This window comes from Silene latifolia, chromosome 10 (genome assembly GCF_048544455.1).
Source record: "Silene latifolia isolate original U9 population chromosome 10, ASM4854445v1, whole genome shotgun sequence".
Classification (NCBI taxonomy): domain Eukaryota; kingdom Viridiplantae; phylum Streptophyta; class Magnoliopsida; order Caryophyllales; family Caryophyllaceae; genus Silene; species Silene latifolia.
In genome coordinates, this window is record NC_133535.1 from 109,817,767 (window position 1) to 109,889,855 (window position 72,089).

Genomic DNA, 72,089 nt, shown 5'->3' on the forward strand with positions numbered 1-72,089 from the left:
TAAGAGGGACTGCCTACGTATCCACCTGAAGAGGTGAAATAAAACCATGCTCGTAGTTCAGGGGTTCGTTTTGTAGTGCAAATGGACGTTGCCTTTGACGGATCAAAGGACATTCGAAACGGGCAAGGTGCCGCAGCTTAGACTCGATAAAACATGCAATTTCAAATCAGAACATATTGAGGAACTTGACTTGAAAAGGGTTGAGGTTGTTGCTAGTTGCAAAACTAGGCTAGGTTGTTGGTTGCTATGGTTCAAGGGTAGTATTTCTTGAGTTGGTCTAGGTTGGTCGGGTTTGTAAAGTCCTCCCCATCTAGGTCACTCAGTCTCACTGCGCCCCCCGAAAGTATTTTCTTGACCAGGTATGGCCCGGCCCAGTTGGGTTTGAATTTTCCCCTCGGATCGACGGGTAATGGTGCTCGAACTGACTTGAGGACCAATTCACCCTCCTGGATGTTTCTGGGTTTAACCTTTTTGTTGAATGCCCGTTGTATACGTCGTTGGTATAGTTGGACGTTGTGTAAGGCGTTGAGTCGCCGTTCGTCTAGAAGAGTGAGTTGTTCGTAACTTCGACGGGTCCATTCCGCCTCAGGGACTTGACTCTCTAGTAGGATGCATAGAGAAGGGACCTTTAACTCTACCGGTTGAACCGCCTCCATGCCGTATGCTAGGTAGAAGGGTGTGGCGCCTGTCGGTGTTCGAATGGAGGTTCGGTAACCCCAGAGTGCGAATGGGAGTTTGCTCGGCCAATCGCGGTAGTTGTCTTGCATTTTCTTGATAATGGTGACAAGAGTTTTGTTCGCTGCCTCCACCGCTCCGTTGGTTTGGGGACGGTAGGAGGATGATCGATGTCGTTTGATCTTGTATTTGTCCAGCAAGGCCTGAGTTTCCGCCCGGAAGTGAGTGCCTTGATTGCTGATGATTTCATGGGGTACCCCATATCGGCAGATGATGTTGTTTTGAATGAACTTGGCCACTTGTTTGGCGGTCAAGACTGCATATGACTGCGCTTCCACCCATTTGGTGAAGTAGTCGATGGCGACGAGGACGAAGTAATGCCCCTTGGTGCCTATCGGGTTGACTTTTCCGATGATGTCGATGCCCCAGGTTGAGAAAGGCCAGGGTGATGTCATGGTGTATAAAAGGGACGGTGGTATATGTTGTATATTGGCGAAGATTTGGCAATTGTGGCAATGTTTGACGTAGTTACGGCAATCGGCTTCCATGGTTGTCCAGTAGTAACCTAGCCGCATGATTTTCCGTGTAAGCATCATTGCACTCATGTGAGGGCCACATTCTCCGTCGTGAACCTCTCCCATGACCTTCTTGGCTTTGTGATGGTCAATGCAAAGGAGGAGAATTCCTTGGGGTGTTCTTTTGTAGAGTTGATTTTGGTTTATCACGAATTGTGATGCAAGTAAACGGATGGCTCTTTGTCCTCTTTGGTCAGAGTTGGAAGGAAATTCGTTTTTGGTTTTGTAATTGAGGATGGCTTGATACCAAGGTTCATCATGGCTTTCCTCGTCGTCGATAATGGCACAAATGTGAGCTGGCTCGCTCCTCCTCTCGACACAAAGGGGCATCGATGTCATGTCGTCAGGTATGTTGACGAGCGCGGCAAGTTTTGCCAGGGCATCAACAAATTGATTTTCCTCTCGCGGCAAGTGGAAGTAGTCAACTTGGTCGAAGAACTCGGCCTCTTGATTGATCTTTGCTCGGTAGGGAGCTAAGCTGTCAGATCGGATTTTCCATGATCCGGATACCTGATTGATGATGAGCGAGGAATCGCCATGGACCCTCAATCTCTTGATGCCAAGTGTGATGGCTGCTTGTAGGCCGATGAGGCATGCTTCATATTCAGCGGCATTGTTGGTGACGGCGAAGTCTAGCTTGACCGAGATCGGAACATGTTCTCCCTCTGGTGATATTAGAAGGATTCCTACCCCGAAGCCTCTCAGGTTAGATACACCATCAAAGTATAGGTCCCATGCGTCAGAGTCGGCACAAAGGATGTCTTCGTCAGGAAGTGACCATGTGTCGGTCGTTGGATCCTCGTTGACGGGATTTTCTGCTAGGAAATCGGCAACTGCCTCTTCCTTGATAACCTTGAGGGGTACAAACTTGAGATCAAACTCGGACAGCATCAGTGTCCACCTAGACAGCCTTCCGTTTAGTACGGGTTTTTCGAAGATGTATTTAACCGGGTCCATCTTGGAGTAGATGTGGACCGAGTAGCTGAGCATGTAATGCCGCAGCTTTTTTGTTGACCATACTAGGGCAAGGCATGTCTTCTCCAGTTGGGTATACCCCGTCTCGTACTCAATGAACTTTTTGCTGATGTAGTAGATGGCTCGCTCCTCGTTGCCAACTGTTTGTGCTAAAATTGCTCCCATGGCTGTGTTGGTAACAGTCAGGTATAAGGATAGAGGAATCCCCGGTTGAGGTGACATGAGGACAGGAGGTTTGGATAGGACTTCCTTTATCCTGTCGAATGCCTTCTGGCAGTCGTCGTCCCAATCGGTGTGATCGGAGGCGCGAAGCTTCTTGAATATTGATTCACAGATCATAGTGAGCTTGGCAATGAACCGGCTGATGTATTGAACCTGACCGAGAAATCCCCGAATCTCCTTCTCGTTCGTAGGCCGAGGCATTTGTTGAAGGGCTTTGATTTTGGTTGGATCAATCTCAATGCCTCTTTTGCTGACGACATGTCCCAAGAGTTTTCCAGAGGTGGCTGCGAATGCACACTTCTGAGGATTTAGTCTCATGTTATATTTCCGCAGGCGAGCGAAGAATTTCCGGAGGGAATTGATGTGGCCGTCCCGTTCTTTTGATTTGACGATCATGTCATCGACATATACCTCTACCTCCTTGTGCATCATATCATGTAGGAGAGTGGTAGCGGTTCTCTGATAGGTTGCTCCGGCGTTGATGAGGCCGAAAGGCATGACCGTGTAGCAATATGTACCCCACTGTGTGGTGAACGCAGTTTTGTGCATGTCTTCCTCAGCCATTTTAATCTGGTTGTACCCGGCATACCCGTCCATGAATGATAGGAGAGCATGTTCGGCAGTGTTGTCTACCAGAATGTCAACATGCGGCAAAGGGAAGTCGTCCTTTGGACTTGCCTTGTTCAGATCCCTGAAGTCGACGCAAACCCGAATTCTTCCGTCTTTCTTCGGTACCGGCACAATGTTGGCCACCCAATCCGAGTATTCAGATACTTTGATGAACGCGGCTTTGAACTGTTTGTCCACCTCTTCTTTGATTTTTAGGGCCCACTCAGGACGCATCCGGCGTAGCTTCTGCTTCACAGGTTTAGCCCCGGGTTTGATGGGTATCCGGTGCTCTGCAATTTCTCTGTCAATCCCAGGCATATCTCTGTAAGACCAGGCGAATACGTCCTTGTATTCGTGGAGGAGGTCAATGAACTGTTGTCTTTCCGAGGGGTCCAGGGTTGTCCCTATCCTAAGTTCTTGAGGTGTATTGTCGGTTCCTACGTTAATAGGCTCGGTTTCCTCAATGATGGGGGTTCTGGTTTCCCGTTTGTCAAGTTCTTTGGCCAAGTGAGGTGGGTAGTCACTCAAGTCAAATTCCTCATAATCATTCAGAATTGCATTGCAGTTAAATTGAGACGAGTCATAAGCAAACTTAGCGTTCATTAAGTTGACAGGAGCGAAAAGCTCGGAGAGGACAGACATCTCGTGGTCAGTCAGAGGCGACACAACAGAAGGAGTGGCCCCTGGAACAGGCTCCAGGTTGTCACCTTTTATGGGAGTGGGGGTGACCTTAGCCTCTGAATCAGCCACGATTTTGTGATAAAACAGTGGGAATGGGACCTTGACTGGGACCTCCGGAGTGTTAGGAGCTATGACAGACTCTGACTCCGACTCAGACTCAGACTCGGATCCTTCTTCACTTCCCTCCTTGAACATAGGGCCTTCTCCAGTTGTGATCTTGAGAATGCAGCCTTGGCGATCGGTCCACTTGATGGTCTTCCTCCAGCCCTGGGTGGCTTTCTCCGGGTCAGTATCGGAGATCAAGGCGGTTGGATCAAACTGATTGTCTTTCAGGGCGATGTTGATGATGTCCTCATAGTCGAGGCGTTTGACGTTATCTTCCCCAAAGAGTAGTGTGACAGCTTTTCCATCAAGGCATGGTGACGGTTTGGATTCGGTTGATGCAGCTTCGATGTTGTCGGGGATAAAGTAGCAGTTCTGGAAGACTTCCACTCCCGGGTATCTAGCCCTGGCCACAGAGTCATAGATTGGCTCCGGGAAGCCGTGGTAGAGTTCAGACTCTCCCTCAGGGACAAAGTATCCGTTGAGGGTTAGGTGGTATGGACGGAGGATGACTCCGTGCTTTTTGCGTTTTCGGACTAGGAGGTTCATCTCCCGGATATCTTCGTCGGTAGGTTCGTACCCCAGCCCAAAGGGAATGTTGGGGACCTTAGCCTGTTTCAAGGGAGGCAATGGGTCCTTTAGTGGATTGAGCGGCAAACCCGGGAAATAACCCTGACGCATCATGATACGGTTGATCGTGAGGTTGGTGAACGGGTCACCATCAGAGGTTGACGATTCATCAGCTATGGCGTTTACAGCTTGGAAACCCCACATTTCATTGTTGTCCTCCTCAATAGCTTGGGAGGCTATCCGTCTTCTCATAACTGCTTTGTTTGGGGAAGCGGGAATCGTGATTGTTTTCCCGTTGAAGGGGACCCTGATCTTTTGGTGGAGCGTTGATGTGACCGCCTTGACGGCGTGAATTCAGAGACGTCCCAGGAGCATGTTGAAGGATGCGTCGATGTCGACCACTTGAAAACTGGTTTGTCTCTCTAGTGGCCCGGTTGCGACGGTCAAAGCGACTAGCCCAGCGACCTTGCGACGAGTGCCGTCGTAGGCGCGTACTCCTTGATTCGTTGGGATTAAATCAGATTCCTTGATACCCAGCCCGTGGGCAGTTTTGAAAGGAATGACATTCACGGCGGAACCGTCATCCACGAGGACCATCGGTATATTCTTCTGGAGGCATTGTACGGTGATGTACAAGGCCAGGTTATGATTGGCTCCGAACAGGGGGATATCCTCGTCGGAGAAGACGAACGGGTTTCTCAGATCAGGGGCGTCTCTCGTCATGTGCGCCACTATTTCTTCTGGGGAAGAGGCGGAGGGCACGGTTATTTTTCCCAAGGCCTGCAGCAAGGCCTGTCGGTGCTCAAAAGACGTTGCGATCAATTGCCAAATAGAGATTTCGGCCTTTGCTTTCTGGAGCTGTTTCAGGATTGAGTTCTCGGGAGCCTTTGGTTGAGTGTCTACCTCTGGGACGATTTGGTCATTCGTTGTTGGAACGACCGTTGGGTTGCTCGGATTTTGATAGGGGCGTCCGGACCGGGTGAGATGTCCGATTTCCTTCGTCCGCTTTTCCTTCCCCGGGATGACATAGACATCCTCAATATCATCCCGCCATATGCCGTTAATTTCAGGGTCTCGAGGATACCTTGGAGAGGTATTCCTCGGCGGGTAGTTCTTGTGGGGGATATTTTTGTGAGGGCGATTTTTGTGAGGGTAGTTATTTAGAGGGTAGTTATTTTGAGGGTAATTCTCGTGAAGGTGGTTATTTTGAAGGTGATTTTCGTGGGGTCTATGCCAGAATGGTCGCGGGAGCAATCCATCCTGGGGTGGGTAGTTTTTAATGCTTGGGGAAACCTCCCTCGGACGTGGTGCCGGGGGATTGAAGATGAGTCGACGGTAGGCGTCGTCGAGTCAGGTGATTCTCTCAGAAAGGCTGGCAATGGCCTCCTCAACTTGCTGAAACATAGTGAGCATAGTGGCAGCGCTGAACACGAATACTCCGTCTGAAGGATCCTTTTCCAGAACATTCACTTCGTCGTCAATCGGCAAGATGAGATGAGAGCAGTCTAGGGTCGGCTCATCGTCAGAGATGGCGTGAATTCCCAGAGGATTCGTCTTGTTGTTCGGCTTAGTTGGCGGGGGTATAGGCAAATCTCCCTTCTCAATCATGTCTTGAATGAGGCGCTTGAGTTTGAAGCAATTTTCGGTATCATGCCCTTTCCCTCGATGATACTGGCAGTAGGCGTTGGGGTTCCAAAATCGGGATTTCTTGGCGTCGGCCGGGTCTGGGGTGGGCCCGATCGGTTGTAGCTTCCCTTGGTCCATGAGCCTTTTCAGGGCACTTGCATAAGTTGACCCTATGTTGCTGAACACTCTCTGGGGGCGTTCGGTTTTCTTGGCAGATGGTTCGACGAGGTTAACCTCATCAATCTTGTTTGTCTGACCGTAAGGGCGAGATCCGGTTGAGGTGGATCCTTGATAACCCCTGCCGGTGGTCTTTGCTAGGACACCCTTTCGGAGGTCGTCCTCAATACGTGTCCCCAGAATCTGCAGATCTTGAAAAGTTTTGATATTCTGATACCTCAGTAGGTTGGCATAAACCGGGCGGAGGTTGTTGACAAATTTTTCCACCAGAGTTGATTCACTCGGCTTACTGACCAACTGAGTACTCACCCTCCTCCAACGGGTTAGGAACTCAGTGAATCCTTCCTTGTCGTTTTGGGTTAGCACCTCGAGAGTACGGGTGTTGGCCTGGATTTCGACGTTGTCGGCATATTGTTTGGCAAACTAAACTGCGATCTCATCCCAAGTGGTAAGGTTATTCGGATCCAAGGAGTAGTACCATTGGCGAGGAATTGGCTCCAAAGAGGATGGGAAGATCCTGGTAAAAAGCTCCTGTTTGACCCCCTTGATGGCCATGTAGTCTTTGAAAGCACAGATGTGGTTGAGTGGGTCCTCCACTCCCTTGAACTTAGGCACATCAGTCAGGGTGAAGTTGTCAGGTAACTGGTCCCCAACAGGTTCGAACCTTCGGTTATTTTCAAGGTGGATGTTGTTACTCCGGGCTAGGAGTTGTTCTTCCAGAAGTTTCAGCCTCTTCTCAGTCTGAGTCAGAGGTGGGGTATTATGTTCCCCAATTTCCTTGATCTCCAGGGCGTCGATACGGGTCTCGACGCGATCCAGGGTGACCTTAAGAGCGGTAAGCAGGCTGGCTAGCTGATCAGTTGTGACATCTCTGTTGTTATCATTGTTGTTGTGGTTGACAGACGAAGTTGAAGACGGGGCCATGGCTCTGAGGCAGAAAAACGGCTCACATTATAACTCAATCCGACACGGTTCCAAGACTGAACGCAGACAACGCAGAGGACGAGACAAAGATCGACTCAACAAGACGGGGTGACCGTCTGTGGTCCCTCGGTGCTGACTCGATTTATGACGTGACGGTGTTTGACCGAACCTTTGATACGAGTCCAACATGACGGCGTGACGCCATTGGACGGGTCTCGTGGTGAGACGACTCATAAGTAAAGACCCATAAGTACGTTTGCTTTGACTCGATAGACACGAGGCGGAATTGGAATGGTGGACTGAAGTTTTCGAAAATAGAAATTTCAAAAAAGATTCATTTGTCACTTTATTGGGCGGCTTCCGAAGATAGAAATCTCCACAAGTCGATCGGTTAAAAAGGGTTGTCTTAAGTTTATTTGCAAAAGACAGTTTGATTTTGAGTCGCCTCGGAAAGCAGTGTGTTGCTTCCCAAGACGGTTTTGAAATTCAAAATTGTATGTTTTGAAAATCGAGTTTGAAATGTTTGAAGAGGTCTCCGGGATGGTGCATGGTCCTCGGGATCCCGAAAGTGTCTCGAGAAAAGGGTGTGTGCTTTTCTCGGGTTTTGAAAGAGCCATTGTCGGCGCGAAACGGGTTAAAATCCGTGTCTAGACGCGGCGATTATAACGGCGTAAAAAGGTGACTTGAAATGGTTATACAAAACCGGGCTTGAAAATCGTCATTACGACGGCCTAGAAAGGCGTGTTGAAATGGTTATACAAAACCGGGTTTGAAAATCGTCATTACGACGGCCTAGAAAGGCGTGCAACGGTCGGCGAAAGACCGAGGTTTGAAATGGCCATCATAACGGCGCAAAAAGGGTGTTTTTGAAAGTTTGAAAATGACACGGAAGGACTTATGATCAAGTAGCACATAAGCACTCACAGTTCATTATATTATGCATCATGCTGACACGGGTTTTGGCTTAAAAGGGTGGGTTACACACCAAGCAATCAAACCCCGATTTGCGAGAGGGATACCAATCCAAACAAAATGTGTAAGGAGGGTGCCCTAGCCTCGTGCTCGAAAGTGATGAAAGATCTTTGACGAAACAGAAATGTGTAACGTCAATGGTATGCTTGACTCAATCAGGATTCGAAACGCGGGGATGAGAAAACTCACGCCGACGAGACGAGCCAATTGGTCGAAAAGGGTTAGGTTGTGGGCCCGGACAAGGAACCCGACCGTGACCGTAATATCAATCCATGCATTCCAACCAAGACCTCGTTCGAGTCTCACCATCTAGGGATCACAAAGACGTAAGTGTCCTAGTTCTCCCCAGCGGAGTCGCCAATTTGTGGTCATGGGCCACGTCTCGGTCTGTGGATTTGGGCCGCATACGGGTCCGTAGTCACGGGCCACCTGCAAGCCCAGTCGATCTGTGGACATGCAGCGGTCTTTTGAAAGCCACGCTCGGCGGCGTAAGGATGCCTTCGACCGGATCGTTTTAGATCGGTCGGTTTCGTCTCGGTAAGGGTCTCGAAACGATTAGAGATGTTCGGAGTCGCCACCAAGAATTTGTGGGATGCCTGGAACCTGTTCGAATTCCACTTTATACCTCGGTCAAATCGAAGCACAAAGCAGCGTTTTGACATAGGTACTAAAGATAAGGAAATCGTCCCTCTTTAGCATCATATCTCTAGAATGACTCTCGTACGCCCTGGATAAGGTCGTCCACTATCCAAAGTTTCTGAGTAAGAGGTGAAGGTACGTATTGGGAAGCCCTTTAATCAGACACCCAATCCCGCCCGCATTTAGCGGCCTCTACTGATCGATCTTGGTTGGTTGAATGCAAGGATTGATAAAACGGTTTAAATGCATGAATGCACATCCAATGATTTAAACCTAACATGTGAGAGCTTTCTAAGTCGGTTGATTTAATCCAAGAATCAAGTATAAGATGTCGAGTTGGATTAATGATTGATTTGCATGCAAGACGGAAATTAAACATCCATTTACCGTATTAGGTTTAGGGTGCATAACATGATCCATTTGTCTTAGTAAGGCATTTTGCAAATATGGTTTTGAACAAATGAATACTCATCTGATCCGTCCTATATCCGGGTTAACCGGAGTCGGGATCGTCCTAGACTAATGCTGGAAGGGAACAGGCCCTGTACCAGACGGCTATAAGAGGCGCGAGCCAGCCGGCGGTGTAAGGGGCCTCCCTCTGGTTTTGAAAATGAGAAAAAGGGAGCCTGTTTGAGGCGCGGTTTAGCCAACGGTTGTATGCCGTGTTCTGACTATTTAGAAAACGTTGTAAAACGTGTTTAAAATGGGTATTTGAACCCGGTTTGATTTGAAAGGGTCGTTTAGACCGCACTTGTTGATTTGAAGAACTAGACTCGAATAATCATCATTGTTTTGATAATATTCGGTGTCGGGTTCGATTTGACAAGCTTGACATGAATAGTTTTGAAAATGATTATGGACTAATTGTTTTAAGTCCATTTTGAATGTAATTAGTCGATACTCATCATCGTACCCGGGTTAAAATCCGGCATGGTATGAAGAACCAAGGATGATTTCGTGTTGGTGACTAATATTTTTGTTTGAAAATATGAAGAAATGAAATAAAAGGCTTTAAAATACCTTTTAAATGTCATTAACCAAATATTATCATCGAAATACGGATTTAACCGTCATGGTATGAAGAACCAAGGGTGAAAAATGTTTTATGGTTAAAACATGTGAAATGAAACAAAAAGGTTTCGAAAACACTTGAAATGGTAAAAACCGATTACAAATATGAAAAATGGATTAAGGGAAATGACGAGAACAAACACGGTTGATCTCTGGTCTGAGTACCCCATTTAGGCGCGAGCCTGTTGGCGACCCAAGGGGCTTCTGCCTCAGACCAAAAATCGGTTTTGGGTCGTTTATTCCATGTTTTGGTTCATGTTATGCATGTTTTAGCATGTTAAAGTCATGAAACAAATGAAAACATAATAAAAGAGGATTTTTACACCCTCATACTTACATGTTTGGTTATGGCGAGTGACCGACGTAAGTGTAACAACTCGTTTGATCGGAAAAAACTCGGTTTAAAACCGTTTTGGTAAGTAAAAAGAGTGTTTTAAATGTTTAGTGATGGTGTAGTGGTCAAAGTGGTCGGACAAGTGATTTAATGCACGATGACGGTACCAAACAATGTGTAAGGCTCATATTTACGATCATATTTACGATCGGTAGGTCGTAAATACGCGTCGGATTGTGACTTAAGAAGTCGAGTCGAGAATTTTAAGGGAGAAAAGAGGGGGGCGGACACTCGCGTGAGTCTCAAATGGGTGGCATTTGAGGGGTATTTATAGGAGAATGAGTGGTTGTGTGAGTTTTGAGCTACGTGGACACCTGGGCTGCTCAAAGAGGCGCGAGCCACGTCGCGGCACTTCGAGTTGTGTTGTCAGTATCACAACATTACAATCATGATTTGTTCTATCCTAGGTTTTGTAGTCACATGTTTGGTACTTGACCAACATGAATCCGGGAAAACTTAAGGTAGAAGGTTTGAAATGTTTTGGTTTTTGTGTTTGACTCGGTTTGACTCGTTATTGGAGTCGGGATTTGAATTTTCGAGTCGGTTTTTGGTCCGGTGTCGGTTTTGACTCTAGTTAGTGTCATCGCGACCCCGTCGCCGTGCATTAAACACTCCAGGTATTTTTGAAATGTTTTGAAATGATTTGTTTTCGAAATTGTTTTAAGTTTTCCGACGTAAAGTTGTACACAAACTGTCGATCAAACGCTGCGATCCCAAAACATGTTGTAGTCCGATAATCATCGGGTGTTTGTTGGAGTCTCAGCAGATACTGGGTATCTATAGAAGGGGACTCTTCCCTTCAAGTATTTGGGTGTACCCATCTCTTCTAAAAAATTGACCAAGGCTGAGGGTAATAAGTTAACTGATAGGATTGTTGCTAGAATCAGAGCTTGGGGCTCAAGGCATCTCTCTTATGCAGGGAGACTGGTACTGGTCAACTCAGTACTGTCTACTCTACATTCTTACTGGGCAACCATTTTTCTTATTCCCAACAGTATCATGAATAAGATTAACTCTATTTGCAGGAATTATCTTTAGGGGGGCAAAGACTCTTATCTGAAAGCTCCTAGTGTTAATTGGGATACTTGTTGTTCTCCTAAAGAGGAAGGAGGCTTGGACATTAAATTTGCTAAGCTTTGGAATACAGCGTTGTTAGGCAAGTACACTTGGTGGCTAGCTGCTAAAAAAGATCATTTATGGGTTAGGCGGATCAATCATGTTTATATGAAAGATGGAGACTGGCAGAACTATAGAGCTCCCAATGATAGCAGCTGGTCATGGAAGAAGATTGTTCAGGTTAAGGACACCTTCAAGCAAGCAAATACTGGTGACCTATGGCTTAATGGTAACATGAATTACACCATAGCAGAGGGATACAACTGGCTTCGAACTCATAAGAATAAGGTGCCTTGGAGACATTTATGCTGGAATAGCTTAAATGTTCCAAGATGTTCCTTTATTTACTGGGCTAGTGTTCAAGGGAAACTTCTTACTAGAGACAGACTCCTTAGAATGGGTTTTGGGCATGGGGATGATTGTTACTTGTGTGGTGGCTGTGCTGAGTCACATGACCATCTTTTTATCATTGCCCGTATAGTAATCAGTGTATGAGGATTTTGCAGCAACTGCTACACTGCTCCTTTCCTGAACAGAGGATGATACATTGGTACTCTACTGGTAGAGGCAGGAGTAAACTTCAGCTTAAATGGATAGCAGCTTGCTTTGTTGGTTTAACTTATGCTATATGGAGAGAAAGATATCAAGCTTGGCAGCAACAGCAGGTTAGAATTCCTAAGGTGGTAGTGATGCAGACTATACAGGAAGTGAAGGAACGGTGGAAGAAACTGAATTCATCTCCACTTATGCAGAAAGATAGAATTTGGATAGAACTTATTAGCTAGTGATTGTATATGCTGATCAGATTTGGTTGTACATGGTATACGGACACACTATGATGTAATACTGAGTTTTTTTTATTAATATAATACTTACCCTTCACCAAAAAAAAAATAATAATAAAATAATAATAATAATAATAATAAATTGTAACGATAATAACACGATATGCGTATATGTATACCTACTCCACCTCACCTTATATACTCCACCCTTATCCACCCATCAACCTTATCCTAACATAATCTCATAATATCCACCAAAATCCACACAATGAGAGGAAGAGAAAAAAAAAGGAAGAGAAAGTGGTGATTTTGCCCTCCGCCTCGGGATCGTAAGGTAAAACCGTCTCACACTAGTTTATCTATTATTTTAATTAACCCCCCTCGACCTTGACCCGTCTATGACTGCCCTTGACCATTTGTTGACCACCGTTGACCACCCATACTGGGTTTCCCCGTGTACTTTTCATGGGTTTATTGTGTTGTTGTGCAACCGTCTTAAGATGGATTTTTGACCCACCTTTCGTGGCTGTCTTGGGCTGACTTTGGGTGGGTTGTGTCGTGGATTGATGGTAGGGTGACGTGGTGGTAGTGGGTGGTAGAATGAGTGGCGTTTTGGGTGTTTAAATTGGGTGTTAAAGAGGGCATTTGGGATTGGTTAAGTGGTTGTTAATTGTGGTTGTTGTCGTGTATAGGCGATTGTGGGCTCGTAAGGAGCTGTTGCTGGGGTGTAGGTGTTGTGCAAATCTTATTGATAGCGGGGTTTGTCGCACTCCCCCGATCAAACAAATAACTCAACTAATGTAGTAGGGTAGTCGAGGTCGAATCCACAGGGAGCATGGGTGATTACTAATTGTCTATATTCTTATGCTTAGCTAAGTCGGAAATATTTGGATGAGGTTTAAAGCTAAACAACTAAACTAAATAAAATAAAATGCAAATTAATAAAAGATGATAAATGAGTAAGAGAGGAATAAAGTTGTAAATCAAATGAATAAAAGGCCTAGAACTCGGTTCTCCCACAACAATTCGTAATTCCACATACTAACTCCCTAGGCTAATCACTCGGGTAGACAAGCAAGGAGGAGATGGCTCTAATTCGCCTAAGACCCCCCTCTCGGGTTCGAAGTAGGACACTAGTACTACCCACCAACCCCCCTCTCGGGTTCGAAGGTCGGAATCCTTAACTCAACACCCAACAACCCCAAAATCATGCACAATTCCGAGGAGGTCAAGAAATCGGTCAAGGTCATTAAGTACTCATCATAATCCGGGTCATCCCACTCCCTCTCTCAAGGGTCGATTTCAAACGCTAATTTAGAGGTGCCCTACCCGGTTCTCCCTTTCGGTCTCAACCAAGGTTAGCAATAGGGTCGAATTCCGGGTATCCAAATCACAACCTAACCAACTCTCGTTGGTGGACAAGGGTCATAAATTGACACTACCCAAAAATCGATCCATAAACCCAAATCAATCCTCTAAACTACCCTCACCAATTTCCCCAAATAATTAGCCTTTATGAGATTCAATTAGTGAAATTACTCATATTGGGTCAAACCGAGTCCTAGTGGAAGACTACTCACTAATCATGTTCCTAATTGCAAGAGAAACAACAAAGATGGAAACTTTATGCATAATCATGATGGAAGTACAAATACTATTACTAATCATGCAACAATCCAACTTAAATTATAAGGAAAGACAATTTAATTCAAGAAACAATGAAGATTAAACTAAAGACACAAACTTTAACTCAATAAACACAAAGACTCAATCTTTAACATGAGAAATCAAAGATTCAATCTTGTAAACAACAATGGTGAGAAGAGAAAAGATGAACAAGAGAGAGAATAACAACAATCTAACATAAACAATTAAGATTAAACTTGAAAGAAAAACAAAATGTAAACAAATGGAATTAGGAAGAGAAATTATACCCACTCAATAGCAAAGAAAGGAACTTGGATTGAAATATGGAAGGATTCTTCAATTCTCCAAATACAACCCAAAATTACTAATTGTAAACTAATGAAAAGGGAAGAACTTGAATGAACAAAAGGAGAATTAAACTAATAATTAAAGAAAGAAAGATAACAACTTTTTTATTGAATGAAAATAAGAGAGGAAATATGAGGGTTTTTACAATATTGAGAGAGAAATAAGATGAACTAGTCTAATTCTAAGGTAGTAATGTGTAATAATGAGGTTATGAGTAATAAGGGGTGTCTTTTTATACTAGTCAAGTAATCTAATAATAATAATAATAATAATAATAATAATAATAATAATAATAACAATCCTCTAAGTATCCTTTTTCATAATGGGTCCTGTTCTTGCGTTTTTATAATACTACAAAGGAGTACTTCCTTGAAACGACACACCCCCACAAATAAAACGCAGCATCCAGTGTTAATAAGCAGGGGCAAAGACGTCATTTCCTCTTTTCTTGTCTTCATACACATCATATGTAGCAGCAGGGGCAAAGAGCCGGGCAGTCGGCTGCCGGGGGACTCACCGGTAGCGAGACCATGGAGCAAAAGAGGAGAAATAAATGTTTGTTGTTGTGTGCCGGTTGACCGGCAGAAGGTATACCGGTAGAGAGTGCAATTGGTTAATGTGAGATGAAGTTGTGGGTGCGTTGTGCCGGTAGGCCGGCTGCCGGTCCCTATACCGGTAGCGAGGCCTTCTCAAAAAGAGAGCAAATTGGTGTGTTCTGCCGGTTGAGGAGTCGGCTGCCGGGGCACCGGTAGAGAACAACCCATCGTTTTCCGGGTCATCCCACTCCCTCTCTCAAGGGTCGATTTCAAACGCTAATTTAGAGGTGCCCTACCCGGTTCTCCCTTTCGGTCTCAACCTAGGTTAGCAATATGGTCGAATTCCGGGTATCCAAATCACAACCTAACCAACTTTCGTTGGTGGACAAGGGTCATAAATCGACACTACCCAAAAATCGGTCCATAAGTCAAGTCATTCCTCTAAACTACCCTCACCAATTTCCCCAAATAATTAGCCTTTATGAGATTCAATTAGTGAAATTACTTATGTCGGGTCAAACCGAGTCCTAGTAGAAGATTACTCACTAATCATGTTTCTTAAGACAAAAGAGACAATAAAGATGGATTCTTTAATCATGAACATGGTGGGAGAATAAATTCTACTACTAATCATGCAATTAATCAACAAAATTATGAGGAAAGACAAATTAATCTAAGATGGAAAGAGATTAATGCAAAAAGACACAAACTTTAACAATAGCAACTCAAAGATTCAATCTTTGAGAGCAACAACAATGGAAAACAAAGAAAAGATGAACAAGAGAGAGAATAACATCAATTAGACAACAAAAGAGGAGAATTCAAACATAAACAATTAAACAAAACTTAAAAGAAGGCAAATGTAAACTATTGAAATTAAAGAGAGAAATAAGAGTAAAGAATTATACCAATAACATGGGAACTTGAATTGATGGAATGAAGAACTTGGATAAACAAGAGATTAATTAAACTAATTAAGGAATGATTACAAATTTTATTGAAGAAATATTGAAAGGGAAATATTTAGGGTTCTACAATATTGAGAGAGAATGAGAGGAACTAGTCTAATTTCTAAGGTAAAGTAATTGAAGGAGTCCTCCTTTTCTAATTCTAATGTGTGGTCCTTTATACTAGTTTATTAATTAATAATACTACTAATTACTAATAATAATTATAACAATAATAATAATAATCCTAATAATTCTCTAATTCCCTCAAAAAACCATCGACACAAAGTTTTACACAAACCAAACAATTGAAAAACAAAGAAAAGGAAAAAGGGGAAGGGGAAACACGATTAAAACGCAGCAGAGGTGTTCTGCCGGTCCACCGGCGGCCGGGGCTTGTGCCGGCAGCGAGGCCATTGAAGAAAGAGCAAAATCAAGTGGGATGTGTGTTTTGCCGGTCGACGACGGGGGCACCGGTAGAGAACAACAAGATCGATGCAAAATTGTTGATTTGGTGCGTTTTGCCGGGGCCGGCTCTTCCGGCCCCTATACCGGAGCGAGGCCTTCACAAAAAGGAGAACAAATTGGTGTGTTTTGCGGTTGAGGAGTCGGCTGCGGGCACCACCGGCATGGAGCACAAAGCTTCATAAAAGCTCGGTTTCGATCCCGAGTTCGAATTCGACTTTGAATATTTCAGTGATGGTGCATGGCGGCAGAATGGTATGAATGGCGTGTTGATGATGATGATGAAATGGTGAATGGTGGTAATGATTATGGAGGAGGGGTGTAGGTGAGTTAATGGTGATTGGTGATGGTATGAATGGATGTTGTCGAGTTGATGTAGGTAGAGGACGGTGATGGAGGTTGATGAGGAGGTGATGCGGGGAGCCATTGCGGGCCGAGGTGAATCGAAACATGGGGGAAAGAAGATGGTGGATTAATGGAGAGTGGAGGTCGGATTGACATAGGTTGATGATGAAGTTGCTGGTGCGTGAATGATGAATTGATGATGATGATGAATGATTAATGGTGGTGAATGTGTTGAGGTGATAATGGTGAATGTGAATTGATGATGATGATGAATGTTGTTAATGGTGATGAGTGAAAACGATGAACATGAAGCTGATTGTTGTTGATGAATGAGATGCAGGGGGTGTTTGATTATGGAGGAGGGTATGATGTCGAAGGTGAATGATAATGGAGGTGATGATGGTGATGAATGATGTGAGTGAAGACAATGAAGGAGCAGGACGTGTTACTTGATTGTTAAAGGTCAAGGTTGACCTTTGACCTTCATTTATTTGGTTTGCTTTGACCCGTCTTGACTCTATCAACATCCGTCTTGCTTCACTTTGATCATGCTTCCGTCTCATTATTCCAACTTGCTTTCCCGTCTCACCTACCCATTAAATTAATATAATAATAAAATAATGTTAATAATACTAATATTATATAAAACCGACTAATTATTAAATATAACTAATACGACTAATTATTATAAATTAGTAAATAAATGAGCTAATTAGACAATTAAGCACGCAAAATCGAGTCGTAATAAGATATAAATGCGGGGTAAAAAGCGACTAAAATACTATTCATCAAACCTCCCCACACTTATACCTTACTCGTCCTCGAGTAAGCTCATTAAATAAACTAAGACCCTTAATATAAAAGACTAGCTAATCTAATAATATCCGATGAAAGACAATTAACGGGCCTTCTCCGTCCCTTCAACTCACATTGAAATACAATGAGGTATGCATTCCTATGCAAGGCAAGTGGGGGCTTGCGGAAAATTGCGACACATCCTATCATGAAGCACGAAACAAACAATGGATGCATCTACAAAAAGTCAAACCGCTTTCCTCATCTAAGCGGCCAATTTTTTTCGTTCAAAAATCGAATAAAGAGAGTCATTAGTGGAGGATGTCGTCTCCGGGTCTTACCAAGGTGTCAACTCCCTAATTCTAGCTCAAGTAGCCAACATTGACAACACGGGATGCCAAAGAAACAAATTCTTGGCGGGAAAGGGGAAGTACTTAGCTATACTCCCAAGAATGACACGACACACGCAAGATTCGACTCCATATCAAACCTTTGACCAAAAGGGGACCCAAGACCGACTCTCACGGGTTTCACTAGTCACTCAAATGAAAGAACGGGGTGATTTTTGTGACAAAAAGTAACCAAAATCACTCTCCTAACTCGACTTGCGAAGCATGCCCGCAATCTAATATGGTACTATATCCAATATCCGCAAGAGAAATGTTAAATGATGCACATACAAGAGAGACAACCGGGTTGTAATGGGGCTTGGGTTCGGTGAAAAAGGGTTGGTGCAAGCACCATTTTTAGGAAATGTGAGGCTAAAGATCGAGTAGTCGCCACATCTAACCAATTCACTAAACTCAACCAATGCAAATGAATTCCTTCACAAAATTTGACAAGATTGTCATTTTCCAAAATTATTCAATACTCTTCAAAACAAACTCAATTTGCAAATTACCAACCCTTTATTTGAGACAAAAATACACATTCTTTTCTTTTTGATTTTTTTCATTTCATTTTTCTCTTTTTCTATTTGTTTTTCTTCTTCATTTTTTTTCTTTTCTATTTGATTTTCTTTCTCGCATTTTTCACGACTTGTTCACCTCTTATTAGACAAAAGTAGCCAAAGTTGCACTTCACTCATGTGGCATTTCGATTATACACCTCAAGATAAGTCAAAATTTCAACCCAAATATACTCCACAAAAGAACCACAATGACGAACTACTCAACCAAGGTGAGTTGTTTATGGGATGTAGTTAATTTGTTGGCAATAGAAATGATAAGGCTTAGGTTCAAATGGGTTAACAAAAGGAAACAATTGACTCAAGGGTATAACAAAAGCTTATTTGGCTATTGTGAGGTTACTTTATTTGAATAAAATTGTCTCAACATGCACATCGACACTTCTACGGAATCAAGGAACGAGCTCCATACTTATGCGTTTTGACATGACATACCACGTAAGGAGAACTACTCTCATGACCTAAACGGGACCGGTTTGATGGACCGGCCATATGGAGGCTCTATCCTCACATTTTAGTAGTTATATCGGACCTAGGTCAAGTCTCGGGCCTAATGCGGTCTCACAAGGTGGTCGTTACTTGGTTGTAAAGCTAGACTTCCGGGTTTTTGCAAGCAAAAACCCTAACATGTGTCATCAAAAGGCACGAGCTATCAAGAGGGAAATGACATGGGCAAAACAATTATCATCATTGACGACATATGCCCTCCACTTTAGACCCTCTATGCAAATATTTACAAACAAGATGCGACGTGTATGGAATGCAACTAAACATATGAACAAGCTACGTGAATGCAAGAGTGAACAAATATATACATTTCTAATCTAAATGCATACAAGTTCTAGTCCTAACAACACACCAACAACACAATCATATCCAAAACGGTTCTCAAAGGGAACACCCACATCACATATCCCATCCTCCTCCATGCTTATATATACAAAAAGAAAAGGAAGGATAAGGAGAAAGAATTGGAAGAATTTTACCAAGCGTCTTCTCCGATGATTCATGTGTTGCCTATCAAAATGGTTAGGACAAATGCAATATATATAATATAAACAATGCAATATTTTTGAAATTTTTGAAATTTTTCAATTTTTAGGGAGTTTTGTAATTTTCTCAAATTAACAAGCAAATATACACAAATATAAACAATATGCACAAAGTGGATATTTCCCTCCCCACACTTGAAATTTACATTGTCCTCAATGGAACAAAGTATAGGGAGAGAATGGAAAATTAAAGAACATATTTTTGTGTTTTTCAAATTTTTCAAATTAAGAACATGTTTTTGTATTTTTGAAATATTCATTTTTTGGAATTTTTGAATTTTTTGAAAGAAAGGTGCAATAAAATAAATAACATATTTTTGAGATTTTTTAAATTTTTCAAAATTTTATGGTTTTTATATAATGAAATTAAAATGCAAGTAAAGTATAAGTAAGGGAAGAGAATAAATACAATTTAGTGGTTATTGAGGGACTCCACAAAACCTCTCATGCAAAATTTTGTTGTTTGAAACTCCAAGTAGCATGATCCATGTCACTCAAGGCACGGAGGAGACGGTCAAATGTTCTAGCGAAAGCCTCAAATTGACACAAGTAGTGCCATGCCATAGTAATCCTCACCCGACCTCTTCTCCAACACTTCTTGTCATTCTTCCTTTTACTCTTCTTTGCACCATTTTTTGGGCCCTTTTGATGCCTTTGACCCTTCTTCTTGAATAAGTAGCTAGGATGTGAAGGGATCGATATCTCAAAAACCTCATAAAATGAGGAAGTCTGCTCATGGCCATCAAGACAAGGAGAGTGGTGGAGAATAGGAGGTGGAAGAGTCAACTTCTCATCTTTAAGGTTCAAATTGCTACCATGCATATCACATTCAATTTGACTCTCCATGTGAATCAAAGCATTTCCGAAGAGAAGACTCTCAATTTCTTCCGAGTTATTGTCAAAACTACCAAGATCGTAGTTCTTGTCATGGATTCTCAACTCTCCAAAAATGGCAATTTCGAATTCATCAACCTCCATTTCCCAATTTTTTTCTTCTTCCTCACACTTGTCATTGACAAGCACTTGTTCTTCAAAGATTTCGAAAGGAGGTGGTAGAAGGGAGTCTTCCTCATTATCATAAACATCCCAAATAGGGGCACCAAGCTTTTCATAACTTCCCTCCCCACACTTATCATTTTGCCACGAGTCTTCATAAGTGTCCCATATGGGAGGGCCAAGTTCATCTTCCTCACAACTCTTAGTATACCCCATTTCACCTCCATTAAGAGCCACCTCTAAGGCATCAACTTGAGCCTCCCAAGAATCATTTGAAGAGTCATCTAACCAAGACCCAACATCAAGTAATGATTTTGGGGAGTTCAAATACAATTCAATCTCCTTCATAATTTGAGGTTCAAACTCACTTTCCCTCAAACCATCTTCATTCAAATCTTCTTTCATATCAACCTCCAACACATCCACTCTATAACAAGAGTCACTCATAGAGGCAAACTTCATGAACTTGTTGATTTCAAACGCAATCTTCTCATGCAAAGAGCTTATACACTTAAAGGAGAGAGTTAAAAAGACAAACGGCACACCAAGGTGTGCAAAAACAACAATGCCTTAGTCTAAACTAGAACAAAACAACTAATATCATGCCAATGCTCCCCGGCAACGGCGCCATTTTGATAAGCGGGGTTTGTCGCACTCCCCCGATCAAACAAATAACTCAACTAATGTAGTAGGGTAGTCGAGGTCGAATCCACAGGGAGCATGGGTGATTACTAATTGTCTATATTCTTATGCTTAGCTAAGTCGGAAATATTTGGATGAGGTTTAAAGCTAAACAACTAAACTAAATAAAATAAAATGCAAATTAATAAAAGATGATAAATGAGTAAGAGAGGAATAAAGTTGTAAATCAAATGAATAAAAGGCCTAGAACTCGGTTCTCCCACAACAATTCGTAATTCCACATACTAACTCCCTAGGCTAATCACTCGGGTAGACAAGCAAGGAGGAGATGGCTCTAATTCGCCTAAGACCCCCCTCTCGGGTTCGAAGTAGGACACTAGCACTACCCACCAACCCCCCTCTCGGGTTCGAAGGTCGGAATCCTTAACTCAACACCCAACAACCCCAAAATCATGCACAATTCCGAGGAGGTCAAGAAATCGGTCAAGGTCATTAAGTACTCATCATAATCCGGGTCATCCCACTCCCTCTCTCAAGGGTCGATTTCAAACGCTAATTTAGAGGTGCCCTACCCGGTTCTCCCTTTCGGTCTCAACCAAGGTTAGCAATATGGTCGAATTCCGGGTATCCAAATCACAACCTAACCAACTTTCGTTGGTGGACAAGGGTCATAAATCGACACTACCCAAAAATCGGTCCATAAGTCAAGTCATTCCTCTAAACTACCCTCACCAATTTCCCCAAATAATTAGCCTTTATGAGATTCAATTAGTGAAATTACTTATGTCGGGTCAAACCGAGTCCTAGTAGAAGATTACTCACTAATCATGTTTCTTAAGACAAAAGAGACAATAAAGATGGATTCTTTAATCATGAACATGGTGGGAGAATAAATTCTACTACTAATCATGCAATTAATCAACAAAATTATGAGGAAAGACAAATTAATCTAAGATGGAAAGAGATTAATGCAAAAAGACACAAACTTTAACAATAGCAACTCAAAGATTCAATCTTTGAGAGCAACAACAATGGAAAACAAAGAAAAGATGAACAAGAGAGAGAATAACATCAATTAGACAACAAAAGAGGAGAATTCAAACATAAACAATTAAACAAAACTTAAAAGAAGGCAAATGTAAACTATTGAAATTAAAGAGAGAAATAAGAGTAAAGAATTATACCAATAACATGGGAACTTGAATTGATGGAATGAAGAACTTGGATAAACAAGAGATTAATTAAACTAATTAAGGAATGATTACAAATTTTATTGAAAAAATATTGAAAGGGAAATATTTAGGGTTCTACAATATTGAGAGAGAATGAGAGGAACTAGTCTAATTTCTAAGGTAAAGTAATTGAAGGAGTCCTCCTTTTCTAATTCTAATGTGTGGTCCTTTATACTAGTTTATTAATTAATAATACTACTAATTACTAATAATAATTATAACAATAATAATAATAATCCTAATAATTCTCTAATTCCCTCAAAAAACCATCGACACAAAGTTTTACACAAACCAAACAATTGAAAAACAAAGAAAAGGAAAAAGGGGAAGGGGAAACACGATTAAAACGCAGCAGAGGTGTTCTGCCGGTCCACCGGCGGCCGGGGCTTGTGCCGGCAGCGAGGCCATTGAAGAAAGAGCAGAAATCAAGTGGGATGTGTGTTTTGCCGGTCAGTCGACCGCCGGGGCACCGGTAGAGAACAACAAGACTGATGCAAAATTGTTGATTTGGTGCGTTTTGCCGGCTGGCCGGCTGCCGGTCCCTATACCGGTAGCGAGGCCTTCACAAAAAGGAGAACAAATTGGTGTGTTTTGCCGGTTGAGGAGTCGGCTGCCGGGGCACCGGCATGGAGCACAAAGCTTCATAAAAGCTCGGTTTCGATCCCGAGTTCGAATTCGACTTTGAATATTTCAGTGATGGTGCATGGCGGCAGAATGGTATGAATGGCGTGTTGATGATGATGATGAAATGGTGAATGGTGGTAATGATTATGGAGGAGGGGTGTAGGTGAGTTAATGGTGATTGGTGATGGTATGAATGGATGTTGTCGAGTTGATGTAGGTAGAGGACGGTGATGGAGGTTGATGAGGAGGTGATGCAGGGGAGCTGTTGCGGCTGAGGTGAATCGAAACATGGGGGAAAGAAGATGGTGGATTAATGGAGAGTGGAGGTCGGATTGACATAGGTTGATGATGAAGTTGCTGGTGCGTGAATGATGAATTGATGATGATGATGAATGATTAATGGTGGTGAATGTGTTGAGGTGATAATGGTGAATGTGAATTGATGATGATGATGAATGTTGTTAATGGTGATGAGTGAAAACGATGAACATGAAGCTGATTGTTGTTGATGAATGAGATGCAGGGGGTGTTTGATTATGGAGGAGGGTATGATGTCGAAGGTGAATGATAATGGAGGTGATGATGGTGATGAATGATGTGAGTGAAGACAATGAAGGAGCAGGACGTGTTACTTGATTGTTAAAGGTCAAGGTTGACCTTTGACCTTCATTTATTTGGTTTGCTTTGACCCGTCTTGACTCTATCAACATCCGTCTTGCTTCACTTTGATCATGCTTCCGTCTCATTATTCCAACTTGCTTTCCCGTCTCACCTACCCATTAAATTAATATAATAATAAAATAATGTTAATAATACTAATATTATATAAAACCGACTAATTATTAAATATAACTAATACGACTAATTATTATAAATTAGTAAATAAATGAGCTAATTAGACAATTAAGCACGCAAAATCGAGTCGTAATAAGATATAAATGCGGGGTAAAAAGCGACTAAAATACTATTCATCACTTATACTTATAATCCCCGCAAGTGTACGATTTCCCGTTGTAGTATTGCGAGGGTCGAACCCAAGGGACGGAATTATGGCTCTAGGATAGTTTGTCTAAGCTACTAGTTTAGTTCGGTTAAAAGGAAAATGGGTCGATTAAAACTAACTAAAGTACTAGACTAAAAACAACAAAAGAAAGCGATTAAAAGCTTAAGATGATAAAGACAATGGTTAAGGGACTAGGATGTTGGGTTCACTCAAGTAGGGAAGGGGGGACAAGAACACAAGAAGGCAAAACCGATAGCAAATGCAAGGGAAAGACTCGATCTCTCGATGTAAGACTAATCCCTAAAGAAAGGTTGATTAAGCTCTCACCTAATTAACCCACCCTTGATATTAACACGTGCTTCCTAATTACCAGTCAAGCTCTCACCCAACAAGTAGAAAGATAGATTAAATGCTAAAATTCTCACCTAAGCATTTTCATAAACACCTTGTGTGCATGATAAAATCAACAAGCATGAACTCAATAGTTTCATTCTTCCTATGTCTTAATCCTCCCCTATAATCCTACAAGAGTTCCCCCTCCATCCTAGTAAGGCACTACTCACACATACTCATGGTGACAAAGGTAAAATATGGAGACTTTAGCATATAACAAGCAAGAGGAAACATGTTTGCAAATATTACTAACTAAACAATTCAAATATGCAAACAATTCAAAGATGAACAATAATAGAGAAGAGATTATACCAATATTAAAGACAAAGTTGCAATCTTTGATTAAATAGAAGAATAATCTTCACCAATCTTTAATTAACAACCCAATACTAAATGTAAACAATTGATAACAACTAATTCTAAGCTAATCTATGAAGTAATTAATATTTGATTAAGGAAAGATTAAGGATTTGATTAAGGGTTTGCATAAGATTAGGGAAATAATTTCAGATCTAGGGTTATGTATACAAATGATTAAGGGATGAGGTATTTATAGGTTACACAACAATTAGGGTGGAAGTTACAAAGAGGGGGATAATGCAAAAGAGGGGCTGCCAGCCGGCCGGCCGGCTGCCGGTGCCTTGCCCGGCTGGGAGTTCCCGGGAAGAATCAAGCTGGAAAAATTATCATCAGGTGCTTCTGGCCGGTGGACCGGCTGCAGGTTGTCCACCGGTTGGTAGCTCATTTGACTTTCCTTCTTGTTTTATCACTACTACAAAACTCGTTATGGACATCAGACGATGGACATCGGATTATCTGGAAAACCGATGTACATAACATGCACATCGGTTGATTGCAAAAAACTGATGTGCATATAATTATATGTACATCGGTTGCGTTAAAAAACACATGTCCATTATTTCTGATTTTAAAGGACATGTGATATTTAATAAAAGCCATGTCTATATAAAAGTCATGGACATGGAACATTGCATTTAACCAATGTGCATCTAAAGTGAAAATTATAGGCGGCAAAAATATTTGTCTCACCGCCATCACTTATAATTTTGACTACATACATTTTTCCCCAAATCCTCTCCCTCACTCTCACTCCCAAACCCTAACCCCCAAAACCCCGTACTGACTCTCCCTCCCTCCGGCTACCAACCCCGTCCTTAACCCGTACTCCCTCCTCGTCCTTAACATCACCTTCCGTACTCTTTCTTTCTCTCCCTCCTCTTTCCCCCCCAATTTTTCTATGTACACTAGTACAAAAATGACATTAGGCAAGTACAAACGGCTACGGCTATTGAAAATAACCGTAGCCTAATACAAAAGGCTACGGTTGTTAACCTCAAAACCGTAGCCAAATATATATAGGAAAAAAACAAAAAGCTTCGGTTGACTTTTAAACCGTAGCCAAAAGTAATTTGCACACAGTAAAAGCAACGGCTCTTCATCGTCCGTAGCCATTTATCAAAATGATATTGGTGCAAAAGCTTGTGAATATTTGGCGTTGCTTATATTCTAAAACACATACATACCCCACCCCACCCACCACAACTCATATTTTATTTCTTAAAAATATACACCCACAACTCCTCATTTCTCTCTCGAACAACACTATAACGCCCATTTTCGCCGCCACCTGCAACACGACGCCGCCACTTGTAACACGACGCCGCCATTTGCATTACTGACAACGCAAAGTCTTCGCCGACATGACAGTAAGTCACCACCATAACCACCGCTATACTAAAGTTCTGGACAATCAATCAGCAGGTATTTTTTTGAGCAATCAAATCCTTCATATATTTATTTATTTTTTGCTTAATTTTCTTTAGGGTAAGTTTTTTCTGGGCAATCAATTGTGTTTTTTCTGAGCAATCAATTTATTTAGGGTTAGGTTTAATTGGCTTGGCATATGCAATTGACTTGTTGCTAATTATGGAGTAGATTATAGTTGTGTTAAGTATTGACATATGCATCCACTTTTAACATTGAAATGAAACAAAAGTATTTGCATAGTTCATTCATTCTCTAACTTCTACACTTTCTGCTGGGATTTTGTTGTTGATTAGGGGTATTTGGATCCGATTGACACGATATTATCTTTGTGTAGAACCGTATTGCACAAAACCAAGTGACTGAGGAGTGAAATTAATGCTCTTTCGATCTAGTATGGAGTAGGATAAATTGGTTAATGTATAGCAAAATTATTGCAGGGTTATGCTCCAAATTTGTGTAGTTAGTGGGATAGTTAGGGTGCAATTAACATGTTTTATTACTTGAAGGTTGACATTTAGTTATTTTAATGGTTATATAAAAGTCTTAGTTATATGGAAATTCATCAAGCCTTTCTCCCTATTTGTATAAGGATGAAGCAGCCAAGGCTGTTGAAAAACTCGATGGTTTGTGATACATTCTTTTGAATTTTGTTAGTCCATTAACATTCTAGGATTTAGCTGTTTAGGGTTTGTATTTTTAAAAGCTGCCATTATCTTGTGTTGCTCAGGGAAAGTTGTTGATGGGAGAGAAATCATGGTCCAGTTTGCCAAGTATGGTCCTAATGCTGAAAAAATGTATGTTACTCTTCGGATACCTCTATTTTGATTTCTGTGTTTTTGACGTGTTATCGTGTGGTATAAGATTGCTGCTTATGTAGCTGAGCTGTTTATGGGATAGAAGGCATCCTGCAACTGATTTTTAGGATTTATACTGGTGTAACTTTCGTCTGTCTTTCAAGGAGTTCAATCACTCGTTGGGCTTCTGTGGCATTTGGAGCTGGAGTGGGACTTGGACAAAAGACTTGAGTTTGTAATGTTGTATGTGTGTCTGACTTTTCTCTTTCTCTCTGATTGTTTACCATTTTATGGATGTTTTCATACCATCTACCTCTTCCTACTCCCCCCTTGGCTTTAGGCTGTTCGTTGTAATTCAAAAGTGGAATTGTCCCCCCAACTTATCTATAGAAAATGCCTAACTTCCCTTTTGAACCAGGCGGAGCTGGCAGTTTCAGATTTTTCAGGAACTGGGGCTGGGATTCTAGCACAGTTATTAGTACATTTGAACTTGTTTTTGTCGCTGAGTGGGGTGACAAGTCATTTTTTTCAACAATAGGCGAGTTTTGTGAGCAGGTGTGAATTTATGATCAGGCTAGCCAGGTCATAGGTCCGTTTTGGATTTTCTATGCTTGTACATATTCGCTGTTCTCATATAAATCCCTGCCTCCTAGTTACGAGGTTAAAGTTTCTAAGTTTCTAGGTGTCGGTTTACACATTATAGTTTGCACCAATTTAGTTAATTGTAATAAGCTCATTATAGTCTTTAATGGCGGATTGCCTAGTGTGTATTATGCTCATGCTATATTGTTATGGGAATGGGAGCTTCAGCAATCCGAGTTCCTTGATATGTTTATAGGTCTTTGTTGGAGGCCATTGCTAGTTGAACCGAAGATGAGGAAAAGAGATGCTGTTACCCATTGATCCATTCCCCTACCTTATCGCTTACAATGGCATATTTAATTCCTCTTGTTTTTACTGCTGCTGGAGCTAATTTTTGGGAAAATGCATCTGTTTATGAACCTTCAGGAAAAACCCTTGTCGGTATGGCAGAAGTTGAAGCGGCCATACAGAAAATGTTCCAAGCTCCTCACATTCAGGTGAGTGTATTGCTAGTAGTTGTGATACTTAAAATACAGTAATGTATGTGTCTCGTTAGTTATATACGATCTTCTTTGTTGATATTTTGTTTTCTCGTTAACTTTGTTGTGTTGAACCAGATTCTCTTAGTAATATGCCCAATGGGAGATGAGCAAATCTGAGGCTGCCAAGTAGTCTTGTCTCTTCGGCCTTTTTTTTAAACAATTAGTCAGTTTACATATCGGTTTATATTTTTGTATAGGTTAGTCGTCTAAGTAAATTTGACACATTATGTAGATGAAATTTTTTTGTAATTGGCTTTGGATAACCAATTGATTGTATACAGATATTTTTTGTTGATTATGGAATCATTTTGCATTGTCATCATGTGTACGATTAATATGGGCAATAGCGTAATATTTTTTTTTATAAAAAATAATAATTATAGACATCGGATTTTTGCAAAAAACTGATGTCAATTGATCAAATAGACATCGATTTTCCTAAAAATCTGATGTCCATTGATCAAATAGACATCGGTTTTCCTAAAAATCCGATGTCCATTGATCAAATAGACATCGGTTTTCCTAAAAATCCGATGTGAAAATTTTAATGGACATCGGATTAAAATCCGATGTCCATTAATCCACAATGGACATGACCAAACTCTACATCGGTTGTGTATCCGATGTCCATATAGCGAAAAGTCCGATGTCCATCACAAGTTTTTTAGTAGTGTATTGACTTTGTTATTCAACTTGCCCTCCCAGCCGGCCGATCGGCTGCCAGTGGCCTGACCGGCTGGGAGTTCTCTTTAACTTCCTTCCTAATATGATAATACCATGTGTTAGGGGAATCCCAGCCGACTGACCGGCTGACCGGCTGCCGGCTGGGAGCTCCTCTCAGCATTTCTTCCTCCTTTCTTCATGCTAAGTCTACCAAATCGTCTCGCTTGCTCCGATTCCTCCATTTCTGCTCCAAAACCCGCAAGACGGACATAATATCATAGACTAGGGAATCAGGGTGCAAAATGCAATGCAAGACATAGAAAACCGACTCGAATTGAGTCGGAATGCATGAAAATAGGAAGGAAGTTGGTGTAAATAGATACTATATCAAACCTCCTCACACTTGATCATTACTCGTCCCCGAGTAAGTGGGTGAGTGAAAACGAGACCCTTATTCAACTATAGACTAACTATACAAATAATATCCGATGTAAGACAATTAACGGGCCTCCTTGGTGGAGTAGTGTCCTCCACAATAAGTGCGTTTACATATTGAATCTCGTAAAAAGAATGTCAGGGATTTATATTATTTATTTGTCAGCTGGTCATCGTTAATCGGTAATGTTTGGCTGACTAGAGTTTGACATTACTGTCGTGTGACGGCGGTGATCAACTGATCCCTTTAGGTCACACCTATAACATGATGCCCAAATGGAAAAACTAATTATTTGTATGAGATACAAATTAATTAAGTCCTTGTATTAATTGACTTTTAATAAGTCAAGTGAATGTATTATTTGATGACGAGTTACGAACTCGGGCCAAGGAGATTTATTATTTAATTATTCGATAATTAATTAATAAATGTTAATTGAAATTTAATAATTAATAGTTAATTAATTAAATTTATACTATATGTGTATAAGTTTTGAGGTAAAGGTAATTAGCTATTTAAATTTACAAGTGGTTGTAAAATTTGCTAATAAGGGTTCATAAGATACGTTTTATATTGATAAAATATAGTCATTAGTTATTAATTTGTATTATTTAAGTGTTAAAATGATCAAATTAATATTTAATTGTGTAAGATAAATAAATATAAGAGTTATAAGTATTTGTGAGACAAATGTCGAAAATCGAAATGAACCAAATGATACATGTGGACCGGTTTGATTAAGTCCAACATGACCTCCACTTGTCCATATTTTGTGACATAATTCACATGAGATATTCCTCTCATTTCTATACATTTGAGAGGCCTATATACCTCATCTTACACATTTGCATGGGTGAATTTTTAAGTCAAAAATTTGTCCATTTTTACTCTCTTGGCTTGTTTTGTTGAGTAAAAAAAGAAGACTTATTTTCTTCATTTTTCCTCACCAAAACTTGATCAAGTTGTTGATCAAATAATCAAAATAAAATTCACAAATAATAATATACATCATCTAATATTATTATTATAATAATATTACATATTACAAGGTTACTACTGCTTTATCTAGTTAATAATTTTAGTAGTATTTTGGGATAGTCTTGGGTGCATCCAAACGAGATCAGCTTACTTGGTGATTTGGGTATTGGAGGATCATCCTCATAACATAAGCTCAAGAACAACGTCAAGGAAGGAATCCTTGAGTTGTGCCCAAATATTTCCATTAACATTGTAAGGAACTTTTCACTCTTATTCTTTGCATGCATGTAGATTAGACCATTACCTAAAATTAGCTAGTAATTTTATTATCATAAGGTATAATATGGTCTGATAACTAACAAGTGGTATCAGAGCATTGCTACATAAATGCATGTAGTCATAAGACGATTTTATGAATTTATGAGATAAATTAATAAAATTTGGTATTTTGTTGTTAAAATTAGTTTTATCACAAAATATGGTCTTGCATGTAAATAATCTGGTCTTAAAATGAAATGGGTCGAAAATTATATTTTTGTAATATTTAATCACTTTTTATGACTTAAAATGGCATAAAATTGAGTTAAAATGCATTAAAATTAATTAAGAGTTAATTTAATTATGTTGCATGTTAATTTTATGCATATTTATTTAGAAATAACCACATGCATGTTCTATTTATTTAAAATAGAAATTTTAAATTAATGTGATTAATTAAGGTAGTTTATTGATTTTTATTTGATAAAAATTGATAAATAATGGTTATTTTGCAAATAAATATTTATTTAATTTTTGGGTTCGAAATTTTTGGATTTTTAGCTTCTGGAAATTGTTCCAAAATGAACAAAATTTTATTTTAAAGTTGTCTCAAATTTTATGATTTGATTTAGAATTAAATCGTAAAAATTGTCGTTTTATCGAGAAAATTGTAAAATTATTTTAAATAAATTTTAAAACCAAAAATTTTCACATACATATCATTTTGGTGAAAAACCATAATGTACAAAACCTTAAAATTTAATTTTTCATAAACATTTTAATTAAATGGAATTTTTTCCATAATAATTGTGAATTATTATGTCTTTTGCTATTATTTATATTTTAAACCCATATTATTTCAAGATAATTAGTGGGAATAATTATTTTGATTTTAGATCAGATTAGTATGATAAGTAAATCTTAAAATTATTTTAAGAAATGATTACGAATTTTTAATGGTAAAAGTTTCGGCTTACATGCTCAATTGATCGTTGTTGGTAAGTTAGACGATTTGGCATGACATTTTACATAATGCATTTTTATTCATATAGATGAATGGTTTTAATATTTCAATTATGTAATTTTACCTAATATGGCCATAGGTAGAAGTTGGTATTTCCCGTAATGTAAGGGAATATCGACTTGTTTTGTAATTTATTGCGATTTCGTATCGCCCAATTTGTAATTAATTAATAGCTTTTTTTTATTACAAATTGTAGAATAGGAAATTACTATGTATTTTAATTATTAGTAGTTAAATGAAGCATCTAAAGACGGAGTTTTCATGAAGACGGTGTTTTCGGAAAGGCGTTCCGAAATCCTAAAGAAGGAGGCCAATTTTATGAAGATTCAAGGGACCAAGGAGTTGGTTTCCGAAGTGTAATAGTTTAGTTAATTAGATTAACTAGGTGGCCAAATTAGGATTTGTTGTTTTATTTTTATGCATCCATGCTAAATCGTCACTACAAGTTTTATTTTTGTTATTGTTATCGATTTAATTGTCTAGCATTCACCAATTTAGTTCACTTAAAAGTGATAGACAATTAAATTGATAAGATCTCTCACCTTTTATGAAAATTGAGATTAGCTTTACCAAATAATAGCACCTATGAATCCCTTCTTCATTAGAGGTAGGTTCGGATCACCGAGGTACTCTCTTTTTACGTTGGGTAAGTAGGGTAATAAAAGTTATTACGTGTGAAAATTGGTTGGACTCAGCGGGATTAATATGGGTTGAATCGGTCCACCGTGCCCATATTTAATTCCGGGACTAAAAGATAGATTTTAAGAAAATTCGTCGACCAAGAGTTCTAATAGTAGAATCAGTTAAAATTGGTGACTCACCAAATTTATATAAATATGGGTTGAATCGGTCCACCGTGCCCGTGTTTATATAAAGATGGATCTTGGAATCATTTATATAATTCAGTGGGAGATCATTATATAAATGGGAACTTGATAAAATAGTTTTACAAGTAAAATGTTTAAACGATAAATGTTAATTTTCCTTTCATTTCCTTTGTAGTAATCACGATGGCTTCTTCTAGTCAAACCTTCACAATAGCTAAAGATTCATGGCTTCGTTCTATAATGGACAAATATATTTTAAAAGCCGACGTTAGTAATTTTAAAGATTGGGAAGAACAACTTCGATTAGCTGCCGCAGGTGATGGCAAATTACGCTACCTAGTCGATCCCTCTCTCCCTTCGCCTAGTATTAGGGCCACTGTCGATGTAAGGGAGGCTTTTAATGAATATCAAAGAGAATCTGCCGCTGTAAAAAATGTTTTGATTTTTGCTATGGATCCTCCCTTACAAAGGCAATGCGTCAAATTCCGCAATGCTCATGAGGTGTTCTCGAGGCTTTCTACCATGTTTTCTCAAACCCCGAAGATTATCCAATATGACACCGCAGTCCATTTCTTTGAGGCTAACCTCAAATATGGACAACCCGTGAGTTCACACGTACTTAAAATGATTGAGTACCTGGAAACTCTAGATGGATTGGGATGTAAGATCCCTGATGAGCTTGTGGTAGACCGAGTGCTCCACTCTCTTTCACATGTCAAAGGATTTACCCAATTTAGGGTAAATTATAATATGACAAACATGAAGAGAAGTCTAAATAAGCTCTATTCTCTGCTTGTGCAAGCGGAAAAGGACATGGGATTGAGTGGGAGTACGAGGAGGGATGTACTTGCGATCAATGTGAAGGGGAAGAAGCAGTTTAAGAGGAACACAAGTAAGAAGCCCGTACAGGTAGAGGGCAAAGGTAAGGCTATTGCGAATAGCTCTACCAAGCCTAAACCTAAGAAGGGTAATTCTCTTAAAGACACTTGTAATTATTGTAATAACAAGGGACATTGGAGGCGTAATTGCTCAAAATACTTGGATGACATCAAAGCTGGCATTGTGAAGCCAACATATAATTTCTCAACCGAATCTTTTATGATAGACATAAATTACGCTTCAAATACAACTTGGGTATTAGATACTGGTTGTGGTTCTCACTTGTGTAATCACTTGCAGGGCCTAAAAAGCGTAAAGAAGCTAAATAAGGGTGATGTTGATCTCCGAATGGGTAACGGATCTAAAGTAGCCGCCGTTTCAGTAGGAACCTATGTACTTAATTTAGCTTTGGGTTTGCAGTTGTTTTCTAAATAATTGTTATTTTGTGCCAACGTTGTCTAGAAATATAATATCAGTATCTGTGTTAGACATAAAAGGTTTTGATTTTGTAATCAAAAATAAGTGTTGTACTTTTTCCCTTAATGGGATTGTATATAGCCAAGCTATTTCAATCAATGGTATTTATATTCTAGATAATTGCAACGATGTTTATCATTTAGATAATAAAAGACTCAAAACAGGTGATCCCCATCTATCTTATTTATGGCATTGTCGATTAGGACATATCAACGAGAAACGCATTGAAAGACTAGTGTCAACTAGTATAATTAAACCTTTTGATTTCGAATCATTTTGCATATGCGAATCTTGTCTTCTTGGCAAGATGGCTCGTGCACCTTTTCTAGGAAAAGGATCTCGAGCTAGTGAGTTGTTGGGTTTAATACACACCGATGTATGTGGTCCAATGACTATCACTGCTAGAGGCAATTATGACTATTGCATTACTTTCTTCGATGACATGAGTAGATATGGATATGTCTACTTAATGAGGTATAAAAGTGAAGCTTTTGACAAGTTCAAAGAGTTTCAGAATGAAGTAGGAAATCAATTATATAAGAAGATTAAAACTACGATCAGATCGTGGTGGGGAATATTTAAGCAATGACTTTAGAAATCACCTTAAAGACCGTGGTATTGTATCTCAGTTAACTCCTCATGGCACACCACAACTGAATGATGTGGCTGAAAGGAGGAATCGAACTTTATTAGATATGGTCCGATCAATGATGAGTCAAACTGAGTTGCCTAAGTCATTTTGGGGGTTTGCCATTTTATCTGCTATACGCTCACTTAATCAAAGTCTCACTAAAGCAACTGACAAAACTCCATATGAGATATAGAAAGGGAATATCCCGAATTTGCGATACATGAAAGTATTGGGTTGTGATGCTTATGTTAAGAGCAAGTTTGACGATAAGCTTGCACCTCGTTCTGACAAATGTATATTTGTAGGCTACCCTATGGAAACTTGTGGATATTACTTCTACAATAGTAATGAGAACAAAGTGTTTGTGGCTCGTGAAGCTGTCTTTCGAGAAAAGGAGTTTATTTCTAGAAGACAGAGTGGGAGAAAATTTGAACATGATGAAGTTCAAGAGCCACTAACTGATGTAACGGTACAGGAAGATGTTCCTTCTATGTCTGAATCGGTTATTGTCCCTTCTGAACCTAGGAGGTCAGAGAGGGTTAGTCACCAGCCTGATAGATATCTTGGTGTTATCGAGGAAGATGGTGACTATGAGATTTTACTTTTGGAAAGTGATGAACCTAAGACCTACAAAGCAGCTATTACTAGTTCTGACTCTAAGCTATGGCCCGAGGCCATGCAATCCGAAATAGATTCCATGTACGATAATCAGGTATGGGACCTAGTTGACTTACCTAAAGATGTTCGACCTCTTCAGTGTAAGTGGATATTTAAGATCAAAATCGGCATGGATGAACATAAGGATGTCTACAAAGCTAGATTGGTGGCAAAAGGTTTCACCCAAGTTCATGGTTTACACTATGATGAAACTTTTGCACCAGTTGCTATGCTTAGATCTGTTCGGATAATGTTAGCGATTGCTGCATTTCATGATTATGAGATATGGCAAATGGATGTCAAGACCATCTTCCTGATAGGGTTTCTGGAAGAGGAAGTGTTTATGACACAACCTGAAGGTTTTGTAGATCCTGAAAATCCTAACAAAGTATGCAAACTTAAGAGATCCATTTATGGTCTTAAGAAAGCGTCAAGGAGTTGGAATCATCATTTTGATCATGTTATTAAAGAGAATGGTTTTTCTCGAAGTGTTGAGGAACCATGTTTATACATGAAGTTTAGTGGGATTAAAGTTGTTTTCCTACTTTTATATGTGGACGACATATTACTCATTGGGAATGATGTAGATATGCTTGCTTCTGTCAAAAAGTGGTTAGGAAATCACTTTCAAATGAAAGATTTGGGAGAAGCTCAGCGCATCTTGGGTATTCGGATCTATAGGGATAGATCTAAAAGGATATTAGCTTTGAGTCAAGAAGCCTATATTGATAAGATTCTTGACCGATTCAATATGAAAAACTCCAAGAGAGGTTTTCTACCTATAGGCAGTGGGATTACTTTGAGTAAGTTACAGTGTCCTACTGAGCCTAAGGATATTGAACGCATGAAATCGATTCCCTATGCTTCCGCTGTTGGATCGATCATGTATGCTATGATGTGCTCTCGTCCTGACGTCTCGTATTCTTTGAGTATGACGAGTCGTTTTCAGAAAAATCCTGGTGAGAGTCACTGGATAGCCGTCAAAAATATTCTTAAGTACTTGGGAAGGACTAAGGATTCATTCTTGGTGTTTGGAGGAGAATCTGAATTACGTATAAGAGGTTATACGGATGCCAGTTTCCAAACCGATAGGGATGATTTGAAATCCAGGCTGGTTTTGTCTTTTTGATAAACGGAGGGGCGGTTTGCTGGAGAAGTCAAGGAGTCTGTGACTGCTTATTCTACAACGGAAGCTGAGTACATTGCAGCCTCTGAAGCTGCAAAGGAAGCTGTTCGGATCAAGCAATTTTTAGAGGGACTGAAAGTAGTTCCGACCGCCAAGGATCCTATCACTTTATATTGTGATAACAGTGGGGCAATTTTTCAAGCAAAAGAGCCCAAGTCTAGTAACAAGTCTAGACACGTACTTAGAAAATTTCATGTAATTAGAGATTTAATTGAAAGGAAGGAAATTACAGTCTGTAGGTTGGGACAACTGACAACATCGCTGATCCTTTAACCAAGTAATTGTCTCAAGCTAAACATGATAGTCATGTAGTTTCTATGGGATTGAGACGAATGCCAGAACTGTTGTAAATTATACGATATGTAATAATTAAGATATTTTATTTATTATTTCATATATGATAATTACATTTATTGTTGTATTCAGTTTTTATATCTGAATTTAAATACTTTGTTTTGTCCAAATAGGTTGTAGTGACAACGTTGGACCCTATTAAAGTGAACTGGATTAACATTGTATTTTTGTCCCTAGTTACTTAATGAGGTGACATCTCGGAGTGACTAGATTGTAAGGCGATAGATGACAAGTTTGACTGTCATATGGCCATAGAGATGGCTGGTCGATTACATAGGCAGATTGTGAGACGATTTGTCAGACAGTGACCGTTTATAGAGTCCTTTTGTTGCAAGGTCATGGCTAGGATTCTATTTATTCCTTCAAGTCAATTCTTTAGACTGGCGACTATTTATCTGAGTTGGTGCGGTTTTCCGGTGGCTTAGGTTTTTGTTCTAGGTCGCGCCGTAAAAGGAGGCCGATGAGCATTTACCGGGTTATTGTGATATGTATCGAACGAAGAAAATAGGTCAACGGGATAGTCCATTTATGTCATATTTTATCTCAAGGCCACTCGAGGAGAGGTGACTGGAAATGCGTGGCCACGCTCGGATAAGATCTATAGTAGATTATCCTGTCAGACAGTTATTCTCCGGATCGAGGAAACCACTTTATGATATGATCACGTGCAAGAACGACCTGAAAGACATTTTTCATTGAGTGGGAGATATTATTGGACAAGAGAATTGGTAGCGCACACTTGTGTCGGACAAGTGGGAGATTGTTGGAGTAGTGTCCTCCACAATAAGTGCGTTTACATATTAAATCTCGTAAAAGGAATATCAGGGATTTATATTATTTATTTGTCAGCTGGTCATCGTTAATCGGTAATGATTGGCTGACTAGAGTTTGACATTACTGTCGTGTGACGACGGTGATCAGCTGATCCCTTTAGGTCACACTTATAGGATGATGCCCAAATGAAAAAACTAATTATTTGTATGAGATACAAATTAATTAAGTCCTTGTATTAATTGACTTTTAATAAGTCAAGTGAATGTATTATTTGATGACGAGTTACGAACTCGGGCCAAGGAGATTTATTATTTAATTATTCGATAATTAATTAATAAATGTTAATTGAAATTTAATAATTAATAGTTAATTAATTAAATTTATACGATATGTGTATAAGTTTTGAGGTAAAGGTAATTAGCTATTTAAATTTACAAGTGGTTGTAAAATTTGCTAATAAGGGTTCATAAGATACGTTTTATATTGATAAAATGTAGTCATTAGTTGTTAATTTGTATTATTTAAGTGTTAAAATGATCAAATTAATATTTAATTGTGTAAGATAATTAAATATAAGACTTATAAGCATTGATGGGACAAATGTCGAAAATCGAAATGGACCAAATGATACATGTGGACCGGTTTGATTAAGTCCAACTTGACCTCCACTTGTCCATATTTTGCGACATAATTCACATGAGATGTTCCTCTCATTTCTATACATTTGAGAGGCCTATATATACCTCATCTTACACATTTGCATGGGTGAATTTTTAAGTCAAAAATTTGTCCATTTTTACTCTCTTGGCTTGTTTTGTTGAGTAGAAAAAGAAGACTTATTTTCTTCATTTTTTCTCACCAAAACTTGATCAAGTTGTTGATCAAATAATCAAAATAAAATTCACAAATAATAATATACATCATCTAATATTATTATTATAATAATATTACATATTATAAGGTTACTACTACTTTTATCTAGTTAATAATTTTAGTAGTATTTTGGGATAGTCTTGGGTGCATCCAAAGGAGATCACCTTACTTGGTGATTTGGGTATTGGAGGATCATCCTCATAACATAAGCTCAAGAACAACATCAAGGAAGGAGTCCTTGAGTTGTGCCCAAATATTTCCATTAACATTGTAAGGAACTTTTCACTCTTATTCTTTGCATGCATGTAGATTAGACCATTATATAAAATTAGCTAGTAATTTTATTATCATAAGATGAGTATAATATGGTCTGATAACTAACACTCCTCCGTCCCTTCAACTCACAATGAAGTGCAATGAGGTATGCACTCCTTTGCAAGGCAAGTGGGGGTTTGCGGAAAAATGCGATGCATCCAACATGTAAGCACATAAGCGAGTAATAGAATGCATCTAACAAAAATGGTCCACTTTACTCATCTAAGTGGCAGAGTTCTCATCATAAAAACATGGTCTTGGTCGGGAAATACCGTCTCATAATTCCAACGGAGGTGCCAACCCCCTAAGGGTGGCCCAAGCAACCCATATGTGACTATCGAAGCTCAAGAAACAAATTCAAGAGCGGGGAAAGGGGAAATAGAGCTAGTCCTCAAAGGTTTACAAGACCGAAACAAGATTCAATCGAAGACCCATGACTAAAAGGACCCAAGTCAACGACATCCTGACGGTTTTCACTCGTCATTGATTTTAAGAACGGGTGTGTTTGTGTACAAAAAGTATCCAAAATACTCTCCTACTACGACTCGTGAGAACGTGTCCGCAATCTAATGTGTAAGACCATCCTATGACCAAGTGAGATGCAAAAAAGGGTAATGTACATAGTATGAAACAAGGGTTGTAACGGGGCTAGGGAGTATGACGAAACGGGATTGTTGCAAGCAACATTTGGATATGTGGGGTTCAAATCAATAATAGTCAACACATCACTTTTCCTACTTCTTATTGCAACACACGAGACACGTCTATGCCGTAACATAGAATTGATTACCAAAACTATGCAATAATTACATAAACCTAACTGAAATTGAAAAAACTTGAAAATAATCCTCTTATTTCAACAAATGAGCAACGTATACACCCTAACAAGAGTTCGGTTTCCCAAAATCAATCAAAAATTGTGTAAACCCGACTCAATTCGGAAAAACATCAAATCGCCCTTTATTCTAGCAACGGCCATTTCTACCCCTTAAATCATGAGTAGGGGTGTTGCTTGCTCTTTCTCTATTCTAAAGCAAGTATTTACAATCACAACATCTCTTTTTTGCATTTTTCAAAACTTTTCTAATTTTCTCTTTCGTTTTTCATTTCCTTTTCAAAACCTCTTATTTATTTGCAATTTGCCAAACCAAAACCGAAATTCAAACACAAGTGAATGCTCATGCTATCCACTAACAAAGGACCCAACACCTCCCCGGCAAGTGTACGGTTGCCCGTTGTAGTATTGCGAGGGTCGAACCCAAGGGATGGAATTATGGCTCTAGGATAGTTTTTCTAAGCTACTAGTTTAGTTCGATTAAAAGGAAAATGGGTTGATTAAAGCTAACTAAAGTACTAGACTAAAAACAACAAAAGAAAGCGATTAAAAGCTTAAGATGATAAAGACAATGGTTAAGGGACTAGGATGTTGGGTTCACTCAAGTAGAGAAGGGGGGACAAGAACACAAGAAGGCAAAACCGATAGCAAATGCAAGGGAAAGACTCGATCTCTCGATGTAAGACTAATCCCTAAAGTAAGGTTGATTAAGCTCTCACCTAATTAACCCACCCTTGATTTTAACATGTGCTTCCTAATTAAGAGTCAAGCTCTCACCAAACAAGTAGAAAGATAGATTAAATGCTCAAATTCTCACCTAAGCATTCTCACAAACACCTTGTGTGCATGATAAAATCAACAAGCATGAACTCAATAGTTTCATTCTTTCGATGTCTTAATCCTCCCCTATAATCCTACAAGAGTTCCCCCTCCATCCTAGTAAGGCACTACTCACACATACTCATGGTGACAAAGGTAAAAGATGGAGACTTTATCATATAACAAGCAAGAGGAAACATGTTTGCAAATATTACTAACTAAACAGTAATTCAAATATGTAAACAATTGAAATATGAACAATAATATAGAAGAGATTATACCAATATTGAAGTCAAAGTTGTAATCTTTGACTAAATAGAAGAATAATATTCACCAATCTCCAATTAACAACCCAATACTAAATGTAAACAATTGATAACAACTAATTCAAAGCTAATATATGAAGTAATTAATATTTGATTGAGGAAAGATTAAGGATTTGATTACGGGTTTGCATAAGATTAGGGAAATAATTTCAGATCTAGGGTTATGTGTACAAATGATTAAGGGAGGGGGTATTTATAGGTTACACAACATATATGGTGGAAGTTACAAAGAGGGGGATAATGCGGAAGAGGGGCTCCCTGCCGGCCGGCTGGCTGCCGGTGCCTTGCCTGGCTGGGAGGTCCCTGGAAGAATCAAGTTGGAAAAATTATCATCAGGTGCTTCTGGCCGGTGGACCGGCTGCCGGTGGTCCACCAGCTGGGAGCTCATTTGACTTTCCTTCTTGTTTTGTTGACTTTGTTATTCATCTTGCACTCTCAGCCGGCTGGCCGGCTGCCGGTGCCTTGCCCGGCTGGGAGTTCGCTGTAACTTCGTCAATTTCTTCCTTCTTCTTGTTCTCCCAGCCGGGTGGCCGGCTGCTGGTGGCCTGACCGGCTGAGAGTTCTCTGTAACTTCCTTCCTAATATGATAACACCAAGTGTTAGGGGAGTCCTAGCCGGCTGACCGGCCTATCGGCTGGGAGCTCCTCTCTGCATTTCTTCCTCCTTGCTTCATGCTAAGTCTACCAAATCGTCTCGCTTACTCTGATTCCTCCATTTCCGCTCCAAAACCTGCAAGACGGACATAATATCATAGACAAGGGAATCGGGGTGCAAAATGCAATGCAAGACATAGAAAACCGACTGGAATTGAGTCGGAATGCATGAAAATAGGAAGGAAGTTGGTGTAAATAGATACTATATCAGTGGGGCAGGCTGTAACCACCACGGCCAGATGGCAGTGGTGGTGGCTCACGGTGGTGGCGGTTATGGTGGTATTTGGTTGTGTTTTAAGGCCCTGTTTTTTAAGCTTATTTTCACCTACTTGATTCACTCACTCTATTCGATTCGATTCATTTCGATTCGATTTAGTCCAGCTCCATTCGATTCGATTCGATTCGATTCGGCTCCATTCGATTCATCCATTTCAATTCAAATACATTCGATTCGATTCGATTCGATTCACTCCATTAAGTTCAGCTCATTTCAACTTTACTCGTCTTAAATTTAATTGTTATTATTAATTTTGTTATCAATAATACTAATTTTTTAATATTATTATTCTTTATTCTTTATTCTTTATTATAATTATAATTAATAATATTAATAATATAATGTTAATAATTTATTTATTCTAATTATTATTATTATTATTATTATTATTATTATTATTATTATTATTATTATTATTATTATTATTATTATTATTATTATTATTATTATTATTATTATTATTATTATTATTATTATTATTATTATTATTATTATTATTATTATTATTATTATTATTATTATTATTATTATTATTATTATTATTATTATTATTATTATTATTATTATTATTTTATAAAAAGGATGCGCGCAGCTTTCATTAGAAGAAAAATAAAAGTTTACATGAAATTGGTGGGAAGCCGAGAGACAATCTGGGCTCCCACACCCTTAGCAACAGCAAAGCTAAGTCTAGTAAAAATGTAAGCGGCCACCCGAGCCCCCGCATCCTGAGATACCGAGAATTTGTGGATCCGTTTGAGCAAGGCAACAACATCCGAACCCATCCGAGAATTATTATTATTATTAAAATGAATAATAATGTTATTAATGTTAATATTATTGTTGTTGTTATTATAATTATTATTGGTATTATTATTAAAGTTAGTAACATTTATTATAAATATTATTGATGGGGCACGCCCAAGTTCCCAACCGACTTGACTCACTAGCTAATACGGAGTCATACAAGTCAACACACTCGCCAACATGGTTACAGATTCACTTACAATTGGTACCCTGCAAATCACGAATCGTTAAAAGCGACTTTTATCAAGATGATTACTGAAAATACATATAACACATTTTAAGCGAATCGCGAATCGGTAAGGCGTATTCATAGCGAATCTGGTAACCATGCTTGCCAAGCCATCATTTGAGCACATAGAAACCTATAAATACCTTATTATTCACCAATCAATGGTAAAATACTTCTCACCAACAACTTCCTCTCTCTAGAATTAAGACTACTCGAGCTACTATGAGAGGGCACAGAGATCTTAGCTTCAAGCACGGTCCCGACTATCCGCCAGTACCGTAAGGCATCAGAGAAGGACCTCTTGCGAACCCTTGGAGGCCTTGTTTGTTACGCTTACTTGAGTGTTTTTAGTCGAAACAATTATTTTTACTAGTAATGATATTAAGAATATTATTAGTAAAAAAATTACTATTTTTTAATTATTATAATTTATAATTATTCATATATAATATTATAATATTTTTCCTATAAATATTAATATTATACTATGAATATTAATATTATTATTGTTGTTAATAACAATAATATTAATATGATTATTTCAGTTTAGTTCAGCTCAATCCAGCTTTATTCAGTTCAGTTCAGTTCAGCTCAGCTCTATTCAGTTCAGTTCAGTTCAGTTCAGTTCAGCTCAGCTCCATTCAGTTCAGTTCAGTTGAGTTCAGCCCCATTCAGTTCAGTTCAGCTCAGTTCAGTTCAGTTCAGCTCCATTCAGTTCAGTTCAGTTCAGCTCTAAAAAGCCAGAAAGAACAGGGCCTAAGTCGTGTATGTATGTTGTTGTTGGGCTGCTCTTGTCGTTTTTAGGGTTGCTGTTTGGGGGCTCGGTTGGTAGTTGTCGTGGGCGAGTGTGGTGGCTGGAGTGAGGGTGGTGCACGGTGGTGATGGGTGGTGGTGTTGGCCGTGGATATGGTGGTTGTAGGGGCTATTTTAGGGGCCTACTTGAGGGCTGTTCAAACACGGCTAAACCGTGTTTGTGGGGGAATTGTGAGTGTTTGAGTCGAGTCATGAGTCGGGACTTTAATTATTAAATAATGGGTATGAGTCGGGATTTGACCCATTTGATTGGCGAGTATTTGAGACGGGATTTGGGTAGCTTTAAGACGGGTTTTTATTTTATTAACTAATTACATATTATAATTTAATTAGATTAGTTAATAATTAAATATATTTAATTATTATGTTTACGTGACGGTTTTTATGGAAGATTATTATTTGCCGGATTGCTTATGGAGATTTGCTAAAAGGTAGGTTTATCCTACTCAGTTTCAATATTATGTCGAATTGTTAAATGAGTCATTTGTCATTCATTTGCATTGGATGAGTTGGTAATTGGCATGTTATACGGTACCTTGCATTTATTGTCTTGTCTTGTTTGTCGGAGAACATGGTGGATTACTTGTTGTTATGGAGACGTAAGGCGGTTGGGAGACCATCTTACGCTTGAATCGCCTCTTGGAGCTTCCCACTCAAAGAGGGATGTGCACATTAATGGCTTGAGTTACGGAGGGACTCGTATGGTTGAAACACGACGTCTGGCAGGGGATCCAGTTGGCTTCCGAACCCGGTACGTCTGGGCGTGTCCCAGTACGTGTTTGTGGTTGTTGGTATGTCTGGGCATGTCCTGGTACTAGTGTGGTTGTCGGTATGTCTGGGCTTGTCCCGGTACCGTGGTGGTGGTTGTTTGGTAACATGTCATTCATATCACAGTCATGTTGCATATTCACACACTCGTGTCGTGTCACACTTTATTTATTGAAATTGACGTTTGTGTGTCTGTGTAACTGTCACCTATTTTCGGGGTGGCCTGTGTCGATCCATATGATATTTCTGATCATATAGGGAGCAGGTTAAGTACAGGTTTTGGTTGTTGACGTGATCGGGATTTGGGCCGCGCTTTGGACTTGGAGTCGAGAACTTAGATAGTTGATAGATATTATAGATAGTAGTCATGAGTTGGATAATTTTATTTATTCATTCATGGTTATGTAATTAACTAAACTTGTTAGTTATAAGAAATTTTTCTTAATTTTATCTCCGATTTACTGCCTCGGGAAACAGAGATGGTGACATTTCCCAATTACCTTGGTCGGGTAAGAATGGGGTGTTACAAAGTGGTATCAGAGCGACTATTTTGGAACCTAAACCAATGAAACAAAATGAATCTATGAGTGTCTAATAAAATGAACCCGACATAAGTACAATAGAAGGTCGGTTTTGGGTGAGCCAGATCCCTCGTTTCAAAACTAGATCCTATTATCTCGGTTGGCCACTATGTGGGTGGTTATGAGTCGGGAATCGTGAAGTGACATGTTGCATGGTCATACTTGTGTTATAGTTTTGTGGAATATATTGCATGATATAGAGGTTGTGTGGTAAATGATAATATGTGATAGTTGAAATGATGGGATTGAAATGTTTATTCGAGTGTGGTATATGTGATGCGAGTAGAGGATGGTTTCATATGAAATTCATTCATTTGTATGAGTGTTGCGTGTTTGAATATGATGAGTCCTGAAGTTGTAATTTGCATAGTTTATAGGATTCTTGCATGATATACTTGTTCATATGGTATGTGATAACATGTAGAAGTTGGATGAAAGTAATGATACGTATGTCATGTTTTGAGAATGGTTGTTACGTGTTGGTGTGTGAGGGGAACTAGCCCCGTCCTTTAGCATTTAATACCACATCTATGTTTGGATTTCACCAATACTATAGTTGGAGTGTGATTTGTGATAGTTGTTAGTAAAATAGTACTCGACCGAGTATCACTCACTCGACCGAGTGAACCCTATCACTCAACCGAGTGGACCATTTTCCAGAAACTTGAAAGTTTCTGGAAGTAGGTCACTCGACCGAGCGGGGAGGACACTCGACCGATTGGACTGGCACTCGACCGAGTGGACTCAGCACTCAACCGAGTGGACTCAGCACTCAACCGAGTGCCATTTTATGGGTTGTGAAATTCGCAAAATTTATATTATTACCTTATTTCTTGCATTTGTTCATCATTTCTCATAACGCAAATACCAAAATCTCTTTAATTTTTTTTAAAAAAAACTCCATTGTTGATATTTATTGCTTGGACTTAAGCTTTCTACTCCATTCTATCCTCTTAATTCTTGTTAATTAAACAATGTTAGTGGTCTTAATTTGTTCCAATTTGGTTTCGTTTAAATGCACGCTATTCCCTTCAAAGTTTGTCAATTAGTTCCATGTTTTGTTTAAATTCATGACATTAATAACCTTTTTACATCATTTATGATGTTAAGTATAAAATTTCATATTGAATTTTGCCTGAAAATTTAATGAAATTCTCGAGTCAATAATTGATTTGGTGTTTAGTGCATGGTTGATTGTTTAACAAAGACTAAAGTTTGGTTGTTATTGTTAATTCTTATCATATGTTTAAAATCTTGCCCAAATTTTTGAATTTCCATGTGTGAAAACTTGGCTTAATGTCTCATTGTGCCCAACCTTTGTTAATGGTGATATGTGTGGAAAATTAAGGTGTTGATGCTCAAATTTTGATTCTGTGTGCTTAATACTTGGTTTTAATGTGCCGCAAGCTTACAATTTTGTTAACAATGTGACGTATTGTCCTAAATTGGAGAATTTCATCTTAAATTTTCTTCAAAGATTTTTTTATATATACCTAACATTTCATGCCAAAGTTTGATTTCATGCTTCGTCATTGGTTTAACCACGTCATTTGCCTTGGTGTTCAATAATTTGTTGTGTATTGCCTCAAATTAGGACCATCAATTGTGTGATTTCCCCTTCAGTTCATCTTTCCATGTGTGTCTTGAAGGTCATGAACACGAGACATATGTTTAGTAGGGTTAATAGAGCTTAGTCTTTTGATGTGGATTTGAACTGTGTGAGTAGGTAGATGTATGACTCATATTTAGAAATTAGGAATAGAAGAAAGTGAGTTTAGCTTGAGTAAGGTGTCTTGAATTGGTACGATGAGTGTATGAAGTAATTTGTGGATAATGAGTAAGGTGTAATCTAGGTTAAACATTTGTTAAGTATTTGAACTTATGGATAGTGAACGAAATTCGAATTGCATATTAAGGAATATTATTGTTGAACATGACTTGAAAACTTTGGTGGAACAATGAGAAAGTAATTGAGGTACCTATGGGTGAAATAAGATGATAACTTGGGTTGTTCATAGTTGTAGGAATGTGTAAATGGAATTCAAAGATTGATGAGAATTGAAAGATGGTAACAAGAATTTATGAAATGAGAATATAAGGGAGTACTAGGTGGAACTTGAGGCGATCAATGAGATTGCACGGTGAGAGATCTCTAGTAAAATTCGTAGTAAGAAATGATTGGTGAAACTATTAGAAAGTTATTGTACACGTGTGATATGGTAATAGATAGTTATATTATATTATAACGACGTCGGTTTTTCGGGGAGTATTATTTTGTGAAACAAAGGAAGAGGTTACCCATTCAGAGCCGGTTTTTTGGGGATGTTATTTTGCGAGATAGAGTTGTAGATGTAGCACTAACAAATTGGTCTCCATGGTTATGAATTTTAGAGTGCAATATGTGATGCAAGTGGGCCAATTGCATTATTAAAGTATTTTGTTATTTGTGTTATATTGTAATACTACGGTTTTCTGTACTGTTGGGTACTCTATCGAGTAAGGCTTACTCTGTCGAGTAAGTGGGTTTGTTCGTGTAAAACAGTGTACTGCTGATGGGTACTCGATCGAGTAGGTGTCACTCGATCGAGTAGGGGGCACTCGATCGAGTAAGTGACTTATTCGATTGAGTAAGCCGGGTTTTATACGGGTTTTACCGGGTTTTGATAGCAATGCGTGAAATAATATATAAAGCTTGTACGTCAGTTCTTTTTACTTTTTTTTCCCTAAAACCTAAACTTTTTACAAAGAAAACAAAGCAACGTCGATTCTTCTTCTCTCATTGCTATCAAATCCAAGAGCTAGAGTCGTCGGATTTCAGAGTTCTTTATACCGTTGAGACCGTCGTACTGTGGGTAAGATCCTTGTACAGTTTTTATGTCATTTCGTTGTTTTGGTTGAAACCCTAGTTGGGTATTTTGGAGGATTTTGGGAGTATTGTGATTGTTAAATAGTAATTGTATGATTGTGTGATTGATAGGAGGTGATATCATAGAAGAGCGATTTTGAATAGCTGATTGTGACGATCTTGGTGATTACTTTTCCAGGTAGGGTTTCTCTACTCGGTTATTGATTACATTTTATTTGATGATGGATTGTTGTTGGTTGTTTACTGTTGTTGATCTTTATAGTATTGGAACTGATGATTGGTAATTGTTGTTGTATAGTTGGTTGGATGTGTTTGTCTGTGGTTCGCGAGGTGCGTCCTCGGCTGAGTGGAGTCACTTGCGAGAGTGGCTTCACGCCCTTGATTTGCCCCTTGTGGTTCCCGTCACAATGGGGATGTGCACATTAAGGAACTTGGGTTTTCGCTCAGAGTTGAAGAGCGGGGATTTGGTGGGAACGGCTGCGGTCCCCCACTTGCGGTGTGGAATATCTGTTGTGATGGATATTCTGGCAGGACTACACACTTTAGTGTGTAGTCAGGTGTGTGGAGATGTGACGGAGTATGGTGATCTGTATATTGTTATCTTGCTTATCTTATTTTGTGTAATCAGTAACTGGCCCCGTTTAAATGTTTTAAAAACTGTGGTGATCCATTCGGGGGTGGGGAGCAATTGTGTAGCAGGTATACTGTGGATGCGCGCGGGATTAGCTGGGGATGGAGTCACCACGAGTCTGATAGTAGTCTTCCGCTGTTGTGTCATGACATTTTATTTCTTTTAGTTGGTCTGATTATTTTGGAACAGTTGTATTCATTTGGTTTTGTTATGTAATCGCTTAAACTTATTTATTTAAAGTACGGTCTCTTATAGTCAATTTGATATACATTGCCTCGGATAACCGAGATGGTAGCACTTTCATGTATTAGGTGGCCTTGGTAAGGCACCTTGGTGTATGGGGGTGTAACAAAGTGGTATCAGAGCGACGATTTTGGAACCTGTAACTAATGAGCCCAATGAATATAGAGAGTCAAATTAAAATGAACCCACATAGAAGTTGTTAGGAGCTAATGCAAAGACTTGGGAGACGTCCTAAAGTCGTGAACTCGCCCTACAACTTTAAACCGGTCACTATGGGGTGTCATGGGATCACTACCTGTTTAATGTTGTTTCATATGCATGTGCTGGATGAAGTATGTGGTTGAATGGATGAATTGGTTAGAAAAAATGGAAGTAGTAATTGCATATGGATATTGAATTTATGTTGGAGCATGTTGGTATGACGAATTGAATTTATGATGTGGTCATATTAGTAACATATGATTGGGTGAGGTGATGTTATATATATTTATGTTATTGTTTTTATGTAAAGTTATTGAATAAAAGCATGTGAGTAGTACATGATTGATAAGTTGAATATTGTATGAGCATGATGGGTGCTATTGTTTGGCTTTTGTAGATAGTAACATGTGATTAGGGATACTGGTTTTACAAGTATTGAGTCGCTTTCGTTTACTTTGTTGATGTTTAAGTTGTTTGGAAGGCAGAGTAAAGTAGTTATGTTGTCCGATTATAGAGAAGTTGTCTTTAAACTGTTATAACTTGAGATGCATAAATGATATTGATGTGATTTCACTTGGAGGTGATAGCTTGTTCTTTTACGATTCTAACGATAGGTCACGTGCCCAAAATGACCAAGAAACGAGTGAGATATGACCGTTTTACGAAAATTAGACAATGCTAAGAACTGCGCAGGGTACTCGATCGAGTAGCCCTTACTCGATCGAGTGAACCTCTTGTTACTCGATCGAGTACCCCTTACTCGATCGAGTAGCCCTGGTAACTTGTTGTGCGTGCTTCTGATCATCACCTACTCGATCGAATAGGCTGTACTCGATCTTGTAACCCCTGTTTTGGGTCATATGCTTATCTTTTGACTTCGTCGCATGTCATGTTTATTTCAAAGATGTTCTTTTGCTTCTTTATGCATTGTTTTACATATGTGTCAGTCCTGATGCGTAAGTTACAAAATCTTATGATGTAGGGAGTACCACCTTATGATGGGTATGAGTCTGGTGAGGAGAACATGGGATATATATATGTTTGTTATGAATAGTGGAAAAAGGAAAGGGGAGATTGGTGAGCTTATCGAGGTAGGGAGCGTGTTTTGTGAGATGTGGTGAGTTATATAATCGCGTGTTGAGTAATATAAAATTAAGTGAATATGGGCAAGGGGTGATGTAAGTTTAAGGAACGTGAGAATGAAAACATTGAATGACGGATGCAAATGGTGGTAACTTGGGATGTTTACGAGTTTACGGAGGGAGATAGTTACAACTCGGTTGGTTAAGAATATATGTAAGGAAAGGTCGTTGTAGATAGATGGGAAAGAATGGTGTATAAAGAGCTTAGATTGAGTTACGCCGCGATGTGGATTTGTAGATGGAGATTGAGTTTGGGAATTTGGATTATCAAGAGGTGAGCCTCGTGTGTAATTTCTTTGGGCAATTAACGGTATGAAATGAATTTTAATTTCTAGAGATGTAAAAGGGAGATGCAATTGATTTAACAGTAAACGTTGATTTTGTGGATTGATTAGTGGCAAGTGTGAGTGAGTAGCATGATGAGAGAGGACCCACGATAAGAAAGAGTGAGAAGGTACCGATATGAATTAATGGAATTTGAGTTTTGAAACAACGAAAAGCTAACCGGATTACTAAAGAGTTAGGTACAAGGAGTAAGGAGATGAAATATTAATTGGTATTGTTGAGTGTAAAGGGAAAAGAAGCCAGAGTTAAGGAACATGAAAGTAAGGAATCATGGAAATGTGCGATAACATCATGAGAGGGTGTGAGTTAATAGTTATATAGGAGTTTCATTACAACATGTTAGCCATGAGTTTCGAGGAATTAAGGGAGTAAGAAATTTGTATAGTATTTGCACGATATGAGATTTTGGTGGAGAGTTAGGTGACGATACAATTAAGGATAGAATTGGAATGAATGTTCATGTAATTTTGTTGAGGGGTATGATGTTCTTTATTTGGGATGTTAACTGAAATAGGAATGAATAGTGATAATTAGAGGTGAGTGTAAGAGATTTGTTATATGAACAATGGTGGTGTCGTGGTGTTGTCACTAGTGGTTAAGGGTGATGATAAATAGGAAAGATAGCCATTCTGAAGAGGTTGATTTTGTAGAGGCCGGATCGGTATGTATGGTTGTGAGGAAAAATACGATGTGATTATAGGAGGCGGTTGCTAGTGGATGGGTATTAATGGCATGGTTACAGTTGTCAGGAGGTGATAATTATGCGAATGGGAGAATGTGATATGAGGGGTATACGAGTTAAAATCGGGCGAGAGGTAACCTTTATCAGGTGGTAAATTACATGATCAGGATTGACTAGTTGGATGTTTTTACGAGTCTATGATGTGTATAAATGTTTGTGTGAGGTTCTGACCTCAGGAGTGATAGTTAAAAAGTAGTTACCTGAGTGTTCTGCGTCATATGTTGTGTACGGTAACCTAATAGGATGATATTCAAAAGTAATTGTTTGGGTGATCTGGAATGGCTAGGTATACTTATATGTGTATTCATGATATATGTAAGTGATAGTGTGAGGTTCCTACCTCATGAGTAATGGTATGCATGATATTCATAAGGTTAGTATCTGTTTATTCCGTATGATTTGTTGCATTGTGATCTAGTAGAGCGGTTTTAAGAAAGTTTTCTTGTCAAGGAAGTTAGACTGAGTCAATGTTTATGGCATTGTATAAGTTGCGATGACTATCGATGTGGCTGTTGTGCCTCGGGTGATGATCCGGGCACGGAACTTCATGTTGTGGTGCGGGTATTTTCGCGCTGCGGTGCGGCTCTTGGTGGCGGTGTTGCGATGCCGTCATCGGTTGTGGTGGAGTAGGCGGGATACTTATGAGATGAACTTTCAAAAGTGTATATCGGTTATGTAAATTGTTGTTTTGTTTACTGCTGTTTCCTGCGAGTTTCGGTTTGGACATATAGACGGTTGTTTTGTTTATTGATGTTTCTTACCAGTTTCAGCTTGGGAGTGAGGGTAGAGTATGATATGGAAGAGAATGCGTGTGTTTCCGTTGTTGTCATGGTATGGTGATATTTTGTTTAAGGGTTATTTAATATAAATACTCTGAACTATTGACGTCCTTCCCACATTACTCCAAACTATAATTTAACCCGCATTATACTCAACTATTATACCCCTCATCTTTTAATAGAATTAGTGGAAAGGCTACCTGTTTAGCCGGTTTTCTTTGCTCTTTAGATAGTCCAAGCTATGTTTAACATTCAAACCGCCAATGATCCTCATTTAATTGGTTCACCCAAATTATTATCATTTGTGTTCTCATCAACAATTATTGTCAATTGCCCTCAAAAACAAAACAAATATCGTCAATTGCTGAATGACGCAAGGAGAGAAGTGGGAGTTCAGAGAGTTGTTTTCTCCTCTCCTATAATGAGAATTTGTGTTGATTTAATCATCACTTATCTTTGCCCATGATTTCACTTTTTTGCCGATGATTTCACTAATCAACCAATTCTCTACAATTACATTTTCTTTCCTTTTCTCATTCTTTTCAGATGGTTCAGTACCATCATCATTTATCATCCAAAAATGCCATTAAATATTCTTCTCCCAATCTTAATTAAACTAAGCTATGGTGGTAGGAGATGATATGGTGGTTGTTGATGAGCGGTATGGTTGTGGTTGGGTTTGGGCGAGGAGTTGTTGAAAGGTGGTTGTAATTGACTCATTGGACTGATTGACTTGGATGACACCCTCAAGCTATGTCAAGGGATGCTTGCATGTTGCTTCCATAGTGGGAGACGATACAAGAAAACATGGTATGATTCTTCTCTGGCTTTTGCATTCTTCAAAGCTGCTATTTTTGGTCAAGGTTGGTTTAATCGCCTCGACAAATACTCTCCGGTTTACATGTCGAAGGTCATTCAGTTCTATGCAATAGTCAAGGTTGATGTTGCATCAGGAACTCTCTCGGCATTTATTAACCAAAAACCCTTTGTCTTGACCATTGACCAACTTGCCTCTTACCTTGAGGTTGAAGCCGTGGGTCTGACCTCCTTTCCTAAGACTTCTTGGGGTGATATTGATGAAGCTATGACTAGTGAGGTTGTGAGAACCCTTCGACCCGACAATGAAAATGGACCCACCAACATATATGCCCATGAACTTCCGGCCCCCCACCGTTTCACCTTTAACCTTGTTCACCGAGCCATTTTACCGAGCAACAACAGTAGGGGAAGATGCTCTCTCCTTGAGATGCTTCTTGTCCACCACATTATCAAATGCCGTCCCATCAACCTTCCCCAACTCATCTTTCACCGTATCAATGAGATAGCCCCCGACCTTCAAAAAGGGAAATTTTACAAGAAAACCGTGATTCCCTATGGTATGTGGTTGTCCATTATCTTTATGAAAAGGAAGATAGTCATGAAAGGTAGCCCCGATATTGAGAAGTTGAGTGATGATATATGACCATGGGTTTGCTCTCTCAAATGGCTTTGGTTATTAGCAATGGGAAATTGACTCGCAAGTACTCGGGAAAAGTTAAGTCTGGTGCAACAGTTGGCTCAACTGTTGAAATGGGTGCTGTACTTGCAAAGTTGGACAAACTTGTGAACATGGTGTCTAAGTTGGTTGTCGACAAAGAGACTCTTAAGGAAGAAGTTGTTGAGCTTAAAACCATTAATGAAGATCTCATTGAGCGTGTGCAAGCTCTTGGAGGTGATGCTACCGATGAGGAATAAGGCATCCGTGCCTACCCTTGCCCTCCTAACCTTTTGGCTCTTTGGTTTTTAACTCTTCTGCAAATTATGGACTGTTTTTCTCTCTTATTTCGAACATTTGCCTTTGGTTTATTTATGTACTACTTGAACATGTTTATGTCCTTCTCTTGATGATGTCAAGAGGGAGAAGTAGTTAAATTATGTGTTTATGTGTTAACTAACAACTCTTAGGCTAACGTTCACCGTGGAAATGTCTTAGCTATGATGATTAGATGTTCTACTTAGGCCAAGCATGTTGACCCCCATTCATCTTGATCATGTTTATTTGATGCCCCTTATTAGTTGGTTCAAAGATCGACTCACCATGGGCTTAAGGGGAACTACACACATATTTAAAACGTGTCATCATCAAAGGGGGAATTTGTTAGAACACACTTGGTTGATGATGCCAAGTTTCATTGTCATTTAATTGTTTGCTTCTTAGTTAAATGTTTAGCAAATTGAAGCATCCAATGATTGTTCAAAGAAGCCAAAAGATGATCAAGATGAAAGACAAGTCAAGCATGCCCATTGTCTAGAATGAATGTTGTAAACGAGGTAGTTAAACATATTCTCTTTATGCATAAGTGATTGCAAAATCGTGCAACAGTTGAGAACAAAAAGGATATTCTTCCAAGCTAAATTGAAGATGTCAATCCTATTAAATCATGTGGACCTTTATGCTAATAATAGGTCTTTTGCTTTTTCTATTTTGGGCAAAATTGTGAGTTCCCATATTTTATGGGAAACACTCCTTTGCTTTGGAAAAATGCAGCCACCTTAAGCCTCACAAATCTGATTGTTCTTATATAATTTTAAATGAGAAAACATATTACGACCCTATGGATATTAGATTAGAGAAGTATTAAGACCCTTCTCTTACATACTTCTCTTCTCTATAAATAGCCATCTCATTTATCATTTATTGTAAGACTTTGAAAGAGCATTCATTGTAAACACTTTGCAAATCTTTTCAGCATTTAAAGCTTTGTTCTTCAATCATTTGCAAAACCGTTTTCTGTTTTTCAAAAGTCTTCATTTGTTTTTTCAAAGCTGTAAAATCTCCAAGTATCAGTTCGCTTCACTGTCGCATAAAGAATATGTTCAATGATTCTCGTGTTTAGGTCTTAATTGTAATCTCCATGTTCTTAAGTGAACCACTGAGATTCTGACTCTGTAAACAGTTGAGATAGAACTTTAAGTCTTGAAGCGGAGTAGCTTTGAGCAAGAGAAAGTCTTGAAGCGGAGTAGCTTCAACCAATTGCAACCGGAGTAGGTTGGCGAGTTATTTTCATTTAATGGTTTAGTTAAGTTTGAGTAAATTTCTAAACAAGTAATAAAATAACGGTTGGACGTAGGCTCCGGAGTAGGTGCTGAACCAATTTTTAAACATCGTCTTGTTTGTTTATTTACTTTTATGTTTCTTATCATTTTACTTTTATACATTAATCTCGCTGCCAGTGCTGTGAAACAGTCTCTCATACTGTTGCATAGACCTGCTATACCGTTTGTGAACTTACAATCCATTAAGTTTCTCAAACTCGTACTCAACAGATCTTACTTGTGTTAGTGTCTAAACAAGTAAAAGAGAATTTTTTTAAAAGGTACACCTAATTCACCCCCTCCCCCTCTTAGGTGTTTATCGTTCTTAACTCTTCACCCTTAAATTCGTCCATATGAAATGTAAGAAAATTATTTTTCTCCTTATTTTGTTATGCATGCAACTAGATCCACATAAATATAAATTATAAGTAATTTATAAAATGATTAGATGAGTCTAATATGGGTATATATGAACCTAACAATTGGCATCAAGAGCTTTGGTGTTGCATGCATAATCGGTTTAGTTTTTCCGAGTTAAATGTAACTTAATTAAAACTAGATAATTTGTGATTTATAAGGATAAAGCCACGAAATTTTCAGAGCCAAACAACCAACTCTTGGTTTGGTTCCGAGCAATTTCTTCTTGTAATGGCTTCCTTCTCGTCATCCTTGCTTTTAAGCCTATGATCCTTCTATATACTCTTTATTCCTACATCTGTGATCATCATTCTTGCCTCCTCTTCATACTAGTCCATCCAAGATTGTCAACAAGCTTCCGAATATGCGCGAGAGACGGGAATTCTGCCTCATTATCTTCTTTCCTACAAGACATATACAATGCAATAGGAAAGCAAAATAGGAAGGAATTGACGGATAAAATGGTCATGAAATGCTATATTAGTATGCAAAATGGGTTTAATTAGGGGACTAAATGTGCGCAATTAAGAGTCACATCAAACATCCCCAAACCGAACCTTTACTCGTCCCGAGTAAAGAGGGGACTAGAACTAGACCATTATTTAAACTATCCTAGTAATAATATAACCGATGTGAGATAACTCACTACAAAAAAAACGTCTCGATGCGACGGACACGCTGCGACGGAATAATAATCCGTAGCAAATTTAAACCTGCGACGGACACTGCGACGGGCCTCATAATCTGCGACGGACTTGCGACGGACTTTTCGTTGCAGCCTTTTTTCCCATACCGCCAAATTTTCTGACATGGCGGGAAGGTCTGCGACGGAATTTCCGTCGCTATATTAAAATAATATTAAATTCTGCGACGGAATTTCCGTCGCTGCATTAAAATAATATTTTTCCTGCGACGGAATTTCCGTCGCAGACTTTCTAAAGTGTCCAGCTGTACACCTCCAAACACGCTGGAAAAATAATATTTTTTTATTCCTGCGACGGAAATTCCGTCGCAGAATTTATTATTATTTTAATTTTGCGACGGAAAATCCGTCGCAGAAATTCTTTATACGGGCTGCAGCGTAATCCTTCTTCTTCATTATCACTCTGCAATTATTTCGTCTCCCTCAAAACCTCCGTCTCCCTCAAAAACTCCCACCACCACTCCCACCACCACCACTCCTACCACCACCCTACTTCCCAAATCACTCCTATTTCTCCTTTCCCTTTTCCCTTTTCCCCTTTCTTCTTCTTTCCCCTTTCTTCTCCTTTCCCCTTTCTCTTTTTTTTTTTTTTTTGCCCGCATTTGTTCACGCCGCCGCTCCCTTACTTTGTGTCCTTCTCTTAATTAATATAAGGTTTGTTTAATTAATTTTACTTTTGATTAATTAGGGTTTATGGTTATTGTTTTGATTAATTATGATTAGTTTAGGATGCTTAGTATTATTAGGATTGTTTAGTTTAGTTGAAAGCCAATTTAGGATATTTAGTATTGTTTAGTTTAGTTGAAAGCCAATTTAGGATGTTTAGGATTGTTAAGTTTAGTGAATTTTAGTTAAAAGCCAATTTAGGATGTTTAAATCAATTTTATAATGCTTAATTATGTTTTAGGGAATTATATTTTTGGTTTGCATGAAGTGAGCTAAGTATTTCAAAGCTCTTTTAAATCGATTATAGTTGATGGTAGTGAAATTTTGATGTAAATAATTAAATAAAATGAGGCTACTCGACATTGAAGCAATTTTGAATTCATCTATTGCTCATAATAATAGAGAAAAAATTTCATAAAAATGTTAGAGTAGTTAATTTAGTTTAGTTAAAAGCCAATTTATGATATTTAAACCAATTTTAGGATGCTTACTCTACTTTTGCTTAGTTTTATAAGGTTTATTAGTAATTATTAAGTTTGTTTTGATAAGTTGTGTTTTTTTGTGTCATGTTTATTTTTTTTACAAATATTAATTCATCTTATGCTTGTGTTGTGATTGTTAATATATTTATGACCTAGTACCCGTTCAGGGATTACACATTAGGTATAATTCTTGAATAGTCCCCGTTTTGGGACTGTCTTTGAATCCTTTATGCCGTTTTGGAAACGAGAATGAAGAAATACCAGCAGTTGACAAAATTCCTCTTGATTCTCTTGAGCAAGAAGGCGTTTGGTAAGTATGTTATTTTTTCGTAATTAATTATTTTTATAACGATTTATATATATATAAATATTTATTATCTTCTCATTCTTTTTTTTCAGGTTCAGTAATGAAAAAGTTGTGAACTTGATATCGGATACTATTGGATGCAACTACAAAGAACATGCTCCTAATTGGAAATCGACGTCATCTACTCTAAAGAAGGATTGGTGGAATTGGTTTGAGGTATTAGCAATTGTCATTTAATTTAATACTAGGTATTTTATTCATTTATTTTATATTTATTTACAATAAAGTTTATTTTCTAACTTTATTTTTTATTGAACAGTGGCGTGTTAGTTACGATCCCCGTGACAAGGCAAGGGTTAAGAAGGCTTGGGAAGATGCCATGAAGACCCGTTTACGGCAAATGATTTATCGAGCTTATCATAAGGAAGAGCATGAAAAGCCGGATTGGATTAGTGTTGACTTGCACCGTCAATTGAGGAATAGACCACTGGAAGATCCTAGTTTCACGGGAAGATCGGAGCAGAATTCGGCCAACCGTAGGTCGGGAAGTGACGAGAAAGGGAAGGCGTTGGCTACTCACGTAATGGGTCGAAAAAACACTTTGCAATATATGGACTCAATGGTAATTTCTTCACTTTTTTTTTAACTTAGTACCTTTTTTTTCTTTAACTTTATTTAAAGTTACTAATTATATTTAACAAGTATCAAAATTGCAGATTGATAAAGATGGGAAAGGAGATATTCCGTCCGCTTTGCAAGTGTTGGAGAAGACAAGGAAGCATAGCACAAAAGGATGGTTATCCAAAAAAACTGGTCAACTCTTCGTAAGTTACTAAAATTATTTAATTTTTAACTCATTTTTTCAATCATGATTATTTAGTAGTGGTATCTAATCTTTCGTTTTTTATTCATATAGGGTAAAATCATCTCAAAGAAAACTCAAACGAGTCAAGGGGTCGAGAACATCGATGATAATGAGATTTATATTGAAGAACATGGAGGATTTGATAAGAAAGGTAGAGTACTTGGCGCGGAAATGCAAAGACCACAAATTTGGGAGCACCACCGCCGCTCGACTGGTAACCTCTTTTCTACTCCTCATACTCCGGGTTTTGTTGGGAGAGTCGCAAAAGAGAATGCCCGACTTAAGCAAGTCGAGGCCGAACAATCTCAAAGGCTTGCGGCAATAGAGGAGTTCTTGAGCCAACAAGGTTTTACCACTCAAACTTGTAACCCCGGAGGTCCATCTCAAACTAGAAATGACTTTGATGATGATGGTGGCGACAATGCTAGGCCTACTCCTACTCCCACTCCCGTGTATTGATGTAGTTGTTTGTTGATTAGTAGTTATCATTCCTACCCCGTAGTTTATGGACTTATTTGGCTTTCTTTGTTGAACAATTATTGTACTAAACGGTTGTAAACCTTTTATTTTAAGTTAATGCGAAGACGTTGTTTGGGAATCTCGTCTTGAACGAGTTGTGAATTTGTCAATTGCTGGATTTTCTGTATGTTTGTAGGACACTGGGAGTAATGTAATTGCTTTCAAAGCAATTTGGGCGCTGGAAAAGCGCTGTAAACCCACTGGGCATTTAATCCTGCGACGGAATTAGCGACGGAAAATCCGTCGCAAGGTTTGACTTTCATGTTGACTTTGGGGACACGTGTCCCATATGAACAGTGATCTGCGACGGATTTTCCGTCGCAGATTTTGACTTCCTGTTTGACTTTAGTGGCCACGTGGCCTACTTGAACAGTGATCTGCGACGGATTTTCCGTCGCAGATTTTGACTTCCTGTTTGACTTTAGTGACCACGTGGCCTTCAATGAACAGTGATATGCGACGGATTTTCCGTCGCAAGTCACTATTTTGCGACGGGTATTTGCGACGCACTGATCCGTCGCAGGTATTTAGCAGCGACGGAATTCCCGTCGCAAAACCAAAATTTGCGACTAAATAGAGCGACGGATTAAATCCGTCGCAAGATCTATTTTTGCGACGAGATTGACATATTTGCGACGGAGTTTTCCGTCGCTATGGAACCTTTTTTTTGTAGTGACTAGCGGGTCTCACTCCGCCCCTTCAACTCAAAACAAGACATCTATGAGGTAAGATGCCTTTTTGCAAGGCAAGGTGGGGCTTGCCAAAATGGCTATACATCCAAGCATTTAAGCACACAAAACAAGTAATGGGTGCATCAACAAAAGAATAGCCACTTTCTTCATCTAAGTGGCGGAAATCATCTAAAGAGGAAGCAATCTAAGGGTACACACTCCATTGTAGATATCATTTCTCCAAGCTACTAAGTCTAAAAGGATATCAAAAAATCACCTCCAAGTTGTGTCAAACTAAGATACCTTTGTCCACAATTGCTAAATGCGTTCGTCAAGAGTAGACTCCCTATGGTGTTAGAAACACTGTAGGATCGCGGAATTCCCCTCTTGCCTAGACAAGGAGAAGGGTCGTCCCCTTTCCACCATGCAACAAATAAGATCAATGGATAAAAGGGATTCAAAGTGTATGAGTTTCACATTGGTAGTTTGCTTTTGTTTTGTTTCCCCCCAATTTCTTGTTGTATTTGACTTTTGAGAACATTTCTTTTGCCACTTTTGATGTTTTGGCAATTTGATACTTGGCAATTTTTTTTTTCAATCTTTGCATTTTTGAACATTTTTCAAAGTAACCCCATTTTGTAGCAAGGTTACTTTTATTCAAGCATAGGAGTCTATTTTTGCTCCTCTTTTCATTGATGCAATCTTTGCAAACGTTTTGATTTTGGTTTTGTACTTGAACTCAATTTGATGATTTTGTGCCCATTCCCTTTTTGTTGACAAAATATGATGATAGAAGTGAAAGAACGGTTGCATGGCTTCAAAGGTCACCTTGGAATAAACGGTAGCCAAGGAGTTATCACACCACAAGGTACCCTTGACTAGGCCTTAGTCCATGGGTCAAAAGATACTAGTATGACACATCCTAGGGTGTCTTGGTGGTATTCTAGCAAACAAAGTCTCAAGGAGAAAAATTATCTACAAGGGCCTTATATACACTTGTCAAGATTCCCAAATAAGCATTTTTACAAAAAATTTCTAACCATGCAAACTACATGCCATGATGAAACTAACATACATACAACTTTAATGCAAATGCTTCAATCAACTACTATGCCATGTAATCTAGATGCAAACTCCTAACAACACATAGATACACAAACCACAACAACAAAATACACCACATCCTCCTTGACATGTAAGCCCATCCTCCTCATATGATTAATGAAAAATAATGGTAGGGAAATAGGGATTAGAGCGATCATACCAAGCGGTCTTCATTTTCCCTTGCTAATGCCTCAAATGTAGTGTTGTATCTATGTGAGAAGAGAACAAAAATACAAGTATATACAATTCTACACTACTAAATTAAAGAACATGTTTTTGGTTTTTGAAATTTTTTAAATTTTTATGGATTTTGTTTTAATGAAATTAAAGAATATATTTTTGGGATTTTTCGAAAATTTTCAATTTTTATGCATTTTGGAATATAAATTCCCATCCTCCACTTTATTTTGGACATTGTCCTCAATGTACATGTAGGAGTAGGAATGAAAAAGAAATACATGTTTTTGGATTTTTGATTTTATGGAAACGAAGTACAAATGCAATGATATGATATGAATGAATGCATGCTCTAACTAAATGCAATTCTATATGACATATATAATAATTGAATGCAATCTAAACTACACTAAATGATGCATGCTCTCTATGTAAATGCTTGAATCACCTATGATCAAACCTCTCCAAACCGATTTAAGCACTATTTCTAGTGTACAAAAGCATAGATTTGGGCATTAGTGGCTATGCATGAATGCAACTAACTACATGCAACATGTGAGATATATTACAATGCAAACTATAGTATATGAATTAACTAATGTAAAAACAATATGAAATATTTCACAAATGCAAGCTAAATGTATATGTATATAACTAAATGCAAGTGTAAATGTAATTCAAAGTCAAAGGATAGGATATCTTACAAATGGTGGTTTGAGGGAGGACTCCACCAAACCCATTCCTTGTTGCCATGGTTATTGATGTTGTCCATGTTGCTTAATACTCTCAATAACCGGTCAAAGGCTTTTGAATGGGCTTCAAATAAGCAAAAATAGGAGATTGATGATGTCAAAACTAATTTTAGCCATCTTGGCTTGGAATAGAACTTGCCAAACACTCTCCCATTTGTTTTGCCCTTGGCGCTTGGCTTCTTACAATACTTCAAACCAACAAGCCCATGATTCTTGTCAACACAAGGTATGAAGTATTGCCCATATTCATCCGAAGGCTTCCACTCTCGACCATCTCTTTCAAATTCTATGATGATAGCGTTTTGATTTATCAATCCTTCAAGAGTAGAAGGAGAATTCTCATAGCATTGATGACGGGCTAGCTTAGGAATTGAGATTGTGGGTGCCAAGTCTCCACAAGTAAGCTCATTCGTAGCTTTGTTCTTGAGCTTCTCCACCAAGTACCTTTTATACAATAATTTGACCTCTTGGAGAAGGTTGACCATATCATCTCCAACAATCATAGGTTTCATGGTGGGTGCGAAAAGGTCTTCATAGTCAATAGGAAAGAGACATTCATCTTCTTCATGGAAGCATACCTCAAACTTCTCAAAGATGGGCTCCTCAAGTGAGGCAATCTCACCACTCCATTCCTCTTCTTCATTCCATGAGTCCTTGCAAGACACATATTCCGCATAAGCCTCTTCCATAGGCTGGTCATCATCGCTATCTTCATATGAATCATAAATGGGGGCTTCACTCCTCCTCATTAACACTTTCTCCAATACCTCAATGTTCACATCAAATGACACACTCTCATACTCACAAAGGTTAAGAGTATTTGGCTTACTCAACCTCATATATTTCTCATCAAATACCACACTTTCATACTCATAAGAGCTCAAGGAGATTGGCTCCTCCCACTTCTCATCAAAGGTAACTCCTTCAAACTCGCATTCATGATCAATGTCTAAGGAATGGTTATGTAACACCCCCATTTATTCAGGAGCCTTAAGCTAGACATTCCCAAATAATTAGGACTGTTACCATCTCGGTTTCCCGAGGTAGTGAATAACAAAGTACAACAATACCAAAGTACTTTAAATAAACTTTAATGATTACATATGTTTTACAATTTTAATCAACTAAAACTTATTATAAAAATAAATACATCTCGCAGCGGAAATAAATAAAGTGATATAACTATATATGTGATCTAGACTTCTTCTAAGGTTCCAAGTCGAGCTCTCTTCCCAATGCTCCCAAGTCAGCTAACTCAAAACCTGCTATTTAAATCTGCTCCCCATTTAACCAGAAATATTAAGTGGTTCACCACAGGATGCCATCAATTAAAGCAGGCATCAATTTTATTTTGACACAGAAGCAAACACGTCAACCAATGGTTGAGTAGGAATAACCAACAACAAGTCAAAGTAAAATGATATGATATATAATACAAATACGACTGAGCTCATCACCCGAAACACCCATTCATCCCGCCAATCCCTGGCCCGGGGTATTCATCATTCCAACCGAAGTTGAAGTATTCACCATCCCAACCGAAGTTGAGGTATTCATCATCCCAACCGAAGTTGAGGTATCCAACACAAACGCCATGCTCAAATATAATAGTAGTAATCATCCCAGAACGAGTCTGAGGTATCCAATAATTACGATATGAATAAACCAATAACCACAATATAAACCAACGACATATAATTCGCATCTGATAACTCATCCAACGACAATTAACCACACAGTTCCACAATTCTTCTTATCAAATAAATAGCAAGACAAGTTGAGTAGTTATCCTACCTGGCAAGCAATTCCAATTACGCAGCTCAATCAATCCAATAAATAAAGCAATCCGATTCGATTATAATTCTTCACAACCGTCACCTAATCAAAATATTATAATTCAATTCAATTATTTATTACTTCAAATTACTATTTATAAATTTATATTTATTATTCAAATTTATTATTTATTATTATGATTAAAGGTCTACGGTACTTAAAAACCCGATTCAATTATAACCCGAGTTACCCAAAATAATTAATTAAAAACCCGTCACAAAACAACCACACATCACCCCATACACGGTTTATAAACCGTGACCAACACCCCTCACAAAACTCACCAAACCCGACACCACAAGCCACCACAGCCACCACCCAGCCTCGACACCCCTAGCCTGCAACCCCACGCACCCAACTCACCCTTAACCGCCAGCTACACCACCACCAACAACCCACAATCCCACGCCCTATCACACGACACCAACCGCAACACCACCTGACACCCCCACAAAACACGCTCGTAACCACCACCTAACACCACCTTCACCGCCACCTACAACCACCAATCAACTCCCCAATCCTCCCTCGACAAAAGCCACCCAGCAACCCTCCTAACCAGACCACCTACAACCATTAAAAACCCCCTCGAAACAGCCTGCCCAAACACGAGTCACTTCCCCTGTTTTCCGTCACCACCGCACAAACCACCATACCTGACCACCCCAACACCACCATTACAACCGCCCCTTGCCGACAACATCAACCACCTAAACCCCAGGTCAAGCCGTGTCCAATTTGTGGGTCAAATAACCATCCCAAATACCCACAACCAACCCGTATAACCCTTCTGCCAGCCGTCTTTCAACCGCCCCAAAAGCCACCGTAACAAGGTCAACGACGGTCACCTATGGTCAAGTCAGAAAATTTGCAGTGAAAGGTCGCTCTAGGTCCAAATCTCGTGTCCTATGGCGGTCTATACAAGTCATACGGTTGTCTTAAAGATGCTCACATGAAACGAATATAAATTGATTTAAGACGGATAATTACCTCGAGTTGATTAATTGGTTTATGTTAATTCCTTCCTCTTCCGTCTCCTAAAGCTTGTTCTTTTTAATTTGTGAATTATTTCTCAGATTTGAGGTGTTATTTATAGTGTAAGATTTAGAGAATACGAGACCAATTAGGAAACCATGTAACTCTCCTTATTCTAATTAGTATAGAAATTGTCATTATAATTAAATCATTATTATTTATCATATACTATTAATCCTATCACAACTATAATTTCCTCATATAATATTTACTATTTTATTATTATTATTATAATTATAATTACCTTTATATAATATTATTCCCATATTACTTATTATTAATTTCCGATTACACTCGTACCAACTTAATAGATTTCGGTCCAAACAACAATGGCACACGGCCCAATGCTAAATATTAGCTAAACTCAATTTCCGGCTTGCATCATTAATTTATTATGTAATTAACATCTTATTATAATTATTATTAGAAATGTCTTTTAATTAATTAGTAAATTACATAAATTATCTTCACAATTTATTATTAAAATACGGAGTATTACAGTCTTCCCCCCTTAAAATGAACTTCGTCCCGAAGTTCGCCCACAACTCCCATCATCCAACATTATCATTCAACACCATCATCCATTTACGATTATCATCCATACCAATCGCATCACAATGTATCACAACCACAACTCAAAACATTCGTAATATTACATTCCTTCCCCCTAAAATTTAACTTCGTCCTCGAAGTTCGAAATATCAAACAATGGAGCAACCAAATCATTATATAATATAAAACATGAAACACACATTGTAATATAAAACAACTTTTATTTCCAACACTAATTAATGGTTAACTGAATACAAAACAAAAATATTTGATTTACCTCCAAGTAGCAAAACCACAACTTAAACTAACTTTATTTAAACTATTGGCGAATACATTGCCAAAATAGGTAATAATCTATAACAAAATACACATAATTGTTTAGTTAATCTTTTTTTTTTTAATAATGGTATCTAACTTAAATATGGATGCAATTACGGTGAACATATATATATATGGCTTAGGGCAATACATTCCGCATATCACTAGACATGGTAATCTACTTCACATAATTAACAACATCAAATATAAATGTGCAAGAAATAAGAAACAAAACTTATACTCTTCAAGGCTAGGAAAAAACATGTTATAATTTTTTTAAAATCTTTAATACATAAGAACATAATTAATTATTGAGAACATATACTTTTTAGAAAATACAGAAAGTTATTAAACCATGAGAAAAAGAATCAAGTCAAAAATTCAAATGATTAATTTATAATGCATTTTACAAGTTACTTGGTCGAAACAGAAATTTTACAGCAACTTGTCAGAAACTTAGGTCAACTTGTAAAAATCACCATAAATTGTCAAAATATTTTCTTAAAACATGGCTTACCAATTTAGAAACATACATGAGTCTATTAAACATTGGCGTTGGAATTATAACAAATAATTACGTAGTTTTTAAATGAAATTTTTTACAAAAACATGGCGCGAAAACATCACTGTACAGGAACATTTCGACTACTGTCCACTAAAATATTTATTTCTCCTAAACAGTATATTATTTGAACATGAGACCAGTGGCATATGAAATCTAACTCATAAAGCTATTAATCATAAATTTTGCATATGAGAATTTTAAACAGGTAGTAAATGATAGCCAAGACAATCAAGAGTAAAATTTCGAGAAATCAACCAAAATCGCATTCTTCACAATTTCATGCAATTCTTTCAACACTTCACATATTAATCATACTCACACCTCCCACATACATGCCAACATACCTTCCCCATATCAACATGCTCATATCAATACTTAAAAGAAATCATCCGCAATCATTAACGAAAACAGTCATTCAAACAAGACAAACAAATTTCAAAAGGAGATATACTATATTCATTTTAAACTACCCTACACTGAAATGTCTCTCAAGGTTCCCGGTTCAAAGCTGAGAGGGCCATGGTACGAATTAAGGCGCGCTTCTTAACCGCACTAAGAGGGGCTCCTAACAGTTTCTACCCGGGGTTCATTTTATTTAGACACATCCTAAATTCATTATTATTCATTGGTTAGGCCTGAGGATCGTTTTGCTCTGATACCACTTTGTAACACCCCCATTTATTCAGGAGCCTTAAGCTAGACATTCCCAAATAATTAGGACTGTTACCATCTCGGTTTCCCGAGGTAGTGAATAACAAAGTACAACAATACCAAAGTACTTTAAATAAACTTTAATGATTACATATGTTTTACAATTTTAATCAACTAAAACTTATTATAAAAATAAATACATCTCGCAGCGGAAATAAATAAAGTGATATAACTATATATGTGATCTAGACTTCTTCTAAGGTTCCAAGTCGAGCTCTCTTCCCAATGCTCCCAAGTCAGCTAACTCAAAACCTGCTATTTAAATATGCTCCCCATTTAACCGGAAATATTAAGTGGTTCACCACAGGATGCCATCAATTAAAGCAGGCATCAATTTTATTTTGACACAGAAGCAAACACGTCAACCAATGGTTGAGTAGGAATAACCAACAACAAGTCAAAGTAAAATGATATGATATATAATACAAATACGACTGAGCTCATCACCCGAAACACCCATTCATCCCGCCAATCCCTGGCCCGGGGTATTCATCATTCCAACCGAAGTTGAAGTATTCACCATCCCAACCGAAGTTGAGGTATTCATCATCCCAACCGAAGTTGAGGTATCCAACACAAACGCCATGCTCAAATATAGTAGTAGTAATCATCCCAGAACGAGTCTGAGGTATCCAATAATTACGATATGAATAAACCAATAACCACAATATAAACCAACGACATATAATTCGCATCTGATAACTCATCCAACGACAATTAACCACACAGTTCCACAATTCCTCTTATCAAATAAATAGCAAGACAAGTTGAGTAGTTATCCTACCTGGCAAGCAATTCCAATTACGCAGCTCAATCAATCCAATAAATAAAGCAATCCGATTCGATTATAATTCTTCACAACCGTCACCTAATCAAAATATTATAATTCAATTCAATTATTTATTACTTCAAATTACTATTTATAAATTTATATTTATTATTCAAATTTATTATTTATTATTATGATTAAAGGTCTACGGTACTTAAAAACCCGATTCAATTATAACCCGAGTTACCCAAAATAATTAATTAAAAACCCGTCACAAAACAACCACACATCACCCCATACACGGTTTATAAACCGTGACCAACACCCCTCACAAAACTCACCAAACCCGACACCACAAGCCACCACAGCCACCACCACCCGGCCTCGACACCCCTAGCCTGCAACCCCACGCACCCAACTCACCCTTAACCGCCAGCTACACCACCACCAACAACCCACAATCCCACGCCCTATCACACGACACCAACCGCAACACCACCTGACACCCCCACAAAACACGCTCGTAACCACCACCTAACACCACCTTCACCGCCACCTACAACCACCAATCAACTCCCCTATCCTCCCTCGACAAAAGCCACCCAGCAACCCTCCTAACCAGACCACCTACAACCATTAAAAACCCCCTCGAAACACCGCCCAAACACGAGTCACTTCCCCTGTTTTCCGTCACCACCGCACAAACCACCATACCTGACCACCCCAACACCATCATTACAACCGCCCCTTGCCGACAACATCAACCACCTAAACCCCAGGTCAAGCCATGTCCAATTTGTGGGTCAAATAACCATCCCAAATACCCAAAACCAACCCGTATAACCCTTCTCGCCACTGCCTCTTTCAACCGCCCCAAAAGCCACCGTAACAAGGTCAACGACGGTCACCTATGGTCAAGTCAGAAAATTTGCAGTGCAAGGTCGCTCTAGGTCCAAATCTCGTGTCCTATGGCGGTCTATACAAGTCATACGATTGTCTTAAAGATGCTCACATGAAACGAATATAAATTGATTTAAGACGGATAATTACCTCGAGTTGATTAATTGGTTTATGTTAATTCCTTCCTCTTCCGTCTCCTAAAGCTTGTTCTTTTTAATTTGTGAATTATTTCTCATATTTGAGGTGTTATTTATAGTGTAAGATTTAGAGAATACGAGACCAATTAGGAAACCATGTAACTCTCCTTATTCTAATTAGTATAGAAATTGTCATTATAATTAAATCATTATTATTTATCATATACTATTAATCCTATCACAACTATAATTTCCTCATATAATATTTACTATTTTATTATTATTATTATAATTATAATTACCTTTATATAATATTATTCCCATATTACTTATTATTAATTTCCGATTACACTCGTACCAACTTAATAGATTTCGGTCCAAACAACAATGGCACACGGCCCAATGCTAAATATTAGCTAAACTCAATTTCCGGCTTGCATCATTAATTTATTATGTAATTAACATCTTATTATAATTATTATTAGAAATGTCTTTTAATTAATTAGTAAATTACATAAATTATCTTCACAATTTATTATTAAAATACGGAGTATTACAGGTTAGGAGTAGTTACTTGGACTTCCTTCATTTGGGCAATGAATTGCCAACTCCTCACCATGGGTAACAATGCTTTGAAGGACATTGTCCCTATTTTGGCTCTCCTCTACCACTTGTTTGAAGAAATTTTGTTGGTCTCCCATCATTTGGAGAACAACATTTTGAATGTTAAAGTTGGGCTCATCTTCTTGTTGTGGGTGGGTGTGAAAGTGGTTGTATTGTGGCATTTGGAATTCTTTGTAAAGTGGGTATTTGGAGGGTAGTTGTTGTGGATATTGGATGTGGGGGTTTGGGTAGGAAAAATTGGGGTAGTAGTTAGGATTTTCATTGTATGAGTTGTAAGGTAGGTTTGTGTTGACTTGCTCCTCAAACTCCCCATACCCATTGTAGTCATACTCAAAAGATCCACCACATACTCCATGTACCAAGTCTTGGGTCATCATCATAGCCAAGATAAAGATACAACTAAAAACATAGAAACTACAATAAAACGGTAAAAACGACCTTGAGGAACAAGTTCCTCAAGGTTAAAGCACAAATAAAAATAGACAAACAAGTAAGAACTTAATCACAAAACACCGTCCCCGTCAACGGCGACATTTTGATGTAAAGCGAGTCGTTGTTCACTCCATCAATCAAACACATTTATATTTCTCAATAAACAACTAGTTAGTGGTTAAGTCAAGGTCGATCCACGGGACGGTGTGCTTTAGGTTCTAATTCTATCTATCTTAATTTATGCTAGTGTCACAATTGATTTGGGTTGGAGTTGGTAAGTCTAAACTAATAGAAGCAATAAAGTAAAACAAGCAATAAATTAAGAGATGTAAACAATTAATAAAGATACTAGGATGTCATGGGATCATAAGGGAATCATGGTAAGATAGCATAAATGAGTTATGTGGATGCAAGCAATTATTATTGTTGGAATTGAGTTAGTTCATGTCTTATAATTCATAAGAAGATTTGGGTCCCGAAGCCGAGTCATTTGTGACTTTACACTAATTCTTCCTATTAAACTACATGCATGATAAACCAATTCTTAGGGAAACTTACGTCTCGGAGCCGAGTCGGTTAAGACTTTACAACACCTACAAGTCGACTTGGGTTTTCCCTATTCAACTCTATGCAAGGTCTAACAAGGCTTGAGTTGGTTTAAATCTTACAAGCCTTGTTGAATAGATGAGAGATGGGTAAAAATGCAATGTTTCATAGTCTAGCATTTCATCAAACATGATATGTGCATAAGTTGAAGAACAATAAGCAAGCATTCATATGAACTCATTAAGCATAAATATATCCCATGATTAACTCCCCTATTCCCCCACTAATCCTAGTTAAGTAACTACTCACTTATTATCATGGAAAACATGTTATCAATGGTGTCAATCATCACAACAAGTATAAACATGATAATAGAGTGAAGAAAAAAGCAATAAAGAGTAAACAGTAAAGAAATTATACCAAACTTAACATGAACAATTGGAAAGGAAAGAATAATATAAGAAAACTTGATTGATTGATGAAGAGTTGTCAAATCTCCAAATAATAACCCAATAATCTTCAATTACCCAATAATAAAGCTTGAACAATAATTAAGGAAAGATTAACGTTTAATTTGTGGAAAGACTAAAGGATAATCTATTCTAATCTACTCCTAATCTAATCTAAGAGGACTCTCTTTCACCTAAGGGAACTTTGTCCCTTTATTATTACAAATGGAGTATATATAGTGGTACATCATTAGGTTAAGCAAGGGTATATTAGTAAATAACAATGCTTAAGTGTGGAATAGATCTTTGCAAGTGGGAAATGCGCGGATCATATAGCAAATCCCAAGGAAATCCGCGCGGATTGGCTTGAAGCACGGCTTGTCCTGTGAGGGGATCCGCTCGGACTGGGCATCGGGACGCCCGGATCCTGGTCTGGGACGCTCGTCCTGAGCTCGAGACGCTCGGATCCTGGGACAGGGTTCTTCTTCATTCTTGACTGCCTAACAATCTGCTCATCCTGAGTCCGGGATGCCCGGCCTGAGTCTGGGACACCCGGATTGAGTTCGGGACGCGCGGATCCTGGGACACCTTGTCTATTTGAGCCCGGATTGTAAAACAGACGTCATTTCCTCATCCGGACTCCTATTGGAGTGATTCAAAAGCCTAGACTACTTGATTTTTCGACGCCGTTTCATCTAGCATATTTTCAGAGCCAAACAACCAATTCTTAGTTTGGTTCCGAGAAATTTCTTCTTGTAATGGCTTCCTTCTCGTCATCCTTGCTTTTAAGCCTATGATCCTTCTATATACTATTTAATCCTACATACTTGGTCATCACTCTTGCCTCCTCTTCATACTAGTCCATCCAAGATCGTCAAAAAGCTTCCGAATATGTTCAAGAGATGGGAATTCTGCCTCATTATCTTCTTTCCTACAAGATATATACAATGCAATAAGAAAGAAAAATAGGAAGGAATTGACGGATAAAATGGTCATGAAATGTTATATTAGTATGTAAAATGGGTTCAATTAGGGGACTAAATGTGCGCAATTAAGAGTCGCATCAAATATAAATTGTGAAAGTCGTGAAACCAAAATTAGTTTTCATTTCATTTTTCCTAAACCTAATCGTCGATACAAGTCTTTCCTTCACCAACCTTCATTCCATGAAAACCTTGGAGCCTTGAGACACTATGAGGATGGGAAGCATGAGTCGGGTAGCGGTCTTGTCGCCGGATCGCTGGGTATAGGTAAGTCACCATTATCATCATCGCCTTCCTTAGTTTGGTTGTGGTTGTGTTTGGTAGTAATAGGGTTTGTCATACTATTTGTAATAGGTGGTAATGGTGGTTTCTTATCGTCATATAGTCGTACACGGTGTTGCTGCTGTTTGCTAAAGGTAGGTTTTCCTAATCATTACTGTTGTTTGTTTGGTATGTCGGTTGTGTCGTTTGGCTGATTTGGTATTGTTGATTCGGTAATTGGTTTTTATTGTGTGTCGGTGTTTCGCGAGGTGCGCCCTCGGCTGAGTGGAGTTTCTTGCGGGAGTGGCTTCATGCCCCTGATTCGCCCCTTGTGGAACCCGCTATAAGAGGGGATGTGCATATTAAGGAATATGGGTTTGCGCTCGGTAAAGATGAGCGGGGCTTAGGTAGGAAAGGCTGCGGTCCCCCACTGGCGGTGTAGAATGTCTGTTGCGACGGACATTCTGGCAGGACTCTTCCTTTGGCTTAGTCAGATGAGTGGTGGATAGTTGGAAGTGTGGTTGGTTTTGTGTATGCTGTACCTTGTGCTTTGTGTTATTCTTCAGTTACTGACCGTGTTGTGGTGTTATCTGTGTTTATTCTTATGTTGTGTCTACCGTGATCCTTTATGGTGAGTAGTCAGTCTTAGCAGGTTGGATATGTGGAGCTTAGCTGAGTGCTTTGGAGGGACGAGTCTATCACGAGTCACGACAGAGATAGTACCACCGTAGTTGATAGTTTGTTATCAGTTGTACCCTTCTTTTATTGGGATAACTTGTAATAAACGCAATTGTTCTATTATTTACATTTGATATTTACATTTCCTCGGGCAACCGAGATGGTAACGCCCTTATCTGCTGGGGAAGGTCTTGTTAAGGCTACTTGGTAGATGGGGGTGTTACAAAGTGATATCAGAGCGATGATTTTGAAACCTGTAACCAATGAATCTAATGAACGTAGTGAGTCTAATAAAATGAACCTAGTGTATTTGTGTTGGAAGCCCCCTTAAGTTGCTTGATTTTGGGTGGGAAGGCGC

General features: G+C 38.7%; 1 long non-coding RNA gene across 1 annotated transcript; it reads left to right on the forward strand.

The window, feature by feature from the left end:
* Nucleotides 1–27,636: 27,636 nt before the first annotated feature.
* Nucleotides 27,637–28,080, forward strand: LOC141609124 (uncharacterized). Its single transcript, XR_012527230.1, has 2 exons — nucleotides 27,637–27,766; nucleotides 27,887–28,080. It is a non-coding gene; the product is annotated as an uncharacterized LOC141609124 (long non-coding RNA).
* Nucleotides 28,081–72,089: the final 44,009 nt, after the last annotated feature.